Source organism: Strix aluco, chromosome 3, assembly GCF_031877795.1.
Source record: "Strix aluco isolate bStrAlu1 chromosome 3, bStrAlu1.hap1, whole genome shotgun sequence".
Classification (NCBI taxonomy): domain Eukaryota; kingdom Metazoa; phylum Chordata; class Aves; order Strigiformes; family Strigidae; genus Strix; species Strix aluco.
In genome coordinates, this window is record NC_133933.1 from 114,802,796 (window position 1) to 114,874,884 (window position 72,089).

Here is a 72,089-nt window from a genome sequence, read left to right on the forward strand (position 1 = left end):
CCTGATTTCAAGAATTTCATGTTGGAATTAAGCAGCATTTTTGAAACCATTGTGTTACTTCAAACAGATCCATAATGGTCCCTCAGCAAACCATTTTCAGAAGACTTGTGTAAGTAAGATAAAAAGACACCATTTCTGAAGAGATGCTTTTATGGGCTAGGTCAGAGTGCTCTTTCCATGTTGTTCATTCCCAGTCGAATTTCCTAATAGCCTATCTCCTCAGCTAACAGATGCCCAGCCTCATGTCGGAACCAGATCGAGCCACCACTGAGATGATATCCAGCTCCTTTCTTATTGAGCCGTTTCCCTAGCAGATGGTGCAATGCTGCAGGCACACTCCTTCCTGTTAATTACCAGCCTTCGCTACAGATGGAAATGTCAGTCAGCCTCACAGGTCCTGGTTCCTGCCATTGCCTCAGTCCATAGCCCTCTACCTAGGCAAGATGCTGCCAACACACACCATGTGTTTTGTGACTGCTGACTAGGCAGGCAACAAAAAACAACTTAGTTCATGAATATTCATGGAGGAATGTTTAGAGTTCTGTTCATCTGCAATGCTTATAGATCTGCTTAAAGGAGATTGCACTTTCCGAGGAGCCCTGTGCCCCTTGTTTTACTATGGTGCGGGCAGATGAGTTATCAAAGTGTGTTGCTATAGTAACATATAAAGGGCTATTAAATGTCTGTCATTTGGAGACTTCTATAGGCACATCGGTTTCTGCCTGCCATTTTTTCCATACCTTAGGTGCCCTTTAATTATTCTTGTCCTGCAATAACAGACCAATAGTCACCAGGCTGAACTGATTATCTAATGACTGTTGATTTTCATTAAAGCCTGATTACCTCATTATAAGTAACCAATATGAAATCCTTGATCTTTCCTGATATCTAAGCACAGTAAATCCAAACAAATGAAATTCTGTGTAACCTTTATAAATTCGTTAGACACATTTATTTTAATGGCTATAGAAATCCTGTTAGTAATCGAAAATATATTTTCAGAAAGATTTTATATAAAGTTTGAGTTAAAAGATTAAGAAAACATCTACCATGCCTTTCTTTTTCTTTCTGTCTTCTTTTTCTTTCTTTTTTTTTTTCTTTTTCTTTTTTTGTCTGGAGGTAATTCATTCTCTTGTGAGAATCTGTGCAAGTGTAATGTGTAGATATTAAAATAGCAATATGACTCAGAACGTGCCAATAATATTCTTCATTTTTTTGACTCATGACTGTTCATGAAGTGAGAGTTTAGATGTTCCAAATCAGAAAAGCAGGCATCTAGTTATGTTAAGAACACACTTTTCAAGAAAAGGAGAATTGTATTCCATTTCCAGCATGCAGAATGAGCAGTATATACAGGAGTAGGGGATGTTTAAACAACAGTATTTTAAATCCACTCTGGGCTGATTGTTGTCAGTCTGCTAATGCTTCAGCAACAGAGCAGAGCACCCAGAAATACCTGAGAAAGACACATGCTGTTTCTCTGACAGAACTGTAAGCCTGACCAAAAAAAACTTCTTACAAATCCATCAAGTATACTTTTCAAGCACTGCTTCTTTCCTTCAGTTTTATCTCCATACAAGGGTTGACAGTGACTGCTGAATTTTGTCTCTTTCTTGCTTTGCTTATATTGTTCTAATGGTTTGGACTGTACTTGCTTTTAAATTGTTAACTGCTAAGGGATGGTGGTTTTCAAGATGCTGAAGTCCTTTCTATAGCCCTAGAGAGTGCAAAAGCTGTGATGTTTGTTGATCCGCTATGCTTCGTATTTTCACAGAAATATATTCTGGTTTTATTTTTATTTTCATTACAGTGAATCCCCAAAAGCAATGTAAGGTATTTCCAAGGTTTATTTCAATTTCTAGATCCTATAACATTGTACTACTTCAATAGTAAACAATAAAATGTAATACTATAACCTATTCATTTCTAAAATATATTTAGCTTTATCCTTCCAAGACGAAACTACAAAACATATGCTATTAGCAAATTTCTGTCAGCTGCACAGGGAAACTGAAATTACAAGATACCACAGGGTTCAAAAAGGGTGCAAAAGTTTGGGGATTACATTATGGGCTCATAAAACTGAATCTTGACTTTGTAAATCACTATCTGAATCAATACGTAAGCTACACACACTTGTGACTCTATATGTTGTAAACTAATTACTGTCCTTCAAAACCAACCACAACATGAGAGGGCATGACATTCCCACAGGCAAAGCTCAGGTCTTACGTGGGGCAACCAGACATCTATTAAAGCTTATGCGCTCATAAATAGTCTTATATTCTATGCAAGTTCGATAATATTCTACAATAACATACAAAGGGTGGCATAGTCTTCAATGTCCAACACTTGGCTGGCTCTCGGTCAGCCAAATTTATACTCAGTGGAAAGTGATTTCACCCTAAATTATTTTTCTCAGCCTTTCTCAATTTGCACCCTAGGAGTACTTACTTATTTCCAATTACAGTAATCTCTTTTTGTTTTCATAAAAGGGCCAGATATGACTTGTTCAGACTTAACCACTGATACATTGAGATGGGTGAAGCAAATCTACTCCAAACATGCAGCAGCTCTGGCTGTACCTATGCAGGGCAGGTCCGTGGAGACTGTTTGGGAGCACTCCAGCTCCCTTCTAGTGCCTGTGTTCTTTCCACAGGGATCAGGTCACAGGGAGTAGTGTGGATATTTTATTACAGCCTGCTGCATGGATAACATATTTGCAATGAGTTTCAAAGCAATGTGCTAAGGTAATTTAGATTACTGTCTCAGAAAACTGCCAGGCAGTGGCAAATTCAGTGCAGTTTTGTGGGTGGGATCTCAGCAGGCAGGCACAGTAACCTCCTGGTCTGGTGTGTTCTCATCTTGGTGCCAGCACGTGCACTGCCCCACAGGAAAAAAAAAGAGTTTACCAAGGATGATAAAGCTCTGGTGGGAGCAGACTCCGTAGTCACCAAGAAAAACATTGTACCCATTGCGGGCACTGCAAGTACTATGACAGTTTAATAGACCAAGTCAGCAAGATTCACAGCAACCCCAGGAACCCATTTCTGATTGTTTGGTCAGACTAATACAAAACAGGTCTAAAAGCCAAATTACCACATTCATTCTAAAAAAAATATTGTTCTTATTTTTATTCTTTTAATCACTACTGTAATCTGATTGACATAAGTGGGCTATTCAGAGAAATGAGCATTCAGAGACTATTCCACATTATGCCTTGTTGTTTCTTTATTGCAGCAGAACCTGAGTTATATTTTTCATAGCTTCTTGAGGCCTACATATCCTGATGTTCCTTCCATCATTAAGTGAAGATGGCAGCTGAGGAGGAAGACCAAGTTGCTCTAGGTTAAAAAAACAAGATTAAAAAAAAAATAGATGGACCAAGTTAGGCATGTGTGGGTGAGAATGACGTCAAGACAATCATATTTTTTGAAATTAGCAATGACACATTTCAAATGTCATCTCATTTATTAAGCCTCAAATAATTTAAGTTGTAACCACTGTTCAGCCACCTGCAACAGTGAGATGCATTTTAGCTAAGGGGGAACATACAGCCTTGCATAGAAGTACGCAGGGACTGTATGCATCAACCTGTCTCTCATGACAGGACCAAAAGAAAGGCTCATTTCTGATTATATGAAAGAACACACAAGTGATGTGTTGCAACACATGCCCATTTCCATCCCATGACTACCACACTTATCCATCCCATATAGCAAGTTAATCTTATAACATGGTGAAGAAAATACTACAGGGTTTTCAGCAAACAAGGGAAGAGAAAATAAGCAATTACAATTCACAGAATTAATTGTACTTCCTGACTGGATCTAGACTACCAGCCACAGATTGGATCCTACATTAGTTATATATCAAATAGCTGCGTTACATCAAAATGTCACAAATATTTTCTTCAATTTTTTAAACTTTTTACAGCCTTTAGTGATTCCAGCTTCACACCATCCCTTTGGTGGGTTTTGAGTTGCATGGTTTGTTTGGCTGCAATTACTGATGTAGGTTTGCAAGTTTGTAGACCTTTTTTTTTTTTTTTTTTTTTTTTTTTTTTTTTTTTTTTTTTTTTTAATGTAGTCTGTATTTCACCACCTAACCAAAACTGTTTGAGTGCAAATATATACAACAGGAAAGTGCAGAATTAAAAATGGAAACTATGAATAATTTATTTGCTGCCAGGATTTTGCCTGTAAGGACTTGACTCTTTCCTTTGCATCAAAGAAGGCCAGGAACAACTTTGTGATGAACTCTCAGGGAGATCAAAGGGAAAATTATTAAATCTCAGAACTGTTGTTACATAGTAATACTCACTTGTTACTCAAGCATGCCTACTCTGTAGGAATTGAATGAACTTATATTGCTCAAGGAGAAGCACAGAGGGACCACAGTTTGCATTATATGATGCTGAGTAATAAGCAGGTAGTGGAGAATGGGTATGTGCACTGAAACGAGGATTCTCTGGAGCTGGACAAATGAGATCTTGTTAAAGCCTGTGATCCCATAGGTTAAGAACCCATCACCACAGATCCCATACTGACAGTTGGAGTTTAAAACACTTTCACAACCAGGGCTCCTAGGCATCAGAGTGGGGACTTAACCCCATCCACCTAACTGCAGATAAACAGAATCCCACTGCTTTGTAACTTGTTATTTTTGGCTGCCTTTGCCACCTTTTCTACTTATCCCCTTCTCAGTCTAACTGCTGCCATGGCAACACACAACCTTGCTCCTTCCCAGCTGGAATGGCTAAAGGCTAGATTCTTCTGAAGTCAGAAAGGACTTGCTCACTGGGTCAGCTGGTGGGAGGCTGTCATCTAAGAAAAGAGTGAACAGACTTAGCATGTATCCAAGAGTGCTTGTGTTGAGATTCCTTTTATTCTTCTGCACTGTGGTTAAGAACCTTTAAGTACTGCAATTACAGGTGCAACATACAGTTTGTGAGGTCCTTAGCCTTTTTATTTTACCTGTCTTCTTCAAGAATTATTACAGAGAAGCAAGTCAACCAAGATGTTTCTTCATACTGAATGGAAAACACAGCTTCCTTTCTCTCAGTATTATACATTTATATAAGCATATATGTGTGCATGTATATGACTGTAATAAAAAATACAACAGTAAAGTTGCTTGGATTGTAAAGTGAATTAAATGTTAGGAAATACCAAATATATGGGCATCCATCCCTAATTATGTTTCTGACATCCCTTCAAAATACTGAGCAATGTCAGATTTTCATGAGAACTTTCAATACATTTACAGATAAAACCAAATTAAGGCTGTCTGGAAAGCCCTTAATCCACAGGACATGGACTTTGCAGCCTAAGCAATGTTCTTTTAGGAGTACCTTTGCATACATTTTGATAGAGAAAAGGTAGAATTCAACACTGTTATGTACCAGAAAATCCTCACGGTCCAGTACCACAGCACAGACTACCAGTGTCTTACATCTGTCCAGGAGATCAGCAATGGGGCTCCCTTCCCAGTACATTGTCCAAGGAAGAGGTGGTCATCTTAACATTAGATGCTGATTGCAAGACATGAAGATAAGAAAGTCTGAGTCACTATCTACCACGAATGACAACCAGCCTTCCCTTTCAGTGTCCCCAGAACAGTGCTGTTGGCTTCAGTTCTCCTGCTGTTTTTTTGGTAATGTTTTGCATGAGGTTCTCTGGAATGTTCCAGGATTGTAGCAATCATTAATATTTTCCTGGAAAAGCTAAGGACATGGCAATGCTCAACACTACACAGTTCAGCCAATCTGTTGGAATTTCATCATAGAAAGGAAATATACTACTCTCACCTGTAGGGATACCACATGCCAAATTACAAAGCCTTTCAATGGAGATATTAGAATTTCTCAAAGCAAAGGCCACAAAGAATCCTTTAGATGATCTACAGAGTGAGATTTCCTGGCAGGTCCTTCCTTAATGATTAGTGAAAACTTCCAGTCTCCTGCCATCTCAAGCTAGCATATCATATTAACTACTCCAGAAGCTGATCAAAGTGTATAATTATTTTGTAGCAATAGCTGAAGCTGTGGTTGAGAAAATGACAAATTTTTAATACAGGCTGCTCTAATTTGGCTCAAGGACTGTTAAAAAGTATGTAGATGCACAGAAAAAAAAAAAAATTATGACAATCAGAGATGGCCAGCTGGGACAATGGACTAAAGGTTTAACATTAGGGTTATCCAACATGCTCTGGGTAGTGTGATGGGAGAAAGACTGTGTAGCCCTACAGCCTGTTCACCATCTCCTTATAATAGTGTCTACCTGGTTCTCTTGGCATATGTCCAGAAAGGCTGTGACTTTTCCCTTTGTCCTTGGAGTCCCCTTTTATTTTGTGAATACCATTTACAATCTCAATTTCTTAAATGGATTTCCATAATTTCTTTCCTTATGTTTCAACACTTTTCCCCAGGACTCATTTTCCTCTCCATACTACTGTACAACTGAGACTATTATCTGGGGTTTTTGTGGTTTTATATTTAGCTTGCCAACTACTAATTACTGTGAAACCATTTTCTTGTATGTCTTCCACTTTTAGCATTAAGTTTTTTCTTCCTACTATGTCCCAGGAAGCAGCTCTTTCTAACACAATACAGGTGAATGAGAAAACAGCTAGACAGTTTTGCTGCTTCTAGCAAAGATTATTGATCTCATTTTAACTTTTTCACTCAGTTCTGGAGAGCATCAGCACAGTCCTGGTTAATGCAGTGGCTCACCAGGACATGTAAAGTAAAGTACTTTGTAAATTACTGCAAATTAATTGAGAAATTAGGATTTAGAGGAACTCTTAAAAATACAAGTGAAACCACAATTTTGCAGGATTTTAGAATGTGAAAGCAGAGGGGAAAAAAAGCATAACTGGATTCCTGAACCAGGACTCCAACAGTTTGGGGTTAGTATCTCATTCCATCACAGACTTTCAGTGAACCTTTGTGTAACAGATTTCAATGCTTCAACTTCTCACTGTAAAATAGGGATAATATTTCCTTCTGCCAATATGCTACTTCTCTTGTGCATGTTGAATATAAATTATTTAGGATCAGGATTGTTGGGTTGTGATTTATACCACTTAACTTCAGACATCTACAATGCTGATGTGTATGTCAAAGGCAAGGTTTATCAACGGAAAGGGAGGAAATTTAGGGAAGTTACCGGTTCATTATTATAGAAACTTCCTTTAGGAATGAGTCATACAAGAAATACATATTGACTATACATACTAACCATTTTAGTTATCTACTTTTAGTTGGACCTAAGTCACTTCACTGTCCCAAACATGCATTTGTGTGAAATACAATAGGGCATATATGTGTCTTTACTTAATTCCTATTCTGAACAGATGTGTGACTTATTATAGTTGAGTCTGCTTCAAGCAGTAAGGTTTCCTCAAGAGGATGATTCATGAAAACATCTTGACACAAAAGTTTTGATCTTTTCTTCCTTTTTTAAAATCTTTTTAAAACTGCAGGAGAAAATGACTGATTATAGCTGTTAAAGTGCTTTGTCTGCTTGTGGTTAATTAGCAGGTGTCATTTCCCTGAAGTGGTGTGAATTATTCTAATGTAGGGGCAAAGCTTGAAAATAATGAAGTTATTCAACTTGTTTACATTCAGTGACAGACAAACTAACTTTGCCTAATTATGATTCTACTTTTACAGGGTTGGGTTGAGAGTTCAGTCCTAATGTTTGCTGGACTTACATTCTGCTTTGAAGAAAATGTGGAGAACTAGTAGATACCTTTTTAAAGAAAAAGAAAAGAATTCCAAAACAGACAAGCAGAGAAAGACTCTAGGAATGAGCCGGGTAGGGAAGGAAAATAATAATTATATGAATAAAACTCTACTAATAAAATTGTACTAATAAAATAATCATTTGCCATCTTCTGGTTGTAGTTCTTTTAAATGAATCAAATTTTTAATCTTCTAAATGTACTAGCAATTATTTTTTTGAATACTGCATAATATAAAAACAATTATCTGTACCATAGCTATGCATTTCTTCTAGCTGCACTATCTTCGAAAAATAAAAGAATATATGAAAAATATCCTTTGTTTAAATGACAAGAGGGTATTTCAGAAATTTTGCAATCTCCTTCCTCAAAGTCAGAAACTCTCAAGCTCATTTATTTATCTATCATGTGTTAAGTTTTCTTCTTTAATAATGCAATGGATTCAGTCACTGACTGTTTCTCAGAACCTGCTTCTCAGAGTTCTATCTTCCTGAACCAACAATCCCCATCCTACTGCCTTCTTCTTTATACTTTTATTTCTGTCTTTGCCATTACATGTGATCCCTTCTCAGTGCATGAAATTATCTCCGGCAACAACTAAAGAGCTATTTATTTAGCTCCCTGCATATTTTGTCCAGCTTATTGCTATATCGTATCAACAGATCAATATTAATATTCACTTTGGAGGTGAAAATGCTTTAATATATATGTTGCAGTAATCTCTATTACTCTAACAAGTGATCTGTTTTAAACTGAGCCATCAGGAATTAGGTATGCATTGGTAAATGCAGTCAGATGTGGATGATTTTATTTTCAGAGCTTGACAAAGGCTCAATATAAGTCAGGTTTGATTCTTTTTTCCGTTTTTTTTTTTTTTTTTTTTATATATATATGATAAATTTTGCTTAGAGAACATTCTGTGTTGGGATGCTTTCACCTCTGTCCCTTCACTGACAGTAACAGATGGAGAGCTATCCATGAAGCTTTTATCTTTCCTCTAACATGTCCATTGAAGATACTGCTCCTGTGTTTGTGATCACAAGTTAATGTCTGTTGATTGTTGCTTTCTTAGGGTATCTTAACTCTTCCAAGAAATCTAAACTCTTCTATTTCTTCTTCAGGAACTGAGTACTGTACCAGCACACAGGATAAGATTGCCTTGTGTTAGAAGAGGTCTCTGTCCAAACAGACAAGACATTGAGTGGGTGTGATTTGTTGGAGGCAGCACAGCAAGTTACTGTTAAAGACAAACCAAAGGGTGGAATTAATCTCAGTTGAATCTAGATGCCAACATCTGAACAAGTTGCCTGAAGTTCGTTTATAGTTAATAGACAAATAAACAGACATTGTTTAGCTGACCTATATTAGATACCTACTTTTAGATTAGATGAAACAGACCTGCAAATGCCCATTTCTTTCTATCAGCAGCAAAAGGATTCTAGACAGCTACTAGTTCAAACACATTTACTCTCTATGGATGGTTAAGTGAATCTCACCTAGTATTCTGTTCTTCATGCCAATGCTTTAATAAGAAAAATCATATTGTTTATGGCAATGTTTTTCTTAAACCTTTTATAGACTTGTTGGGTTTTTTCCTTAACAATGCACCTTTTCTTCCTTATTCACAAGTTATGTTGTCATGCAGGTTATTCTTTTAAGCTTAATAATTCAATAATCTTTCAAGCAAGCCTTCTACTGAACTTAGAGTAGCCAAACTGATCAAGCCAGTATCTTACTGAATCTACATAGGTCATTTCTTTTCCATCTCCTGCTCCGTTTCTAGCAAGCAGGAATAAAAAGCATGCTGGCCACATAAATGAAAAACCCTTTCAGTACAATTTTTGTGAATATTTTTTAAACAACCAAATCTTTGCCTTAAAAATATCAGCAGAATTAGAAACAGTTTTCTTTGTAAGAAAGAAAAAAACCCACATTTGGAAACGGCTTCTTAATAAAATAAACACCAAATTAATTTCACAAGAGGCCTTTTCTGTGTAAAGCTGCCTCTTTCGCTGTGGTGCTGGTGATAAGTATTCTTTTAACATGGAAATTACCACTGTGGAACTGCCAGTATGCGATCTCAGATCACTCTTTTGGCTTTGAAATTCAAACCTAATAGAAATCCTGCCAAGTTATTCAATGCTAGAATCCAAGAAAACTTAGCCCCATGTTAAGCTATTGCTAATCAAGAGCTATCCCTCGACACCTGAATGGGTGGATTCCACAAAGAAAAGAAAGGAGAGGTGTCTTTGCAACTTTGCTCAGTTTGCTGCCCAGCTGCAGCAATTTTGTTCTATAAGCAGTCAAAAAAGAATAAAGTGAAGAAAGCAGCTGTATGGGATTATAGGCACATTTGCAAGATGCTCCATGTGTGGGTTTTTTCCCCCCCTTTAAATGCAGTGTGAGTGCAGTGTGACTAATTATACCAGAGAGGAAAGCAGAAGCTCTCTAGTTAAAGTATTTGGGTAATCATGTTTACTGCGGGGAAAGTACGTCTGCATTAAATAAGTCAAAACACGGTGTGTAAAATGTGGAATGACTTTGTAGGCACTGCAAGAGAGAGGAAGATGTAGAAATGATATAAGTCTCATTTGTCCAACTAGAAGCACTACCAAAAAAGATAAACCATCTGCTTCAACTAACTCAGCTCCACTTGAAAAATGCTAATTGTACAAGAGGAGGAGGTTTAAACTTATTTCAATAAAAAACCAAAACCCAACAAAAACTTTGTCAGCTAGCATGTTGCAAAGTGGTTTGACAAAAATGATACTACCCACAACCTGGTGGTGAGGTGATAAGGACTGGTTCTGCCCCTTCCAGGTCTCAATTTCTATTTCTTTGATGCTTTAGGTAGGTGCCATCTGCCCCTGGATACCAGGCAGCAAATTTGCGTCAGGGACGTAAATTCCTTCAGTTACTTTTTGTCCTTCAAATCCATCTTAAAAATCTCCTTTTCCATGATGCCTGACAGAGATTGGCAGTAGTTCAGCAGCCAATGTGCCGAGATCACCATCTCCCCTGGTGATCTAATGCGGTTTCCTTGTGCTCTGCTTGTCTGTGTCCACCTGCTATTTTTTCTCAAACTGTTAGTTTGCTAGCTGTTCAAAAATGTTTTCCACTAGCTGTTAGTAAGACAGAAAAGACAAAAGGGCAATAAACAAGTTTGGTTTTTGTTTGGAGTAAAGTTGGAAGCACTTATATAACATGTGACTGAAGAAACACTTGGTTGCAGGATTAATCTTGGTCTATCAATCTAGCCTGTAACCAGGAGTCCTGAAAGAGCCAGGGAAACAACTTCTGGCCTTGTTAGTTTTTGTTGCATCTTTGAATAGCAGAGAAATTATAAGTGAAAAGGTTGGGGCAATAGATAAAAGGGCAAATGAAATGACCTGGATAAGCATAAGCTAGCTAGCCTGAATCTAATTCTGGGCTAAATAATGAAAACATATGGGGATACAATTGAGAGGGAATTAATTCATAGGTACACAATATTTATGATTTTATGTCAACATATTTTTAAGGAAGACAATATATGAGAACAAAAGGGATTCCATTATTTGAGTGAGATTATAGTTTGGCTGATACAGACAATTGCATAAACGTAATATAGTTCCCTAATATATTTGGGATTTTTGATTTAACTTTCTGATATTTAAAAAAAAAAAAAAAAAACAACAACAACAAAGCACAGGCATATGTTATGTATATTGGGAACCAATATATCAAGAGTCAGTGAAATCACTGGATGTATGAAAGTGATGTCATAAGTAAATCAGAGGATTTATTTTACCTTGGAAAAAAACCAAAACTAATAGACCGGTACTACATCAATTTTGGGGCTTCATATTATCTATAGGGCTACAAGGTAACAGTAGGAGGCATTAGATAAGCACGATCACTATCCTTTTAAGTCTGCAGAGAATTCATTCAAGAGTTTAGTCTCTTTCATTTCTCAGAAGGAATGAGAGATGACATGAATGCTATATAGAAATACATTGTTGGTCTGATGAAGTTCCAGATAAACTTAATTTCATTATGTCTTAAATTTCACGTATTCTTTAAAATTTAAAATCTATCTCCATTTATCTAGAGAAGAAAGGCAAAACAAGAACCAATAGCTGGAAGTTCACATCAGTGAATTTCCAATTTGAAATCACATACAAATATTTAGGGGGAGAACAAACAATCGTGAAAAAAATGACGAAGAATCAACCATATATGAGTATCTTGAAATCAAAATTACATGAAAGTTATGTTTTAATAATCAGGTTTTCTAGAGGGATATATAGGTGAAATTTCACAGCCTGTTTAATGCAGAATGCTAGACATAATACAAAATGGAGCTTTGTAACACCAAAAGAAATGAATGAGTTCATTGTTATTTTCCACTGAAAATGGGGGTTTAGATACTAAAATGTTTGTGTGTCCTGCAACCCCAATTTTAGATACAGGCTTGCAAGCAATTTCATCGCTTGTCTGATAGCAAGGTGTTGCACGTCATCCATTTTTCAGAGAAAAATGCTTGAACATCTCTCAGCACTAAGGATTAGCATGTCATAACTGAAAAAAAAGATCAAAATAAAATGAAAACATTTCATATTAGTGAAATAAAATTAAAAAATCAGGGAAGAGATTAGTTTCTTGTATTAATAGAATAGATCTTTTTTGACCATAACCAAGTTCAAGTTTTCAAGGTTATTTTGACATACTTACAAACTGACAAAAAGAAAAACTTTTTCTTTTTTTTTAATCATTCCTTTAGTTTCTGTGCTTCTTGCTCCTCATACAAACATATCACATAGATTTTATTTGAGAGCTAGGTCTTACAAAAAAGAAAATCCTGCTGTAATGGTTTCCACAGGCTGAAAATCACAACCCTGACCAGCTGTAGAGGGGACAGTAAATAACTTATGTGTGATCTTTAGGGAAAAAAATCAGTGACAAGTTTTCAGCCCCAGTCATTTTTTTTACACCTGGTTATGTTTCCAAGGATATTCTTCTCTTTTAAAAGAAATCCTTTACCCATACTACTATATTCTTTTCTTTTTTTCTCCTATAAAAGAAAGCTTAGCTTCCAAAAACATATGAGTGTTCATGTTAAAATACAATATTAGCATGCTAGCTATATGCTAAAATTCACCAGATTGCACACTAATATCTCCTGTGGCTTATTTGGACAATGCATTTGGACAATGGTCTCTTGCAAAATGTTAAGAAAAATATTAGTATTTATGTCCAGACCTCGGCAAAAGCAGTTGGGCTCCAGCCCTGCAGCACATTCACAGTAAGAAACATAGTGTTTCACGTATTTATAGACTGGAATATATTCTCAAAGAACCCTCTTGTTAAACCTCCGTCATATCTTTTTGCTGACCTTTCTCTTTGTGGTGCGATTATAAGGAAAAGAGGCCAGTTGAGGATGGGGAGGGGTAATAAAAGCTTCTTTCAAATCCATACTAAAAAATGCTATGATGGGCTTCTGGACCTATAATGACCAAACTCCACTACCCCACATTATGACCACATTGTTATAATGGTCTACCAGTATATCAGGAAAAATGCACAGCTGGAAAAAAACTCTCTGATGACATCTGGCACATGGATTTGCATGGAAAGTCAAGTCAAAGAGCAGTGCCAAGATTCTTAACAATACTCACTATGTCGAAATGAGAAAGTGGGAACATACATACATAAAAGGATTAGCTTCCTTGCAATCTAGTTCTCAGCTAGGAATACGGTTGTTCTTAGGCATTCAACCAGGAACACAATGCAAAATGACTCCACCAGCATGGAGACAGAATTTGGAAGTTTCACAGAGAAAAAGTATACTCTGTTTCATATTGAAAACACACTGTGCAGAAAAATCATGTAATTCTGCAGTGCACAGAATTGAAATCTGAGGCTCAATAGGAATTGTGACTTGGTTCCAAGAAAGTGCGGGTGGAAAGAGGAAGGTATTACTGAAATTCATGTCTGCCTAAACAATGCAGTAAGGATAAGATTCCTTTGCTATCTGCTGTGCTGTTAAAATTAATTTCTGTATTCCTTTTTTTTTTCCTCTTCACCTCAATCAGATTCTGTTACAGATTCTGTTTAAAATGTTGATTGTTGCACTGGCAAAACATAACCAGGAGATTGGTTGAGCAGCTGAAAAAAACCCTGGCTGTTTGTCATGAAGATAGGACAAAAATTGACAAGAAGTTTAATTGGGATGTTTATTCTTAAAACCTATAGTACCTGCATGGTGATGATCAGAAACTTTACTTCATGAAGAATGACCTTCTCATCTAGCTGGCAATCAAGAATTTCTTCTTACTGTAAATTATTTTTTTTAATAGCTGTTTTCAAACTGCATCTGAAAAAATTGAGATTCAGGTTTCATGTGGAAGAAACCTAAATGAGAGAAGGCACACATTTGCACTCAGCGAAGATACACTCAACATATAAATCTACACTCAACATTCATATTTCTGCTCTAACAGATTCAAAGCAAATTTGAGCCTATACCTTGTTCTGTAACCACGTAATTTCCTGTGTCCTTCCTTCTACCTTGTTTCCAATTTACTTCTTCTATTTTATAATTTATGAAAACTACTCTACCTCCTAAAAGACAAAGAGTATCCTAACCTTTAGCACACTTACCTGTGAGATTTACCACGAAGTAGGAAGTGAAGCTAGATCACTGGGGTATTCTTCAGAAATAAGAGTCATGTTAGAAAAGAGAGATGACTGTATAAGTAGCTTTGCATCATGAACAAAGCAATTCACCTTGGACAGTACGTAGACATGTTGCTAGTAGATTATTTTTACAACACCAGAAGGATTAAAAAAAAACCAAATTATGACTAATTTTGACAGGATAGTTTTATACTTACTTTATACAGATTTATTTATATAGTCATAAACCAAAGAGGATTACAGTTGCAAAAGTTAACTTCTCGGCACATAGGATGGACAAGAATCAGTCAATGTACAGCTGTTTGATATATATTTTACCCTTCTTGCTTCCTTACTTCCTTATCCTTGTTCTTTTAACCTCCTTACTTCAATCCTTTTGACCACCTTTTTCTGAGGGAACAAGCTATGATCATTCAATATTTTTGCACATAATTGTCCCAAGCAGGTAAAACTGCAAGGTAAGGTAGCATTCACCTGCCCTGAGTCTCAAGTCCCTGTTACAAACACTAGAAAGAAATAAGCACCCCCAAATTAATTTCATCCTAAGATAGGTTAGAGACAGAGATCCACTAACAGTGTGTGTGTTCATTGATTAAAACAGGTGCAGTAATGACTAACTTAGACTTAGACATCTAGATGTTTAGACTTCTAAAGTAAGCTGAGATTTAATCTAATTGGCAGTGACCACCCTTAAAGGGCTACTTTGAAATGACTTCCCTAGCCTTGCAGTTCTTTGGGGTAGTCACAGAGGCCAATAACTCAGAGAAAATGCCACCAATTCACCGCAAGACCATCTTTCTCTATTCCCAGCTTCTAACTTTTGCCACAGCTGTGGCAGACAGCAGGTCTATCTGTTGCATCAGTTCTCTGTCAAGTCTGCTTTCAGCACTGAAGGGCAGCGAGTCCTTGTGGAAAACAAGTGCACAATCATGCAGCTATGGGTCAGAGGCAAGCCTGGGGAGAAGCAACAAGTCAGGAATGCCTCTTGCCTGTGCTTCAGTGCACAGCATTGGCACAGCTACTTTCGTCTGTGGTTTCTTAATGCTTTTCAACAAAGCTAGCTGAAAAGAAAGCAAAGCCATCATGTGACACTGTTTTGACTTTGCTGTGAGTCAGCAGCTACTTGAAAACTTTATATCTACTGCAGAGACCCCTCCTACATGAAAAGACTGCAGTAACGGAGAATGCATTGATTTACACTTTGTGGGTCTGTTCTTGTACTCTTCCTGAGGCATTTACTGCTGGAGGAGACAGGGTATTGGGTTAGGTGGTCTGACCCAGCGGAGTCAGTCTTATGAATTTACCATTAATACCGGCAAATCTGCCAGAGGTTTCATGAAAATTGCTGGCAGCAGAGACATAGTAGGGCTTGAGATTCTCTGGCTTTCTGCAGACTTGAAGTGAGTAAATGCTGATGCACACAGAGCTGTCGGCCACTTCTACCTCTCCTGTCTCCCTTCCCAAGCTCCTTGTTTCAGCATTAGCCTCCAACCTCGGCCAATTTCAGTTACCATCTCCTGCTCCAGTCAATTGCTGCTTCCACTGCAAGTTTCCCATCCAAGCTCCAGTACTAGGATGCTAATGTTAGTTCTGAGCTCCCAGGTCCAAATTACCATCTTCACTTGACCATTCTTCTTCCCTTACTTGTAGCTCCAGCAGCCAGTCCAGAGGCCATGACTACCTCCTTATTGCTTTTACCAGTCTGGTCCCACACCATCAGGAGAGCAGCATTTAGAAAAACCAAAAAAACCAATCCTGGTGTATAGTAAGCCCTGCTGCAGAGGTTTCTTATACATGGGTTTGTCAGGGTGTATGAGTGACTGGAGAACAGCTAACGTCTGTAGAGTCCTTAGTCTCTACCTGCAGCCTAAGATTTCTCTTAGTCTATGTGGGAGTCTATGAACTTACTGTGCAGAGTGGGATCTGTAAACCACCCTTCTTACTTTTATTCCATTTGTCTGAGTTTCTCCAGTCAGAAAATTTAATTATTACAGTGTTTGTTCAATGAAGTCTAGCCTCAAAATTTACCCCTCCCCTTCTTTTTTACACCTAGAGTGTTCACTCTAAGGAAAAGACAAGGACCAAAACCTCAAAGCTGTGGACATATTAGGCTAGATTTGCAAAGCTCTTGTAAACACAGAACTTGTCACAGATCTAACACCACCTCTCTTCTCATCAGCCCTCTTTCTCTAATCCTGTCTTCCAATACTCTAGCCCCATCTTATATGAATTTGACTGCCATTCCTAAAGCACTACATTTTTTCATGGTAAAATTATTTATTTTTGTTTAGCAAGTTCTGAAAAATAGCCATATATTTTGATTAGAACTTTTCAAAATTCTCCATCTTAAGGGGACCCTCAATATGAGAAATTTCAGCCCAAATAATTCAATTTTTGTAAATACATAAACAACACAAGACAGGTTCAGATAATGATAAATATCAGTCTCAACAGGCAATGTTACCAGCCACCACTGTAATTTTATGAGATCACATTTCAAGCTGAGGTTTTCCCTAAAAACAATGTGAAGAATAATCAGGTCTGAGAGGAGGAAAGGGAAATCACAATTGTTTCCTTGCTGGAACTGATCCACTCATGATAATTTATGCTTTATCCTTCATTTCATCCAGTGATATCAGCCTTCCATCAGTCCTATCCACCACAGCTTGAAAAATCCTGTTTCAAGTGAATCCCATTCAAACCCAAATGGCGAGGCCAGGTGTTCAACTTAAGAGCAGTAGCTTTAGAATTCCCGACTTTTCCTTTCAGAAAGCCCCACAGAAAACAGCCCAATTATTATTGTTGTTGTTATTATTATTCAAAAACTAGTTCTGAGAAATACTTTAAATAACAGAGGAAAGCAAAAATGCTAATCCTCTTACATAACACAAATCCCAGATGGCCTTGTGTAGAGGGGAGGAAGATGCCATAATAGCAGTCACTATTATCAATTGTGCTGGGTGACAGATGTTAAAACGATGCAAGTGCTTGTGCTCACTCGCAGAACTTCAGTAAGTCTTTTCTTGTCATATTTCCCATAGAATAAAATCATAAATAAATAAAAAGTCATGTGCAGTCAAGCACTAATCTTCACTGCAAGTGCACAACTCATTCTGAATAATACTTAAGTAAAGCTGTTACAGTCTCTTCATTTGCAATTCTGCTCCTTAGCTAGAGAAAACTGCCACAGTAGCAGTACTGTCCTGTAGATCTCAATTTCTTATCCCTCCATCACTCTATAAAATAATCAAATAGTAGCACTGATTACTAGTGATATCTATACAAGTCCCATCAGCTACTGCATCACATACTACAATGCACATTAACATGGAAACAGCTTTCTTTCTCTGGCCCTAAATTGCTTCAGATTAATGGCAGGTTCATGTGACATAAAGAGTGTACAGGTACCCATTTCCCAGAGGATTTTGTCTCAGGGATAACCTCATAGTTAAGGATGACAGGGCTGCAGTGGAGGGTGAAGGAGGTACCCATCTGCCAGGAGGCAGCAATTACTTTAATAAAACATCCCTAGAGCCTGCATAGAAATGCTCACTCAGCAAATGTACAGTGCAGGAACAGAAACATTCATAAGAAATAGCTTCATTCTCCTATTTCACTAGTGTTTGTTCAGAGTGACTGAGGCACTGGGCTTGCTCAGACCTTGTCAGCTCTCAGAGTAATGTCACCAAGTCACTGGGAACCAGGCATCAAACAAAACCAAGCAGAACCTGTTGTATATGATGTTACAAACAAATTTGGGGACAACCTGAGGTCAACACAAGAAGTATCCTTGTCTACCTCTATTGGACCCTCTCCGATTCCCATAACTCTGAAATCACTGTTTCCTGTCCTTTTTCCAGGGATTCATGAGAATGACAGCTATCTCCCCCATTGCACCTCCTCAGACAAGGTGCTGCTGTAAAACAGCACTCGTTGCAGGTATCCTGTCCCAGGGAACTAGGGAGGAGCTCTTGCCCCACAAGGCAGTGGTATGTGTTTGCTCAGCAGCTGTCCTAGGAAAACTAGGAACCGTCCTGCAACTGCCCCTTAAGCAACATCTATTCAGTGTGTTACTCCTGATCCACTCCACTTCCGCTAATGCAGAGTTAAATGTGGATATTCCGAGCCATGTGTATTAGGGACAAAAAAAGTCCCTAATCCTCCATAGAGGTTGTACACCCTTATTCCTTTCCCTTTCCTATAGCAACTATGAATATCAGGGATACCAGCCTTCCAGTCATGCTATTGGTCTGCATCTGTATGTATGCAGAAATTAATTTATTAAAATATGCCTCTGAGAACTGTATCTGTACCAGTGGAGAAAATATCCAAGAAAGCAGTCTCACTGGTGTATGAGATTTGGCTTGTAGAAATGATCTGTTCTTAGATTTAAAACATAGTTGCTCCCCTTCCAATCCCTCTGCCTGCCCATTGCAATAATCATGAAACAAGTACTCCCAAGCACCAAGGCAGTAGCAGAATTTAGGTACAGAACAACAAAATTATCCCTTAAGGTATGCAGACTACAGCCCCTTTGCTCTTCTTCTCTTGTCTCCTATTCTACATCTCTGCTAGTTCCTGCAAATAAACACAGGCAGTGCAGTACACCGTACATCATCTGGTTGGTAAGGGATTCCTTCAAAGGCTCAGCAGGATGATGACAGTGGGCTCCTTCTCCTAACCCCACTGGCATCCCACTGAGGTACTATTCAGCCAGGAAGGTGACTTTAAGAAGCAAGGTCACACTCAGAAAGGAAAATAATGAGGTCCTCCCTTTTTCTCTAGCAAGCCCAGAAAAGTCTTTTTGCTTAGCCTTATTTCATTTTCCCTTGCAGAGCATTTATTCAAACTACAGTTTTGAATGTCTCCTCAAAGAGTTAACTTATTATAAATGATCATGAAAGAAAATGCCCGTTTACACTCAAATTATAGAGAAGTCTCTTGTCTTTATCAAGTCTCAAGTGTATTTGCACTTAAAAGCTTCCCCCCTCCCCCCCCTAGAAACAATAGTGCAGGTGCATTGCCCTTCAGTGTACAATGTACTTATCCTGGGAGGCAGGAAGTTGGTTTCACACCTGTTTCTTCTTTTTATTTGTTCTTGGCCTGGCTAATTTGCCGAATGTCATGATTGGTACAGCTGAGGCTGTCAGAAAGAATTACCACTTTGTAACATGACGGCCTAATTCTGGCAGTTCAGATTTTACAATGATTTGCCTTTTGTTCTTTCTTTCAGAAGCGGTCTGTTTTCTGTATTGCACACAAAACGAATCTGATAAGTAGTAACAGAAAATGTAAGAATAAGATAGGCTGCTTTATTATATGACTGGCCTTTTTTGATATTATGCTATAAAGGTTCTAAAGACATGGGCTGAAATAAATATTATTTTGCAGGAATTCATGACCTTTGCAAATTTTTTGGTCAGAATTCAAGGACTACTGAAAATGGAGAGATACTCTGTTTTCACATGAATGTTAAAGAAGTAGCAAGATGTGGTGGATATTTAGTACCCATATATACCTTTAGGTTTTAACTTTATTACCAGTCCGTAATTTTTTAATGTAAATCAAAGTGGGCACTTTCAGGAACTGCATTATCATGTTGATGACCATTTAGACTCTGCAGTTGACAGTTAGGAAGTTTTCTTTAAGAGTAAGTCAGCTCAACCTGAGAAATAACAATTTATGTAATTAATTTACTTTTGATTTTAAACATTTAAAGAGAGACAGAACTCTCTTAACATCCTTCCCCATTCCCAGTTTCTTTCTTATCAGATGTAAATAAAGATCAGACTATCGAAAATTTTTATAGCCTATACAGTTTTCTTCCAAGAACTATCCCAACAAGGACACCCCTTCCCAGATTGCTCTGTTTACCTCTGTATTGCAGACCTTTAAGGAACCTCCACTGTGTCCTAGCACGTCCACATTTCACAGAATCTGCAAGCACAGCACCCACCACCCCACAGCCCTTCCAGAATTCACCACCCTGGGCTCATCCACACCATGTGTACCACCTGCAGCAATAAGCAATTTGGAATCTCAGCTTTCATACTAATCTTGTGGTAGCAAAAAGTGATTAGCTACAGCTTGGTAGGATGGGGATGGAGAGAGAGGGAGCAGGATTGAATCATGGCAGGATCACCAAAATGCAGACTTTTCTCTTAAGCCATGATGTCATGACCAGAGGGATTGTGAGATACTTCTCAGCTCCTCTGTAGTACAGAAGCATGGTCTAAACACTGTAGGCCATCAGTACAAAGATCAAGCCATCTTTCTTTAACTTATATGGGACACATATCATGAGCACTCCCATGTGAAACCACATCTTCCTATAGACAGACAGCTGTTGATTTCAGACTGCAAAAAGGCACCTAGCCGGCCCTTTGCCAGGAAATGGTGATAGTTCCAGAGCAACAGCACACTATTTTCTGGACCCTATCTTCATAGGGTCATTAGTTTCACTAAAGTGGCTATATCAGACATTTATAGAGATGAGGTTTTACAGTTCCAAGTTAGAAAATCTTTTATTGCTGTCATTATCAAGGAGCTTGTGCAAGGCTGTTCTCCATCTGCTTCATCCTTGACAAGATTTATGACAACTCAGGCTTCATTGCCATGTTCCATAAGAATACCATATCCAGCCGCTCCAAGACTATCAACAGAACACACTTCCCCCGCAGTCTTCGTTGAATCTATCTAGGTTTATAATAATCATACAGTGATGCTTCATCATTGTAGGCCAGTTGCATACGTTGTCTTCACCAGCCATGCTTATATTGCCAATCTATTTCAAATCGCTGGCACCTTCCTCCTTATGTGACTAAAAAGGATCAACATATCTTCTTATGTGAAGGAAAATACCAATAGCTGCACCCTAAGCCAAACTAACTTAACCCCAACCAAGCATTTTTGCCTTCTGCTTATGTTTTTTTGACCATTGCACTCCTAGAGAGCATGCACCAATATTTTCAGGTTCTGCCAGACATTTGTCGCTGTGCATTTAGTTGTCTTAGGACCTTGACAGTGAGAATAGTTCAATGCTAGTGTGGAAAACGTCATCAAGATGCTTTCTACACACTTGACATGAGGAGAATGGAGCCTTTATAAACTACACAGCCTCCAAGAAGACTACATAAACCAGAGAATTCTTGCCCAATCCAGTGGCAAGTTTGTGTATAGTTTATACTGGCAGCTTCCAAAAACAAAAGGACTGCCCAGGGTGCCATGTATATATATATGTTCTACGTATATACATCATGTAAAATAAATCTGTGGATTCACCATATGTTCTTCACCTGCCCTTCAACAGCATGACTTATGAGACAGCAGTACTAAGATTCTGGATTACCCTTTCTCCTGTTCTGCACAAATCCCTCTTCCTATAGACTTATCCCCCACCTTTTTTCCCTCTGCAAACACATTCCTTTTCCTCTATTCATATAAATGCACATAATTTCTGGATTGCTCTACCACCTTACACTTAATATACCTAATGTGAATATGTATTTACTCTCTTCTGGTCTCTTCACACACAAGAGCTAAGAAATGGGACTCAGAAGTCCTGTTCCCTCTTCTTCCACTCTCTTTCCTCCACTTTCAGAGAACACAGTACATCATACATCAAACAATACAACATATGCCAAGGCTTACCACTTGAGAATGTTAGAGAATTGAGAGAAACTACTTTCTACTGTCCTGTTACATTTTGCTATCCCTGGCCAGGAGTTTTCTATTCACTAATCTACAGTTCTTCTCCTGACTGAAGGGAGTGAAAAATAGGACCAATACTGGGTGAAAAGCTTTCCTCTACAAAGGGAGAGTGAGTGGGTCACTGGCGCTTATGTCTGGTGGAGAGTAAGCTCATTTTTTTCTACCTGACACAGTCAAGAAAACTGCCAGGTGCTGTTAAATACAGAAATGTCTCGTTACCATCCAAAAAAAATATTCTGAAGTTGTTCAGCAATTACATTGTTTGTTGTTTGTACAGGTGAAATGTATTGGCTCCATAGAGAGAGACTGCTGGGCAGGGATCATCATCCTGCACTGGAAATTGCGCAGCTGCACCCACCTCTTACCAAAGGACAAGTTTACAGACCATGTCCTTCCTACTGAAAGGAATTCAGGAGAGGAGTAGTTCAGTGACAGTCCCTAAGGACTAGCTAACCTGCTTTGCTGGGGTCCTATCAGCACAGTCATAATTTGAGCCATTTAGAACAGATTAAGTGCGCACAGAAGCCCTTTTAAGGCCACAGATGGGGACAGATTGATCAAAGGCATCTGACAAACAATTTAGTATTAATACATATCCATAAAAGGAGAGCAAGTGAGGAAGTCTCCAAATTATGGACTGCCTTTCCATGTACTTGATAGAAATGTCTGCTCTATAGGCTGAAGAGATGAAAAGAAAAAGAAAACCAAATAAAAAGACTAGGAATCCCAGTTTACCCCAAGTTAAAGCAAAAAAATCCCTTCTTCTAACCTTTCCCAGAAAAGTAATCCAAAGAGAAGAGAATGCTATAAATTTTCAGTCCCACCTACTGGAATAATTTCCAGAAACTCTTTTACACCTCTGTTTCAGTGCCAGACCAGCTACAAGTGGATACCTGTTGGTGACATTGAGGGCACTGTGATACTACTTCTGATCTATCTTCAGTAGGTCCAACCTACTGCCTTGGCTTGGACATATAATAAAATCACCGGTGAGTTGACTCCCTAGATGCCCACCACTGCAGAAATGCCTGACACCAAAGCAGGGGAGCTGTGATACAATTGCAGGCCCATGAAAATCTGTCAAGGTCTTACGCAGAGAGTCATTCACCATCAAAGATCATTTGAATCACTGGTGTACCTCTCTCCACTCCTAGTTGGAGTCCTAGAACAAGACTGGAAATTCCTCATGGAATTGTTGTCTGTCACTCCTCCCATCCTTGTCTTTCATGGTTTACAGTATGTTATCCCAGGACATCCAGGTGACACACAGGCCTTGATAATGCAAAAATGGCCATCTGCTACCTGATCCACTGCTGGGGCATAGCAATAAGATGCTCCTACACTGCCAGAACTGGAGAAGTTGGATGCTGAAGTGGTTACTTCTTTTCAGAAGTAAGATTTTGGAAAATTGCAGTGATACAGCCTTGTTAGATGGTGCTAAAAAGAATGGAGAACCTGGTAGAACTTCAGTACAACAATAAACCAAACCTGAAATCCCCAAAATACTGCAAGTACATTCATAATACATGGAAAGATTGGACATAACTGAATGAAAAAGACCATCCCAGAGATTCATAGGATGTTGAGAATTAAAGTGATAAGAAAGATGGTATTTTATGCTCTATATGTCAAGTTCTTGTTTGCAAATAACTGTCATCTGAACACTCCAGCAGGGGACTGTATAGCAAACTAACTGCTTAATATAAAAAGCAGTACCGTTGTTAGAACCTGTTGAGGTCAGTTTTGCACATAACTTGTAGCAAAGAAAGATATAGAAATAAAAATCCTTCAGACAAATTGTATTTCAGAATTAGATTTTAAAGAATAAACTGAGGTAGTTGATGCAGATTGTTTTGTAAAGACAATGGTTGTGAATTTCATGGTCTGGGTTCAAGAAGGGAGGATGCAAATTCTTTTGGAAGAGTTGTTAATACTAATCTGAACTGGTGGAATTAAATCCTGTGATGCAGTCCCAAGGAAATAATTAACTGATTGCAAATTATTAAAAATTATTAAAATCCAGGGATTAGTTTACGACAATTCTTGTATTCCATATGTATTAGAGCCATAAAAAGCACAAGGGGTAAACACTTGTTTATTTAATTGAAAATGGCATTTAAAATTGGCACAGATACAGTGAATTTAGAGACAGAGGGGACTGTTTTGATCCGGCAGTTTAACTTACATAAAGCAGGACAAAGAATTTAAAATTTCTGTTGTGAGGGAACTGCTATTTGACTGTACATATTTTATTTAAAGACCTAAATAGTATTTAAATGTTAAAAATTATTCTCTATGGCAATAATTATTTTTAATTGTATCCCATTTTTCTCTGAAAGAAATAAGAAATTAAGTTCCCCAAGGATCTAGTGACTCTGAACTGTTAAATAGTGAAAGATATTACATCTTCTAAGGAAATGGGTTAAAACCAAAAAGGTTTAGATAGAAAGTTCATGGATTTGAGCTTTTCATGCTTAATCAGATTTCATACCAACAAGTTTTCATGTAGCTCAGTGCTAGGAAGAGCTCAGTGGTGCTTATCCACTTTTAATCTATAGCTATAGGGTAGTCAGCACCTCCATGCAGGTTCAGTACTAAATCTGGAATTTGGTCTCCACAGTCCTGTCTCCTGAAATTATAATGAGGTTCCATCACTCACCATAAAGCAGTACAAAGAAATCCTTCTTTTATCTTGTGATCCTGTGTTATGGCCACTAATTACAGAGCATTACCATTTTAATTTCACAGTGCCGGTTGCAGTTTGCTACCTCTGTTTCCTGAAACTGTTCAGCCATACTAAACAACAAGAGGGCTCCTCCTCTGGTTTACCTTCATCTGTGTTTTAGCTCCTTTTCAGATGGTAAATCTGCTGATCAGATTTACCACCCCTTTCTGACAAGGAGAGGTGTCCATTCACAAAGCCCTGTTTGAGACCATTTCCATACACAATACTTCCTTGCATTGTCTTCTGAAGCACCTAAAAAGGTATGATGGGAATCTGTAGGCCAGATACTGTTTAGAAATAATGAAGGTATCTGCAAAAGGGAGGGTTTAGAGAGTCTTCTTGTTTCTGTCATGAAAGAGGGGTTGTTAATCCAGTGCATTCTCTCTCTCCAGGAGAATTAAGAAGGGACTACCTTCATCCCAACTGTGTACAATTTCTACCTCATGTAGGTTAGAGTCTAACTGCTGTAGGCAGCATCTACACCTCTTCCCTTTGATGTCTGCACATCATGTTTCTCATCTTACTGAAGATTTGCAGCCCTGATATGCTTTTGGCAGGATGAAGAGGCTCAGCTCTGTGGTACATCTGTATGTATCAAGGCCAGGTAGAGAATTTTTGAAGGGGAGAGGGGTAAACAGTGATGTTCATACACAGAAGAATGGATCAGATAAACAGCACATGTTTCATTTCTCACAGACTGTCATACAGAGGCTGGGGATGACACATTATTTGTTTTGAATTCTCGGAGTCAGGAGCTCTCTTTCTGACTAAGCCCTACCCAAACTTCCTGTTCCTCACACTGACTTCCTTTGTGAAATCTAGTTGTAATGTCTGAGGGGACTAAAGTTTTAGAGCTGAAAATACAGCCTTTTTTTTTTGAAAAATTAACTTTATAAAAGCAGAATATGATTTCTCACTTGTTGTCTGTCAATAATTGTTATTTAAATACATTCAGCTTACATTTAAAGAAACATTACTTCCACCTATTATGTCTAGAAATTCCATCTGGACTTGGAAGGTCATTGCCATTTGTACCCTCTCAACAGTAATGACAGCTTCAGAGCTCCAATGAGCCCTTTGGATACAATCAAGTTGGTTTTGATTAAGATATGAGATTTTCCACTGCTTTCCATAGACTTCTGCAGATATAATTGAATGGAACTTAGTAAACAATTCAGTTGAGCTATTGCACAGGAATCCATCTCCATCTTTCTTAGGCACATTGTCTTTCCAAGGCTAAGAGAATGATACACTGTTTGAAATGTATATGTCATCCTATAAGTGGCATCTTTAGAAAATGTAAATGAAAGCAGTTAAACTGAAGCTAAGAAAAGTGCATTGCTTCACACCACCTGAAAAGCTGGATCACAATCTTCACTAACTCCAAACCATGAGTGAATGAAATTGCATGTGTTTTTTAATTGATGCAAAAAATTATTTCGTGAAGTTGAAAGGAAAATTGGCTTCATCTTCATGTCATCTTTTTGCATGCTAACAGCTTTCCTTACATTCACCATTCTTCCAATTTTCTGAAAAACACATCTGGCTTCTTATAAAACAATTAATTATTGTGATTAAGACGTGTACACTGTTCCTTAAAAAAAAAAAAATCAGAGATAACAGAGTAACACAATGGTTCAACAGGCACTTTTTACAGAATTCAGGTTCTCAGTACAAGAAGACAGAGAGGTAACTCAATCTATCATGCTGAGATAACCATCTAAATAATCCTGCGTAGTACTGAAAGAGGTAAACAATTCTTGAGAGCAGACAGGTGGTACAAAACCATAGCAACAGAAGGTCTGGACAATGTGGTACAAATGCAAACAGAACTCTCCATATGTATTGTTTTATCCTCTGCCTAATGTAAAATTGTACTTTAGCTCCAGTGTATTTCAAATTTAAATTAATTTCCTCGCACTTGCTATGTCATCTCTTCATTCCTTGCACCTGTCTCCTTCTCGTCTTCTGGTTTTCATCAACATTTGGTGATCAGGTACTGTTCAATCTCCAGCCAGGACCTGAGCTCAAACTGTGTACCTGTTTCCCTACCAGAAAGACCTACCCCTGCTTTTTCTCCCATCAGACCTGTCACACACTATTGTGTACTGCCAGAGTGGGTGCCAGGCTGCTATTTTCCTCACGTGTCCCATATAATCAACACAGGGTGAGGAAGTGCCAGCAAAGATTTCCAGAGGAAAATCTTGTCCTCCTTAGTTCATCTAGTGAATTGATGATCTGGCAGCTCTCAGAGATATGTACTTTTCACCAATTCCATCAGGATTTTAGGCAGTTATGTCAAGAGGATTGTTTCATTACAATTTTAAATTTTATATGCAAACTGTCTGTCTTAGGCTGCATTTACATTAGCATATTGGTTCAGAGCAGTTGTGCAGTCTTGAAATAACTCTCTCAGTCATCCCCACTTATTGCACATTGGCTGAGTTCACAGATAGGTTTTCATGTTTACAAACCAGAACCCTTCTGGAGGCTGTGTTATAGGTGCACACCAAATGTGCTTCGGCCCTTCAAGGGATATAGGAATCTCAACCAACAATTGGTCTTTTAGTTAGCTCAGAAACATATTCATTGTAGGGGTGTTCAGTCCAGGGCACCACACTAAATCTAGAATGAAGTAAAATCCCCAAACTGTGTACAGTACAGATATAAAGATTTCATACTGATTGCTTTAATATATGTGTTCTATTGAGTTAAATTATTTGCTAATATAGTCATATCTTTATGACAACTGAACTCAGACTCCAACTTTCCCACCCCCTTCTACTGTTTCACTACTTCTGCTTTTCTTCCCTTGCTTCCAACTAGTGTGCACCTCCCCTGACATTACTTTTCCTGTAATAGCTCTCTTTTATATTTTTCCCACCCAGAATCTTTCCATTTTAGTAATTCAATCCATTAGCAATTACCCAGCACATCTCTGACTAGCAATAAAAGTGAATGTAGCTGTCTACAACTGAGCCATTGTTGAGAACTCTCCTTATAAGCAATAGAAAGAAATAGGCACTTTTAGGGTATGATTCATCTTAACCTACAGTAGACACTGAATATAGGTCAGATGAATCATGTCTTTAAAGTGCCTACTTCTCCTTATTGACTATAAAGGGAGCCTAGTGTGACTAGATCAGATTTATATCTCCACACTGCAGCCATCTAAGATCAGCTGTTTTCCAGGCTGTCTTCTATCTTTTCCAGTTTGTTTTTCCTTTAATATGAGTGACAGAAAAGCCCTACAATCTGGATGAAACTAGATAAAACAAGGCCATAAGGCACATGCTCTTCTGGGGAGAAGGGGGAGACTTGGATCCTGAGGAAACAGTACCTGAACATATTTTCTGTAGTGGGAGATGGGTGGATTAGCTTTCAAGTGATGTATATGCTAGGTGATATTTGTGTTAACCTCTTCTGCTTGGTTCAGACCAAAGGAGGAAGAGCTCATGCTTGCTTTGCACTGGTCTCAGCTGAGGCAACAAGCAGCATTTAAATCCCGCCTAGATTCAGTGCTGGCACCTTCCTAGACGAGACAACTGCCCAACTGTGTGAGTGGAAAGGTAGATAAAAGCAATTAAAGTCATCAGTGAACACTGCAATAATGAATCACTAAGAATCAGAGTATTCACCTCTTGAGGAAAAGGAACGACTTCAGATTTATCCAAAGGTGAACCAGAGCACCATTTGGATGCAGTTATGTGTCTATGAAATAAGAGCTGGGTAGAGTGTGGGGATTTGGTTTCATGTGCAGATTGCATTTACAGGGCATGTTAAGTACTTCAGTATTTAATAAAAAAACAATTAGTTATCTATGCAGAGGACAATAAGACTCCTTTGGAAATATCCATCTCATTACCATTAAAAGCAAATAAAGTGATTATGAACAGTGTAACCATACGATTAACTGATTAAATCCACACTCTTGTCTATACTGGACCTGCTTTTCAATATGACTTTTATGATTAAAAAAATAGGACTGTACATGGTGATGCATACCTAAGCCTTCTGAGCATAAGTGAAATTTTTAATTAAAAATGTATGTTTCAAGATAAAACAGCTTTTTCAAATGTAGGATAATGAAAGAATAAGGCTGTTGACAGAGGTGTAGAGCTCACAAAAATGGCTTTGGGGAGAGGAGGAGGTAATTAACTTCTGAACAATGCTTAAGTATTTGAAAATTACAAAAATCATTTATTGTAAGGATACTCCCAAACTACAGATACAATTCTAAGTATACTGCAAAACAAAAGGCAGTCAACAAACTACAATGTTATGAAAAGTAGAAGGGATAAAGCAGCCTTGTCTCCTGTAGATTTGAAAAGATTGTATTGTTCTTGCCCAAAATTCTTCACAATGAAATAAATTAGAAGACCTATAATCAAGCGCTCTGGACTGTAGAGAATTTTGACTAAAATGGAGGACATGGAAGGAAATATGATGACTGGACAACAGAATAGCCTCTCCTCCAGACACCAATTATGATTTTGGCCAAACAGCAGGGTATCTCATTTTTTAAGTTTCTTAGTGTAAGTTTCCATGTCATGTGTTAGAAGTTATTTTTTGTTCAAATGTATTTTGATGTGAATAACTGAAATCCATTTTCCTGAAAAAAGGTACCTAAGGAGAAATATATTTTACAGTTGTTGCATAAAGGCAAAGAATTCAATTTTCAGTATTTAAAGATCACAGTATCCCCCCGAAACATTTTAAAGTATTTCCCAACAAAATAGATGTTGACACTGAAAGATCAAAAAGTGGTTATACGGAACACTGTGGATATATAAGGAGTGTCATTCATGAGATGACTTTTTTTTTCATGTCTTAATGTACATTTTAGTATAGTGACCAATCTACATAAAGAATAAGAAACACCAGAGTTTTGAAGGTGCTAAAACCTAGCAAGACACCAAACTTGTCAAGAGAGTGAATGAGAAACATTCTAAGTCAACTGCAGAGGAAATACAGTGTTTTCTTAGTGTACTCACTATAACAAAAAGGAGTTTTGTGATTGTTTTGCGTAAGAGCTTCAGGAGTAATTAAATGCATTTCACAGAAAAGAATCATCAAATCTAGCAATGAACAATGCAGAATGTGAGAAAAAACTATGTCCTGACAGTATAGGATGTTTTTTGCTAGAAGTATATTTTTCATGCATCAGTCAGCCTGTTTTAAATTTTACAAGCAGTAGTACTAGAGATTGCCTGAAACTTATAAGTTTAGAGAAAAAGACCTAATAGCAAATTGCTTGGGATGTCTGATAAAATAATAAGACTACTCAAGCTTCCTCTGTATGGAAAGCAGGCCTGAATTCCCAAACAAAGTGAAATACATAAGTGGATTTTCAAAATGTGTGTCACAAGAATTTATATTGGTTGAGGAATGAGAGAGGTTTAGCAAATATTCAGCTGAAGAGCAGTTAGTCTTGTTTTCTGATAAGCTGTCAGAAAACAGCTTTATATTTTGAGCTTGGATGGGCCTAATAGTTTAGTCACCATGTCAAGCATCAGTAAAACTTCATTCTGTCAGCAGTAGACTTACAGCGTGCCACTACATTTTAAAATGAAGAGTTGGCGTGAACTCTGTTAACCATAACCTCAGGCTCTTCCTGGAACTGTGATACACCCACGCCATGCAGCCTTCACTGAATATCATGTTAACACTCCTCCCCCATGCACGGCTGTTATACTGTATGTGAACAGCAACAGTCAAATATAAGACTAAGAACCAGCTGCACCCTATTATTCAGTTCACTTTCAGATTTGCATACTTACCAAATATTCCCTCAGTGGGATATTCGTTATTTCTAGTATTTTACTTAGCACCAGTACAGAATTTCCCACTAAAATAGGTTTTCATCAGAAGGGACTTTTATTCCTTGAAAAGACATTGGATCGCAGATATATATTACTTCCAATGAATTTCCACTGAAGCACAAGGGAATTTGGCCTAGAATTTCAGAGACTGCAGTTTCAAGGCAGCGCCATCATGTGCACTGCTTTAAGTTCAGGCATGTCAAGGCTTCCAGGGAACTTTCATACAGAATTAAGAACCTGAATACTAGAAGCCCCATCTCTCTCTTTTTTACCTAAAGAGCATGCTAGAACTTAGGGACCAAAGGCTTACGCTAAATTTTGAAAAAAAAAATCTGCCTTTCAAAAATCTGTGAAAATCTAACTTTTTTTTCCCCAAAGTGGAGTAGGCTTGGGACCTCATTCTCTGCTTCAGCTTCAGGAATGAAAGTTCTTTGTTTTGATGACCTCTACTTCTAGACCAGGAAAAGATACACTGTCTGACTGGTAGTGCTTAAACTGAAACTGAAATTGTTGCTGAAATCACTCGGGGACTGTCCCCTGGGAGCGACAAAGTTTGCTAGATTACATAGTTCACTACACTTCCAGTAAAGCAGTGCTATAAGCTAAATTAGAAAGTCAAGGCGCTTCCTGTAGGAAAATGAAAATTTTATATTTTCATAAATCAGAACAAAAGGAATCTGCAAATTCAGTCAGTGACATATCTTTCAGCACTGAGACCAATGGTAGCTGGAGTTACTTTTACATGTTTGCTTCCTTTTGGGGGACTGCTAAAGATACACATATAGTGACAGGCTTGGAGGTCTCTTAAACCACCAGCCTGGACATGACTTCAGCTCTTACAGCCTACCATAGCAGTTGGTAGGGTTCACAACAGAACTAATCACCTTCAGCTTACATCTGCTCAGACCCCATGGGACTTAATATGACCACTGATACAGTTTGTAATTTTTCTTAGAAAGCAATTAGAAAATAAAAAGACTAGGGATAACTGAAATTTAAAGGAAGGCAACAGCAAGAAAAAAGTGAAACCATGAAGCAGCTGAAGAAGAAAAAGTGAGAGAAAAAGAGTAGGAGGAAGAGAAAACAAATCTCAGTGAAACAATAAAATGGCATTGTTATAATGAAAATCAGCTACCTGTGACTGCCTAATTGACAGGATAGTCACATCTATTCCTACATGTTCTGCCTTAGTTTTAAAAAATTGAGCTGGGCTTGATTAAGTTAATTGCTCTAGGGGCTGAAATGAATGAAGGATATAAGTGGCTTGAGAGAAGTAAAAATAAGGATTCAGTATACTACAGCATATGTATAGAAGGGGTAAAGGGCAAGAGAAGACTCTGCAGTAGCATCCGAAAGGGATCATGCACTTCACCAAGTGCTGCTAGTGGGAAAGCTGCAGTCTCCTTTGACTCCCAGCTAAATCCAAACATGGCAGAAATAAGGTAAAGGCAGTAAGATCTGTTGCATAGTCATTAGAATCGCATCATAATATCATTGTATCAGTACATCAGCTCTGTGAGATAGTGCAAAGAAACAGGACGTGACAGTACAAGTGAAATGGGATTACCTTGGATCACAAATACATTAGGAAAGCATTGTAAAGGAGTTCATCCTTAAACAGTGTTAGATGCATGCAGCCCATCAATTTAATCTGAATATGGCTCAGGATTTGTAGAACACTTTAGACACACATGCATACATACAAAACACACAACGCACTGCTGGGAATTACGTGACCATGGGAGACCAACTGCCTGCATGCAGAATGGGAATGAAATGCCACTAGTAACGCAAGAGCTCTCATATCTGTGGAAGTGACAGCTCACCAACTGTAGCCTCCAAAGTCAAGACCCAGGGAAGATGCCCAAGCTGTTTGAGCTAAGGTGCCTCTAAGTCACGAAGCTGAGACCAGCCTTTCTAGAGGGAGAGTCAGACCTTCCATGGGTTGACTCACCTTCTGAAGTTGTCTGTCTCTCCTCATTGACTGCAGAGGAAGCCTGCTACCTCACATGTTATTTTTGGTTTATTTTTGGTAAGCAGCAAAGCTTTTATAGAAGGCCTAATCACAGAAGAAACCTTGCACTGAGTAATGATAAACTGATTCAGTTTAAATGAAACAAATCTACAGATTCAGTTTTTAATTCAAGAAATGGACTGTGGGTAATTAAGGTAATTAGTGAGTGATGTCAAGTGGGCTGATGAGCTCAAAGACTCATATGTGAGGCCTGGAATTTCTTTGTCAAATTTATGAATTTGTCTGTCATTCATTACCCAAGCAAGGAGAAAACATATTACGTATAAGAGGATAAAAAATTACCTGAGAAGGGATATTAGAGGCAAGCAGAGATTCTATAGGCAACTGGAAAAAACCCTGAAAATATATATATCTTGAAGGTGAGAAAGTGAAGGAACAAAGTGAGAACTGCCATAGTATAGCTGAGTTACATATCACAGCAAAATTTAAGACAAATACCCTTGGCCATATAAGCAAGAAGAGATGAAGGAAAGAAGAAAGAGTTCCCCATCACTGCGGGTGAGATAGCATAAGAGAAATTAAACAACCTACATAAAGGCCAGGTAGCAAAGGAATATTTTGCCCCAGTTTTCAATGAAAAGAATGCTGAATGGGAAGAGGTGAAGGAAAGAAGGCAAAGAGAAATAAAAGCATTGAAATTAAAATTATATCCAATATAGACACAGAACTCAGAGCTCAACCTGAAGACGGTATGGGAGGGAGGGGAAACAATCCAGAATATTGAAAGAACTAACACAAGAAATTGCAAGTCTTATATGTGGGATTTTATGGAACCAATCAAATCATGTAATATATGAGGAAAGACCAGCAAATAAACCAGTAATATTTAAGAAGGTAAAAATTAGGATTCCATTAGTGGGGCCTCAGGAATGTGCATTGTTTAGAATGTAATTAGAAGGAAATAATAATTTCCCATGGAATTATGTTGAAAATGGGATAAACACAGTAACAGTTTACCAAGAAATATTTTTTAGATGAACAGTATATTTCTTCCTTAATTTTTTTAATAAAAAGAAACTTCAGATTTAATCTAAGATATAGCTCATCTATCTAGACTTTGCCAAATCATTTAAAATTTTTTTACACTGACAGTTAGTTAACAGAGGAGCTGAGGTTTAGCTAAGAATTGTACAGTAAATACAAAATGGAGCCAACTAGGAGATGGCAGCAGTTTGTACTGAGAGGTCATTTGATTTGAGGGACAATATTCTTAAAGATTCTTAAAAAAAAATGACAGACCAAATGATTGAGAGCTTTCACAAATAACAACACATAATGTAGGAATGTACAAGTTCAGTTTGGGTGCTGACATAAAGCTGAGAGACACCATCAGTATGGAAGAGAATAGAATATCACACAATAGGCTGAGCTAATAGAAATTCATGAATTACCTAATTAATATGACATATGGAAGCTCTTGCAATTACAGGTTCATAACAAGAATAATTCCTGTAAGTTAGGAGCTCTTAGGTGTTAGTGACAGCAAAGAGGAAGGTCAGTGTTATCATTTCAGTATTGATCAATCAGGGTTTCATCTGACCTAACTTCAGATGTCTGCAGTGTAGACATATTTCCCCTAACTCCTCAATCCAGCCTGCTTTTGCAGTCAAAGGAGACAAACAGGCACTTCCAGACACTATTGATCTGACCTTTTCCAGACCTTTACTTCAGAATGAGCTGAATCACTTAGTTCTCTCTATTGATTATGAAAGAAGTCTAGACAAGTGTATGAGTTTGGGATATCTACACTGTGAATATGCTTGCAATGAACTAGGCATGTAGAGCCAATATGAAAAAGACAAATGCAATATTCTAATACGTTACTCAAGATCTTTCTCTAAAGCAAAGAAATATTTTTTCTTTACTAAGCACTATGAAAAAATTTATCTGGAATTCTGTGTAAAAGCTTACTAATTCACATTCCAGGAAGATACATTAAAGCTGTTCATAAAGAAGGGATAATGGGATGACCTGGGGAAAGAAGAGATTACTGTATGAGAGGAGACTAAAGGAGCTTGTATTGTTTGGTTAGCAAAACACAGCCTAAGAGGAAATATGACTGCTTTCTATAAAAAATTGCTGAAAACCAGAAAGGGAAATGATGCTGCTGAAGCTAAAGGCTATGGGTACAAACACATTTGGATAGCTCAGTTCCCACCTTCACTCCATTATGCTTATTGCCTGCTCATCTGCCCATGTGCAATATTTATTCACTTCCAGGACCTCTTCAGGAAGCAACCAACCAGTTCCCACCAAAAGAGAATGTAGGAGTCCTCAAGCATCCCCAGCACATATATGCCACAGCCCAGAGCATGCAACATCTACTCTCTATTTCATGCCATGGAAACGCCATTCTGTGGACTGCAACACAGTCCTCACACTTTTAAATATGATGAACCCCACCACCACCACCCCCAACAAAAACAGTCATCATGTTTTAGATGTATGTGAGCACCATATGGCCAATATGGTGTGGACTGGGTTCATCTGCTCACCTGCTCTACAGAGGATTAGCCTTGAGTATCAGCCAGTCTGCACTGCTTGGTCCAGAGGACTAGAGATCACTCTGTGGAGTGGGTGTGCTTAGCAATGTAGCTGTAGCCAATGTTGTAAATAGATGGGTAGATAAGGGCCATGGCCATGAAGAGGTTCATGATGGAAATTGGTTTCTAACCATCACAGGAATGACACTAAGAAACAGTTTCCCACTGTTTCTGTGAGGACAAGAAACTAATCAGCTTCAAAAGAAAGATGATGTGTTTTGTAATGCCTGCCACAGTAGGGATAATTTTTAGACTGGGTCTGAGCTGTCATGTCCTTATCCACGAACCACCTATACTTCCAGCAGATACTACTTTTATCTTACTTTCTAGTATATGCCAAATGGTGTCTCAGTGTAATTCTTCAAGTCCAAAATGGAGTCTGGTTCACTTTTGTATCATGCCCTTTGCAATGATGTGTGCTTTCAGTCTTGCTTTCCTATATACTCTGTTCCCACTTGCTAGGAAGTTTTACAAAGAGCAGTCTCTTTTTTTTTTTTAATGTGAAGAGCACTCTGAGAAGTTCAAAGAGTCTCTAATGCCAAGAAATCAGCCCTCACCTAATTAAGAGCTCATTTACTCCAAACAAAATTGCTACAGTGAGCTACAGACTGTTTCTGATCTGCTTGGAAAACACCTTTTCTGATGATGCCAGATGAAATACCATACACAGATTTTTTTCAAGCACATATACTTGGTTCTCTTTCATATGTAATGAAGATAAAAGCTCTATCTGCACACAGGTTTTCTGAATATCTAACCATATGCACTTGTCTACATCTATATACACAGAGATATATACACAAGCTGTATTAGCAGTCCATGAAGGTGAGCAAAAAGTAACATCTTTCTTTTTCTTTTGCTTTCATTTTTTATTTCCTTTTCACCATTGCCTTCTTCTCTGTTTTCTTAGTCATCTTTCCTACAGCCATAGTGTAACAAGGTACTTAAGCACACACTCAACACGGTAAATCTATATCACATATATAGAGAGCATATACTTATGCATGAATGCTGGTCCCTAAGCACACGAAGCAGTGCACATTTTCCAGGGCAGGCTAAGGAACAGTCACCCACCTCCTTCCTTCCCCTCTTCCCATCATTTACACTGTCCTTCACAGCATGCTCCCATCAAAGCCATGTGATATGGTTGCAGTAACATGGACGTATGCCCTTCCCTGCTCACACTGCAGCTTACTGAACAGTCAGCTTGACAGTTAAAAGAATCATCCTAGGCTCTGGGCTGAAACTGGTGACAGAGCATCACAGTGCCTTACATTTACTGTTTGTAATGAATAGTGTCTGGGAATTTACCTGCAACTGTCACAGACAAGCTCCTACTAATGAAATCTGAGCTAGTGTCAAAAAGGAGAGGACTCCCTTAGTTTGTTTATCACCTCATTAGCAAAATTAATTAGCAAAAACACTTCACCATGACAATCACAAATGAATCCCCAGGATATCTACCTGGAGATTTTGGGATAAAACCTTTTCCGGAGGACTATTTTCTCCGGAATCTGGTTAACTCAAGCATTAGCCCCTTTCAGGTTTGCATTTTCTATGTGCTTGCAAGGATATAAGGAAGCTCTGAAAATAATTGGAAGTGCTTGATGTATTCACTGTCTGCAATACTTTGCAAAGCTTCTTCAGAATTGTGCTTTTCAAACGAGGATAACATTCAGCAGTATGAAATCTTCAGGGACAATTAACTTCTGAATTTTGTACTCAGAAAAATATTTACAATCCTCTACTGGATAAATGATAGCATGATGCTAAAACACAAAAACAGAGCAGAAATATACAGATTATGGATTCTCTGGCCACTCTTAAAAGCAAAGCATAATTACATTAATAAAATGAAAAGGGAACCTGAAAGTAAAGGCAGGACTCACACAGTAAAACCAAACAAAAATGTGTTAATTAAATGCCAAATCAAACTGGTGCACTTTTTAACAAGATTTTAGGTCTTGCAATGATTTGCTTATTCTGCTAAACAAAAGGAAAGGAGTTTCACAGCATGGGAGCTGAGAAGAGAAACACCCGAAAATCGACATCATCTATTTAACAAACAGAGCTGGGAAAAGAATTTTTATTCAGCTAATAAATAGGTATTGTTTTCTTTAACTGCTGGTAAATGTGTACCAGAAAGAAATAGAAAATATTTCAGTTTTGCTGCCTTATTCCCAGCCCCGTGCCATTCTGTTCTGTTCCAAAAATTTTGGCAGCTGCTAAGCAGCCAGTGAATGCAAGTGAGTGACGTTCCAGAGAATGGGATGACCTTGCCACCAGTAAATCCATGTGGACAGGTTGGAAGAAAGCTCATGTCTACAGGGCAAGACAGACAGATGACAGTTTTTTCCCAGGGTAAGACAACTCACTTGGTGGACACAACAGACAATCTGGCTACTGCATCTGTAATCCAGATGGTCATTAGTATTTGAGAATGGCTCACTATTACTGAGCCCAGTCTAGTTCATTTAATGTAGATGACCTTCTTTGCATCACCTCTAAACCAGACAGCCACTTCTTGCCTAGAGGACCCCCTGCTTTAAATATGATGAGCATTAAAGTATACTACTGCATGCAGACCCAGACATTTAGTTTGTGCTGGTATTTGTGCAGTTTATAAAAAGTACATCAGGAATAATACACTGTATTTTGAGACATAACACAACAACCCATGACATGTTTCCAATGTGCATAATTTGGGTATAGCGAGGGTTTTTTTGTTTTGCTTTGGTTTTTTTGTGAAACCATTTGAAGATCAGATTTTCAAGTGATAAAAGTGGGTAGAGTTTCTCTAAGATTATCAGCTGAAGAGCTGAATCTTAAAGCTCTATTTTAAAAACCATGCAGAGAGCGAGCTTTCAGAGGGCTGAAAGAACAAATATGACAAGACTGGATGCAAAATAGATCTCAGTCTTTTCTTGAATTTTAGATCATTACTGCTTGAAATTAAAATAAGTATTATGTTTTGGGCAAATAATACATTGTTAAAAGATTTGGGAAGGGATTAAAACAAAATTTACCTCAACCTATTCTCCTAACAGTTTTATTTGTGGGTAAAGTAGAAACACAATTTGGAGACTAAAACACTGGAATCCTGGAATCCTTTTTCTTTTTCTTTTTTTTTTTTTTTACTGATTTTACGGTTCATCTGAACAGTTCAAGTATTTCAGCAGATTTAAGAGGGTACCCTCTAAACCCTTTCCTTATTCCTGTAAGCATTTGTGCATATTTTTCTTCATCCTTGAGATGGGAGCTACGATTTTAAAAAAAAAAAGAATAGTAATTGTAACTGGGTCAGTGTTTACAGTTCACAGTGTAAACCTATCAGAGGGAAGCTGCAGATGTCCAGAAGGTGATATTTTTCCACCTGCTCAATTATGTGACACATAAAGTGTCCTAGAATGGATAGGCAAAAATTGAGATCCTTGTGTTTGCCATCTATTTAAAAAGTGCTGCTCGGTGAATTTAAGTGAAACATAATTTTGTGGTTAATACTCTTGGGAAGAATATGAGTAATTTATTTCCAGTTCTTACAGATTTCCAGGATGACTTTGGACAGGTGACATAAGATATTGAAAGATATTTTAATGTCTAAGATTTACAGTGGATTTACACAGTATTCAAGAGACCTAAACAACTAAGCCATATCTCCAAGGATGTTTTTAGGCTGACCAGAAAGATTTAAGCATGAGTGTAAGAACCGTAAAACCTTGACCATTTGGATTACATAAAAAGTGAGTAAATGCCACATCATTTGCATGAGAAGGGCACAAACTTTCAGTTGCATCACTAGCTGTGATGACTGCTCCATTGTGGTTCAGTGAAAGGCAACAGCTACATACAGTCTGTTGGAGTGCCAAAACAGCTTTTTTAGCTGACACTTACGAACCCTTGAATATGACACAAAGCATCAAATTCAGCCTAAAATCAAGCTAGTGGTAGTCTTCTTCATTTTAAAAAACTGACATTTTTATCCAGAAAATGGGTCACGCTGTCTTCAACTCAAAGTCTTTCCAAACTAATTCTGTCCCTACCCAGCCAAAATCTCAACTGATTATACACTGGTCTTGCTTCCTGTCCTTCCTGTTGAAAGTGGGCTACTGTATCCAAAAGCATGAAAGACTCACGGCACTGGAGAGGAAGAATAAATGAAAGAGTCTGGATTTATAGCTCACTGCCAGGAAAACTCTGGAAATGAGGAATCCTAAATTCTGTTCCTTGCTTCAGGGATGGCAAATGGTTTTTCAGCTAAGGAGTATTTGGATGCTTGAACAATGTAGTATGAAGTCTGAGTGTGACTCTATATCTCAGTTACCCCTCTCTAGGAAGCAAGAAGACTTCCCTTTCCTGTCCTTTATCCATCCTGACATTACATTAGCATTTTCAGAATGGAAATTTTCAGGGCAAGGACAGCTCTTTGTAAAACCCATGTGGAAAGAGCTCCATGCAATAAGGCCTGTTGTACACCAAAGATACCTTTTTCTCAGCTGCAGGCACACATACCTCTCCACTTGACACCCAAGGACAAAATGTCTCTGTATACCTAATATCTGCTCTAGAAAAACCCAGAAACTCTGGACTGTGGTTACCTACTGTGCTCATAACGCCATCCCTAGCAAAGCAGTGAAGTGCAGCGGCACAGCTGCCACCGCCCTGTGTCAGCTGGGCTCATTGTCAGGCAGGGATGCCCTGGGAGGCACAGCTGATGTTTGTGCTCCTGCACAGATGGGCCTTCCCTTCCTGCCCTGGTGTTTGCTGGAGTCCGGGAGTGGGGACTGCTGCAGGGTGGAGCTGAACCATAATGTCCCCCAGACATCCTTGTCCTCCACCATCCCTCTCCAGTGCCCTTCAGCTGGGGAGCTCTGCTGACTGTCTCCACTGGACACTGGCACTAGTGTGACCTCCACAACCCTGAACCCTTTTTCAACAGACACCAAGACCCCTTCTGCATTCTTAAAAGGTCAGCTCAGAAATCAGCAGCATCAGCAACATAAGGACATTCCCTAGCGGTCAGGGTTCACATGAAGAAAAAAATAAATCCACAACCGTTAAAAAAAAAAAATTAGTTAAGTACTGCAATGCCACTGGATTTCATTTCACTTCTCTTTACATCCCCTGCCTAGTTTTCTGTCAGTGTTTGTAGAGTTTCAAGAGGGGGAGCTAGTTAGCTAACAGAGTCTCGGTTGTTACAAAAACTTCCTTGACAGCAGCCCACAGCTTTAAGATTTTAGGTGAAACAAAATGAAAACCGAGTTCACAGCTTCAGACTCATCCCTGAGAAGTACTTTCCATGGCATTGCTACTCCTGCTTTCCCCATAAACCTGACTGATTACTGAAGATATCTCATACACACAGCATGAAAGTTGATTATGTTTTGACCTGCAAAACAACATAAACAGAATTTTTAATCATGAGACACACAAATGAGCTTGTAAAAAGTTTAAGTATGTATAATATACAGATCTAAATAACCAAGGGTATATAAACTTATGTACAGAATTACCCATGATTGAAATTCTTGCATCAAAGATTTTAACATAGTACAGAATTTCACAAAAGAAATGTCAGGGAAGGGAAGTGGCTCATATCTATGGAGACGAGGACTTCTGCTCCTAGCAGGACAAAATGCATTCACTTGCCCTTAAGAAACGTGGAGGAGTCTTGGGCCTTTGCAGAATGTTGTACCAGTTTGCTTGTTACATGGAACAGCAAGTAACTTTTACAGCTCTTGCTGTCTTTTGAGTTTTCAGAACAAAGATCAAACATAGTCCCTTTGTGTGGTTTATCTCTTCATGCACTCTTCTTCTTCCTTAGTTATGAACTCTCCACCCACACACACACCTGTGTGCTCATCTGCCCTGGAGGTGTTGTAAATGGCAGAGCCCTGACTTCTGCTGCTCCCTGGGCAAACATTCACACAAGTGTGTGGCATGTGCCGAGAAATGTTGTAACCCCTGTAAGAGAGCTCACTGTGAAATGGCATGCAAGGTTTTGTGCAAGATCACTGCTCTACTCCCTGAATATAATATTCTGCCTTTTTTTTTTTTTTAAATATACTCTTTTAATTGAAAACAATTTGGTAAAATTGCTAGTTGTTACTTCAGTCACTGGAAGTGTTCAGCAGGCTACAAGTGTTATGCTGCATTTGTCCCATCCAACTCTATCAAGCCAGGCAGTTCAAATGGCAAATGACTTCTATAAGCCCTTCTTCCCACAAAGCTCTCACTCTAAACATTGAGCCCTGGCAACAGTGGAGCTGTAAAAGGCCCGTGCTGTGCTCTGAAAGTCACACATGGAGACTCTTGTTCTAAAATCATGTTTATTTCTCATTCTTGCTACAAAGCAATACCATGACAGGTCAGGTCCCACTGCATGTAGCTGTTGCCAAACAGTGACTCCATTCCCCTTTATTTCATTTCTGACTCTAGCTTTTCTAAACAGTGTTTCATGGCCAAAATCATTTGCTGAGCAGAAGCAAGTAGCATATCACACTACTATTGTCAATGTCTCTCCATGATTCTGTGAGGAAAATCTCCCACCATTGATGCATTAACTCTTCTTTTCTGTAATACTATCTTCCATAAGGGGACAAATCTTCTGCTCCATGGTAAAACTGGTGCTATTTGTATGTGTCTCTTGCTAAGAATGAAATGTTAAAGTCAGTGAAATTGCTGTCATTGGTTTCTTTCAAGTCTTGAGTTAGAATTGTAAAGCTACTGAGGATACTAGGAATATGGGGAAAGTCCCAGAAAACTCCAGGATTTCATACTCTGGAAACATGAACTCATTTTTATTTTGTGTTTGCATTATTGTATGTTTTCATTTTCATTCCATTTTCTGAATCCTGTGATGTAACTTTCTTTCTGCTTTGCATGTCAACTGTTTTACAGATCAGCCTTCCTCACTTAGACACATGTCGAAAGAGAGTAAGAGCTGATTGTTACTCACAGAAATGACAATATTTTTGGTATGCTTGCCAACAAATTCCCCTCCTGATATACAAAGCTATAAGCAAAGGAGATCGCTTCAGAACAATCTGGCCAAGGCTAGCCACTGTAGTCATTGCATTCCAAATGCCATTGTGGCTCCCAGCTGAAAGCATGAAAGGTAATGAACTTTCCATTACCCTTTAGTTACTTTGCAAATACTAATCACCAGTGAAGGATCCTCGTAACAGGAAAGGAGGGGAGGTGTGTAATATGACATCTACAAGAACAATAGTAAAGCAAATAGTAACTTTAATAAATTGCAATAGTAAAGCAAAATAAATATTATTCCTTTTTAAAGTGCTTTACCACTTGCACTTTATTCCTGGAGACAAAGAAGTAATTGTGTGCTCACTGAGTGTACTCAGCGATCAGTGTCTGTTAAGGTGATCATGGTTTGTTGCAGACTTGGAAGATGCAAAACCCCTATGCAATTTTATTCAGTCATGATGCTTAAATCTGAGAGTGTTTGGCTCTCCTTATGTTTATGGTTAAGCATAATCCTGCTCTTCAGTCTGTTGATGAAATGCACAGTTGTATTGTTGTCCATGGGTACTTGCGTAAGTGCTGGGGAAGAGGCAAGAGTCTACCCTCATCTGACAGACACTTACCTACCAGGCAGCCAGGTGGATTGTACGACAATCTTTTTAAGGGCATTGCAGATGCAGAAGCAGAGGGTAACATGGATAAGCTCTGAGCCCAAAGGGAAGCATGTATCAGCAGAATCCTTGCAGATTACCTTGTGAGTAGATATATTGATTTTAATCACTTTTGCATGGCAAATTGCATCACTGTGGTTGCACACCATGGCTCACAGTTATGAGGCAAACTCTCCCTGAGCTCGTTATGAGTTTGAAGTAGAGAAGCAATCTGAATCACTGTTGTCTAAAACTTTTCTGAACTAGAATTTAATATTGCTCCTACAAACATCAAGTTATCAGATTGAAACCAGCGTGTTATTTCCTTTGCTGTTAAGAGTTTCCTACTTAGGGAGAATAATGTTCTCAATTTAGTTGAATGGTTTCTTTCAAGACATAAGACCCATCAAGTCATATTGTTTTACATTTGGATAATGGTTTCTGCTTTGATGTAGGTACTGGAAGTATGAAGTTAGCTGGCAGTGGAGGTAGAGATAGAGCTCATCATTTGTTGTCTCCATGGATGAAGCTGAGCTGTCTCTAGGATCTGAGAAAGGGCACAGTCCCTGTTCAGAACATGAAACCTCAGTGAATTTGTTTGGTACGCAGGAGATGAAACTCTTTCCATTCTTTGGGATGGGAAAGGCATGTGAATATCTGCTCCTGAGCTCCTTCTTCCCTGTAATCCTCATGATAGACAAATGCAGTAGTCACTGACGGAACAAGAAATTAATAGTGTCCTTTGTTCACAATGTGGTGTTTCAAGGTGATGTCAGCCCTGGCTTTAGAAAATAAAACTGATGAACAAAGCACGGCAAATTAAAACATGACATGTAGAAAGGAATAAACTTTTGGATGATTCTGTCTCCATCTTGCTGTACAAAATGATTCATGAATTAATTCTCAGTCTGCATGGCAGCAGCAGGGGGAAGAGGCAGTTCATGATAAAATAAAGCAGAGGAGCACCTTCTAAGGCCAGGTTGCTCCTTTCCAAGTCTGGGTCCCCCAGGAAGACCTGTCTGGAGTCATGAAGAGAAGGCTGGAGTCCCACTCTAGTCTAGACAGACTGCTCCACAGTTGTTCACCACCGTGTTCCGCACTTCTGCAGCGCTTGCCACAGTCAAAGGCAGATGCCACAGCACACAGTCCACTAGTCTGATCGACTTCAACAATTTCTAAATATTTATTCTATCTTGTTATCTAATTAAAGTTAATTATCTTTTACCACCACATTATCATTTTCTTCTGTGATAAAAACACAAAACTTAGTAGCAGCATTTAAGACTCCCCAACAGAATGCTTACTCCTGTACAGAGATTTTTGTAACACTTCTGTTTTCTTGCTTTTTATTTAGATTCCATGGCTTTTACAATTATACCAGAATGGGGCTATCAGCTGAAAAGCAGTGAACTTGCTAGCTGAAGCCTACAAGCTTTGTGGGTCTTGTTTACCAAGCTTGTGAATTCTGGCAAAGAGGCAACTGTAGATTTTCAATTAAATGAACAGATTTGCACAGAGCCCTAATACCTGACCTGAACTGTTCACTAGTAGGAAAATCACTGCATTCCTCTTTTAATTCCTTACCTTTCTCAGCAATTAATATAAGCCAGTAAGAACTATTGTTTTCAAACCCATGGGCTACATTCCTTCCTCTCATGGGGTGGTTCAAAAGTCCTTCTACAGAACAGTTTGCTTGACCACAGAGGGGCTATCTAGAAAATCCAGTCTAGAAAATCCAATTTATCTGTGGTGAACATCTCAAATACCAGGGAGTTAGATATCATATGTTTAGAGATCAAAACTCCTCTCCTTGAAGCTTTGGGCTTTTGACCGCCGCCTTCTGGCTTCTGGAGTTGTGAATCTGTCAGGACATCATGCCTCTTAACTGGTTCTTCCAGGGACCTTTGAGTGTGTCTCCATGCAGCTCAGGGGTGCTTTCTTTAACTTTGGGATTTCTGCTGCTCTTGAGGAGTCATGATCCACCACAACCTTGATTACCTCATTGACAAATTTATTTCTCCTTTGCTTGCTTAGGGAGATGGCTGAATCCCCAAGTAAGTCAAAATCCCACTGGCATTTTGCAGAGTGCTTCAGACTGCATGGATCCTAACAGAAGCAATCTATGGACACAAGTCTTCATTCATTCGTGGTTCAAGCTGAGCAATGCTAAAGAGGATGGGAGGAAAAGTTAATCCTTCAGATGACACTGGCATGGTTACAATAAGACCAATAGTCAGTCCTTTAGCACGTTTTGTATATCGAGTTTGAAAGGCACCTGGCTATTAGTGAAATGCCTCCTGGAGTGTGTTTGTAGGTACAATACAAAATTTCCAGCTGCCTGGGTGGCATTGCACTAACTGCCAACTGGCATTTGGACTATTGTACACAAAAGGTGTCTTGTGACTGCCCGTCAGTGATGTCACAGCTACGTCAATAACCTTCAGTAAACACACAAAGTCTGACTTTTATCCTTTTCCTTACAATTTCCATTACATAATACCTAAGAGACTCTCCAGGCATTGCATTTCTAAGGCGATTAGTGTATTTCTTGAGAAGCTAATGTCACTTGGCCTCTGGCTCCATGCCTCAGAGCTCCACAACTGGTGCAAGTATTAACCATCCAAATGGTAGTGCTTGTTATGCCTGCTGCCTAATCAAACTGCTACATAAATGCCTTAAATGTAAATTGCTTTAGAGCCACTCCAAATGCAGGAAAATATTGCAGAAAAATTAGAAAAAAGGATTTTCCCCCTCTTATCTCCCAATAAAGAACATGGGAAGCCTCCAAGCCAAAGTTAGTATTCCTGAGAATTCACAATTAAAATCTTAAGTCTTCTCTGTGTGATAAAAAAATACTTATTTTCTTTCTCATAGAGCGGGATTAAATCGACCATGTTTACTATGCCTCCTTATAGACAGTACAAGCAGACCAGAATCTGGAGTGGCAATAGTAAAACCTCAGAATGAAATAATGTGTTCACTAACTGAAGTGCTGGATGACTCTCTGTGGTAGCAGAAAACAACATATTCCATTTCACTTACTGCCAAAAATATGTACATAAAAGCAATGGGACTAGCATGCTGTTTCAGCTCAGTTATGGGGGAAAGATCTGCAGTTTCCTCATCCTCCCAGCCACCTTTCTGCCCTCAGTCTCACTGCTTCAGCTAGCACTGGGTTTGCTGTGAGTTGCCTCGTCACGGGTGATAGGCTCGCTGGGGCAAGAGGTGCAAGATGAGATTCACGCTGGCTGACTTTCTGGGATGCAGAGGTCTCATTGTCACTGGCAGCAGTTCTGAGGTAGAGGAAAACACAATGCATCATAACACCTTGGGTCTTTGAAAAGTGGATTTGAATGCATTATAGTACAAGCAGGCAGCTGGGGAATTTATTAACCATGATTTTAGAAAATTGAAACTCTGCTTTATAAGGTGGCTTTTTTGCTTTTTAAAGAGTAAATCAGATCTGAGTTCAGTGCTCACTGACTGAATCTTCATTATGAACTAACAGCAGAGCCTCATGTCATAAAAGAAATGTTTCTCTCATTCTCCTCCCAAACCTCTGCTAGCTCTTGAATCTGAAGTTTGAGCCTGGAGAATACAAGGGGTTTAGATGTGGAGGAAAAGAAATGAGCATTGTCCTTGAAAAAGTGTCTTCCATAGCATATGTTTTGAAACACTGAATTTCTTTTTCCAATTTGGTAATTTTCATCCTTCTGGTTTTGGGGCGGCAGGCTATATTTGTACAGTATGTGTCTCACAGTGAGGATGTACATTTCAATGTTTGAACCCTTTCAATCTCTAAGAGCTACAACCAGCTACAACCATCAAAACCAACTGCCATTTTGCGATGTAAAACTATCTTGTTTTAACAAAGAAACAGAAGCTGAAGACTTTAACATTCTCAGAGGCAACTTCCCAGGGGTCTGGTTTTCTCCAAATTCTTACAAAGCAGCACAGTGGGCTTCTTGCTGGATGAAATGCCACTGATTTTAATACATGGAATTACATGTATGTAAGCATCACATTCAGTAACAAAGGCTCAAAGGATCTTGCTTTTTAAATGGGTGAACACCACTCATTTCAAACTGTTTCTTTCTTGGTCAATCATATTAAAAGAATTGTTCATTTGTATTTTATTTCCTTAATGCACTATTTTAAAATTATATTATGTTCCAAGATAGTTCTAAGATAAACCAATTTAAGATAACGAACCTAATTCTTCCTTTTGTTTAGCTCTGCTTAATGCTCCTCTGCCAGAGATAATGCCATTTTGTAGGTGGCAGCTATTAACTACAGAGACACAGATATTTGAAACAAAAAGAGCCTTCCTATTGCTAGGTGCTGGTATTATCCTCTTCTGCCTTTTCCGCAAAAGTTTTGCCATACATACCTCCTATGGAATGTTCTTGAGGAGCACAGTGTTGCACTGGCAAGTTTATCACTCTCTTCTGTACTGGATTTTTTTGTTTCTGTGCAAGTGGGTATCCCAACAGTTATAGATGCAGTGACCGTCCTGATACCCTGGTGGTCATGTAGCATTGTCATGTAACAGACAATTCTAGCTATTTGGAGAATAGCTAGAATGCACTCACTTAAGACAATAAATTCCCAAGAAAGGGTGGAATGTTCAGCTGGCCAAAAAATTCTGATTAAACATTTTTTCTTTCTTTGAAATTCTCAATATTTCATGAAAATAGTGAACTTCACTAGAATTCTGGTTGCCCTTCATCACCAAGACACCTGCATCACCTGCATCTTCTGTGCAGACTTCTTCCATTAACAGAGGAGCCCAAATGTCCCCAGAACATCAGGGCAAGCACCCAGACAAGCTGCCTTTAACACAGGTTGTTCGGGTTGTTCAAGTTTGCCCGGCCTGCTGCTCACGTGAGCTCCAAAGTCCTGAATGTAACAGCTAAAATAAGGCAACTTCAAGCAATAGTACATTGGCAAAAGTAAATGTAGATCTGGTACAACTTGTTACAGAATCTGCCAGCACAAGTCACATAGAAGTAGAAGGCATTATCTGTCCCTCATAATCCCAATAATATACACCTCTGTAGCAGATTTCTAGAGAACATGGAGGGCTTTGTCCCATATACATCACACTGATTTCCATTTACACAGACCAGTTCCCTTATCAAAGAACAGGCTTGATCAGTGGAGGAAATCAGCATGATCTGATCCTCCTAATTCCTCATGGTTTAGCTAAGGGGGGGGCTGGCCTATTTTATCACCCGAGTTATTTTTTTCTCAGCTGACAACAGGACCATATTGGATGCAAAGAGCAGAGGCCAAATGTTAACTTCATCTGACATGTAACAAACAGAAAAGAACAAAGCGGGGCAGGAGGTGGAATATGTGATATATTTCTGCAATGTCCATGAGAGCAGCTGGCAACTGCATATCACCAAAGCATTCTGCTTGGTTCAAGATTTTACAGCAGTTTCTGAATTGTACTAAACTAATCCCATATTTTTTACAGTTTAGCTTTCAGAATTCATTTTCAAGATCAGACACAGGCACGGAAATGTATTGCCTTGAAAGCACTTTACATAACTGTTTCAGTAATGACTGTAGGTAACTAAAGTGATATCTGCAGTGACTCAAAGCCACTAACAAGGAATCCGTTTAGAATACTATCTTTCCAGTTTCACAAGCATCCATGGAGCTATAAAAAATCTGTATTGTAATATGCTTGTCAGGTGACTAATGACCAGAATTAATTTGTTTTCACATCCCAAGATTCCTTTTCTGTTTTATCAACATTTAATTAAAACCATTCAAACCGTTTTGTGGAGTGTAAGTTGCTCCACAAATTCAACTACTATAAAGACTGTGAAAACACGTAATAATGAATCTTGGTGTACAGTGATATTTGCCACAGCAATGAGATTTGGTCTTGATCTGAGCTTCCAGCTTTAGGCTTATCTCTGAAAACAGCAACACTTTTCATGATAGACTTGAAGCATAGGTGAATTATCTTATTCAGGGATATGGTCAAACCAAAAATGATTGCTAGCATCTCCAGTCCTATTTTCTGTTGTCAATTTCAAAGGTGGTTTTTTTTCTATTTCTTTGGAAGCAACAATTTCATTTTAAAGAGAAGAGGGAGAAGAATAAACTGATTAGGTAGTGAAGGTCTCCCGGTTCCATTCAGTAACCATCCATGCTATGAGGTTTATAGTGTGATGCAAATGTTTGCTGCGCAACATTTTCTCAGTGGTACCACTCAGAAAGTCAAACTTGTTCTCCAGAAACCAGTTTGATATAACAACTCTTGCAATGCAAATGTACTTGTCTGTGTACCACTATCCATCCTCTAGCAGCATTTCCCAGTCACAATGAGGATCCTAATGTCTCAATAAGGTAGAGAGATGGCCTTTGTCCCACTGAATTTGCAGTGATCTAAACAGAAATAATTTTCAAGAGCACCTGAGTCAGAAAAAATAAGATCTTTTTCCAGTATGTCATATCTAATGACTAGTTTTAAATGACGACCTAATACTTCGAGAATATGCACGTTCAAAATGTTGTATTCGCCAGCATGCCATTAACATACAATGCCATCTTTGTACAATAGCATTAAAATTATCAACTTGTCAAGTATTCATCCAGTCAGATATTCACTTGCAAAATTTCTTTCTGTGCTTTTAGCATTATGGGAAATGAGGGAGGTAAGCTCCAAGTCACATATGCATTTCTTAGGGTGTTCCCCAAGGAGGACAAATTGAGTTTCATCACCTTCAATTCATCAAGAGGTATTTAAGGCAAAGACAGTTTAAATCAGTTCTCAGAGTTCATGCAGAATATCTGCAGCACAGATGGGATTTCACCCAAATTTCTTGAGTTCTCATCCAAAATACTATCCTTCCATTTTATTTTAATGATTTAATGTCTGGATGAAAAGTTCTTATAAACAAAAGGTTTTGTCTTCTTAATCACACGACAACACTTTGGAACTTTCTGATAACATCTTCAGGAAAAATTTTATAAATTGGATGTCTTTTTTTTATATAATATGGGAAGTTACATGATTTAATTCAGACAGCTACAGCCAACATTTATCTCATGAGATATTTACATCAGGTTTGTCTTGCACACATTGTTATAGTTCTGTATGAATATGCTTCCTACCAGCAATGATGTAAAGTGTTAAAAGATGCCAAGTTATTGCTTAAAATGTTGCACCGATTCCCAGCATTTGTTCCCTGAAGATAGGGAAAAGTCTGGCATCATGTATCACTGTCTTCTAAATATGAACATCTTGAACAAAACAATCACAGTGAACCCCTATTATTGTTGTCATGTCTACAAAACTAATATTTCAACAGAGTAGCAATAGGAACTCCCAGTCCACAGATTAGGATTAGATTAATCCTCTAAAGGTGAATGCAAAGAAAGATTCTTGCAACAGGAGAAAACAAAGATTTGTTTTGGAGTACTCACATCTCTGTAAATCACTGAAAGTCTTCATGTAAATTGACTCAGAAAAGGTGAGTAATTTACAGTTTCTTGTCAAATTGGCAATTTCATTGAAGGAAGAACAACAATGTAATTTCTTCTGAATTCTAGATCAAACAAGAAAATTACTACTTATGGACACAATACATTTTACATTGCTAAACTGAATTAGTATGATAAAAACTGAAGAGTGTTTGCAATCTGATTTGTAATTTTTAGCTACATTTTAGCCACCTAATGAAATGACATAAAGCAACAGTTGGAAAAATCTGGCCATCTAGAAAAAATGTAGGCTTTAAAGTTGACCTGAATTTTACTTCTAGTGCTCAATTTCTCTTTTCACTTAAGGAAACAAAACAAACAAACCAAAAATAAAGAATGAAAGAAGCGAAGAAGAAAAAGTCTTCCTAGTCACAGTCAATTTGGCCTCAAAAAAAATTTGCAACAAATAGAATAAGCACATGAGTTTTCCAAAAAGCTTGGCCTACACAGAAAATTGTTAACAGCTAATAAAAATAATTTTTGAAGTTCAAATGCCTCACTGGCATTAATGTAAAAGCTCTCTTTATTTTATCCACCATTTCATATGCAACTTTTAGTGATCTCTAACTTAGGAACGATTTGGTGAATTGTTTTCAAACACTACAGAAACATTTACTTTTAGATTTTACCTAGAAAAAACCTGGGAGTCTGCAGACAAACATATTTTCCCAGCCTAAATTAAAGGATGAGGAGGGCTAAAATAAAACTTCTCAATCATTACTTTCCCTCCTCCATGACCTACAGAAAAACCTGTCACCGCTTTCTTGACAAATGTAGCAGCACTATGTTCAATGTGGCTGTGTGCCAGTGATGGCATTTGTACGAAGTAGAGTTTGATGTTCATCATGCCATTGTTATGTCATGTTCATTTTCAATGAAGCCTCACACGGGTACTGGATTTTTCCTGGTGAGTTTTCATTTTTTCTTCTCTGCCCTTTTCAATACATTTATTATGTTACTAAGACAGAGCGTATAGGGTTCATCTTTGATTGTTAATAAATTACTAATCACAGTCTACCAAATAGTTTGAATTAAAATTGTATCTGTCACAGTAAGCTGTACGCTTCTGTCACTTGCAGACAGCACTGAAACAGAAATATTTCGTCTCCCAAATATCTAATACTCCCACAATTTCCTCCCAAATTCATGTGTTATCTCACTCCTCAAATATAAAATAGCATTTGCAAATGCAATGGGAACATAAAACACATTAAGAAGTGCCTTGAATTGTTCCCTGCAGAGTTCTGTAGAGCTGTCTTCATGTGTAGGTTCTGTCGTTTTCCATCTCCCTTTGTGTCCACAAGATTGCTCGCTGTTTGCAGGCCAGGCTGCTGTGAGGGGAGGTTGTTTCTTGGGTGCCACACTGCAGCAGGCTTCTGCTCCCTCAAAGCCCTCATATTATCCATGTAATTAGCTCACACAAACTGATTGAGAACAACATCCTTAAGCCCAGGTAACTAGAGTTTGTTTTCACTCTACCAGATAATTAATTCAGCCAGTTAGGGCTTCTGGAAATCAGGATAGTTTTGATCCACACGCTATGATATGAATATAGGAGTTTAATTACTGACCTGGACATGGAACTGTTGCTTTAAGACAACACAATGCTATTATTAAAAGAAAGAAAAATGAGTAAAAGTAAGAAGTAAGTAATAAAACCATGGAGACATCATGATTTTCCCACAGTGAATTTTGTGACTTCTCATTATGGGGTTATGCAGAGGAGTGAAAAATGAAATCATTACATTTTAACATTTTGTGTTCTTAATGTTCCCACATTAAGTACAGGGGCATAGATACAGCAGAAACACCACTGTGGCTGGCACAGTTCACAGTTCAGTTTGTGCTTCAGTCAATCGTCAAGATGCTTTTAGAAATAATCCGAGTATAGAAATGCATTATAAGCATTTTTTGATTGATTAAATTTTCATAGTTAGAACTATCTAGTTACAAATACCGTTTTTTTTCAGAAATGAAATTTTAACAGAAATTGTTAGCATCAGTTTTAAATTAATTTCTTCAGTATCTCTGTATGGAAAATCATTATCACTGGGGATATTGATCAGTGATTCCTTCGTAAATTCATATGTTTGAAAGTAACTTATTACAACATAGCAGAAAATATAAAAAAATACATGACATGAAAAATAACCAGGAGAAACAGTAAGAGCTTTGACATGTCTTTCCAGATGGAGGTTTTTCTTCTGCATGAGATAGACAGCAGTTAGAGTTCTGATGGGTTTTAATATTCAGATCAAACAGCTTCCTGAGAATTAGAGTTAACCTGGTGCAGGAAGCAGTTACCAAGGAGAAAGTGTGATGCTATTTGTTTGTCTGCATGCGGTCTGTGACCCTCTGCAGCAGAAATATTTGTGCAGCGCATTTGGCTATCAAAGGGTTTGACCGAGATAGCCCAAGAGCAGCTTCACAATGAGCCTGGCCAGGGAAGAGGCTGGATGTTAGGACGAGATATTCTGCTCTCAGTGCAGCGATAGCTTACAACTGCATCTCTTATTAAAGAGTACTGCTGAATTGCTGAGAACTAAGCATTTTGCTGGTTCTGGCAAAAAGTCAATGAGTGAAAGTGAAATCGCACACACACGCCCTTCTATTGTTCTGTTTGGAAACCTTCCATTGCTTAACAACCCTTTTCTATGAAAGGGGAGAAATGATGAAAACAATATCCCTATCTGAGGATTTGATAACACTCATTTAAACCTCCCCTCCAAAATATCTATCTACTGCAAAAATCCAGGTGAAAATTTCTTTTGTGAGATATTTGGTTCTGCAATCATTATCACAATAGCTTTCAGCCCACCCACCTGGAATTCTTGAAAGAACTACCAGTATTTTATGCTGAAAGTCCCTTTTATAGATATCATTATAACTTACATATTAATGAACTAATTTGATAGAATTATTCTGCACAGTAAGTCATACCACAGCTAACAGTCATATCAAAAGGCCTAACTTTTGTGTCTCTGATTATTTTGCAAAATCCTTAATCTTTGTCTGACAGGTTCACTGTAATTTTGCTTCTCCAGGGAAACCTTTATCTCCTGTACAAGTTCAGACTCCCCATTTTCATTATCTGTACAATGTGTTGACATATGATATAACTAGCAACCGCACAGAATAGTAACACTGAATGGCGGGAGAACATCTCCCTGTTTATATTACATGAAGGTTGATTTGATGGGCTGCAGCAATTGCCTCTGAGAGCAGACATAAGAGCAGCCTGACTCTTTCAAGTTGACACTTTGCAAATACCATGCAGGGCTTGCCACGGCTGCATGCTTTGTATCAATTGCGCCAGGAGATACAGCAAATGTCACTCCCCAAAGCTGCACATTACTAAATTAGTCCTAGTGTCAATTGTTATCTGGCAGCGGTCAGTTGCCAAGCCAGCACTGTATTTTCAAGGGCTTGCTGTTTTACAATGAAAAAGCACAGGCCCAAGAAGGCTGAAGAACTACAGACACCGGCAGCTGGAACACGTGAGGATTGCCAAGCGGCACTATTTCCTTTTGTTCTACCTAATAAGGCAACTCATGTCATTCCCTGGGTGCTTGCTTACAAACAGAAGACCAAATTTGTCCCTCTATTGTACTCTTCTATAAGCACCTCTGAGTGGAACCAGTGGCAGAACCTGGTCCGAAGGGTACAACTGCAAAAGCAAATACAGTGTGACACAGCCCAGATAGAAGACATAGTTTTCCTGAAGAAGAGAATGCTGTGAAGTGCTAAAGCCCCACCTCTGTTGCCTGAAGAACAAAGTGTGTTATGGCTTAGGGGTTTCTTATTCTTCTGCACTTCAACTCTTGTAGAAAATAAACTTGTCTGGGAGTCATGCACAAAAGCCCACTTTATTTCACATTTCATATATACAACATTGTTTGCAGGAGATGATAGAAAAAAATCACTGGCCATGTTTGAATGCTGCTTTCATAACATTTCCTTTCTGAGCACACAAAACAGTCCATAAGACAAGAAAGAAAAAAAAAAAATACTGCTTTAAATGACTTTTCTTACTGGCAAATATTTCTTAGTTTATGTTTTAAAATTAATTCAAAGTTACATCTCATTTATTTCTCTGCATGTTGAGTCCTAATCTTCACCACATTTTCATTCTCCCACATTATAGTTAACTATGTCTTCAACTTAACAACTGAAGTTAGACAGCTGACTTACAAGTCACATTCAGAAGATTTGCCCTAATGCCTTGTCTTCACAGAACACTTTTGCAAGAATGTAGAAATAGTCATAGACTCTGACTCAGGCTCCTCTCCTTCAACACGGTGTAAAATACCTCTTATAGGCCATCATAGGATAATCTTTTTCCTACAGTAGGTCTCAATCTGTCTTTATACTTACAATTAGGATTAAGTCCTCAAATTGTGAAGTTTGGAGATTTGTAAAGATATATTCAAAATGTAACTTTAACGCTGGGAGTGGGGAGTGTATTGCCTTTTCTGTAAAAGCCCTATCCTTGGCAAAGAATCTTAGAGATGACTTAACAGCCAACTAGGAAATCACAGATGTACAGTTTCACCCTCTCTGAATTAGACAGAAGATAATGGCTCTTTGAAATTCAAAGCCTCTCTTCCCACTGTCCCTATTCTGATCTACTCTCCTAGTTTCCACACTCCCATATATCCTTAACAACTCTTTCACACAGTAGGGCTCTTGTTAGCAATGTGCACAGATCTTCATGTTCAGAGTGGGCTTCTGGGTCTGGACCTCTTATGATGGCAAAATAGACCTCGACTATAATGCATATTCACTCTCCTGTCATAGAAAAGAGGAGCAAAAGGCTGGACAAGGAACAGATTTACTGGACTGGGAGGGAGGACCATGAGGTTGTGACACAAGTGTAGTTGGCACGTAATAAGTCAGCAGCCTCAGAGCAGCACATTCCCACCTTCCACCTGGATGCTGCAGGCAGCTGGCTGTAGAGTCTTGAAATGCCACTCTTCTGGAGGGGCCTTCTTTGTTTGCTTGGTGTCTCACTAGAAAAGACACCAAAGACATATGAATCCCATTCCTCTGTTCCCTGGTGTAAATCTGAGTTTACTGATGTCAAATGAGGTACTCTGAATATACATCAGTGCAACTGAGTCAAATTTGGCCTGTTTTTTTTTAAACCGATGAAAGGAAAATGACCAGCAGGTAGACACCATTTCTTCTCAAGAGTGTTATAAAACAGCTCATAAAATATCCCACCTAAACAATAATATATTTTGAGATGTTCATGTAAAATAGAAATTTTGCAGAATAAAACGTCAGAGTGCTACAAATCTTCAGAGACACCCACTGCCTTCTTTCTGGAACTGTTCCTGCTGTCTTATCTCAGTGATAGGATTTGTGACTGATACTTGTTAGGGTGCCAAATCTATCATGGGGATACCCTTGTCAGTGAGAAGAGATTAAATTAGTGGTATTATGAGAACTTGTGCCAAGATACAAATGCCCTAAACAAAGGGATACTTAAAGAGGTAGTACAGACAGGAAAATGGCTTGGTTTAACTACACCACCATGCACGTTCTCTCCAGACACTTTCTGTATATGTATTTTCAACTAACACTTTAAAACGCCACAAAGTCTCATTTTCTTTTGCAATAATTTCTTTGCAAAGAGGCTGAAGGAAATAATTTAATTGTAAATAGGCTGAAGGACATTTCTGCCATAAGCACATAGTGACTTAACTTTCTGAAGTTGTCAGGTTTTTCAGAGCTCTTCTTGTACCTAACTATGGAAGAGAATGACAGGCTTTATTCTTGGCGAAGATAAGGGAGTCTTTTAATTGGCATTAGTAAGTATTATACCTACTTCATTATTCCTTCTCACTGATCATTCTTAAAAGAGAGTAACATAGCCCTTTTATTATGGCACACAGCTAGGATGGAGAGACTATTCCCACAACAAACTTCTGCACTTTTATTGGCAAGTTACATAGCATACCCTTTTCCTCATATTCCTGCAAGCAATGCAAAGAATAAACATCTAGAAGAAAAGAAAAATATTTTTTCCTTATTTCAAAATATGTAGCTCACCTGCGCCTTCAAAATCTCAATTTCTCCCATATACAGGTTTTCATAAAGTTTCAGCATATCTGCATTGAGACACAGACGGAACTTCCAAGATAGTATTTTTTGAAACTGGATGTCAGCAGGAATGGACAGGAGAGGACAAATCCAGCTTCTGGAAGGAGGCCAGTCCTGATCCCATTAATTTTACCTCAGAATGTAAAACTATATTACAAGATTTTAGGACTTCACAAAAGCTCAGAGATCTGTAAAGAAATTTATAAATTGTATATTCCAGCAAATTTGTCCTGCACTTAGCCTAAAACTTTCAGAAAACTTACTTCATAATTAATGTTTGCTTAACAGGATTTTTTATTAAAGGACTTCATAACAAAATTTTCAATAATTAAAATATTTGGATTCATATCCTCCCTGTGAGAAGATACCAGTCTAACTTTGTGGATGAAGAAAAAGCTGTGAACACAGGAGTTAAATTCTCATGCCAGGTCAGAAACTCAGACTTAGTGGTAGAGCTTGGAATATAAACCAGACGTCTCAACAGCTAGCACTTCGCTTTAGCCACATGTTCACTCTTACATGTACTGGGCGGCCAAAATAGCAGGCGATGTTTCTCACCACTTAATTCGGTGGTCACAGCCTGTGGCAGGGAGTAAAGCAGAACTGGTTTTAGTGGGCCAGATTCCCTCTCTAGTCAGTTTAAAGCCATTTACTTCTAGAAAATTAATTCATCCCGATGCAGCTAATAGAAGAATCAGACACAGCTAGGATAAGGATATTTCAAATAAACTTTTAAAGTCATTATAAACATTCTTTACATCTCATATATAGGGATTCAGTGACTAAGAGATGAGCAGGGGTTGTTGCCATTTCTGTTTAGTTTTTTGGCAAAATTTCAGACTTTTTAGTTTTCTTCCTCAGCTACACAATTCAAATCACACCCAGTTTGGCTTTGCAATTCTCAGCCAATAGTGATACAAAGTTTTTTACACTTTCCCAGTTTCACTGCTGACTTGTGATATTATTAAACTAACAAAATAATGTCCCATTTCCCCTTTCAATTATTCTTGTCCTGCCTAGCGTTATGAAAGAATACAACATGCAAACCCAGGCTCAACATTACAAATCTACATACTATTTAAGAATATGCACTAAACCAACATGCCAAAATACACATACAGTAGGAACAGGGAGCAAAGGAACACCTGAATTGCCAAAATACACATAGCAACATGCAGTTCATAACTCACCCATCATTATCAATATGCATATACAAGCATGAAGAAAACTAGCCCTCCACATTAGCAATGATGCCTTGCTACCAAATTCTTGCACAGATCTGTGGTGAGAATGTGTACTGAAACAGGCATGTTTCTATTGTAAAAAGCCTGCATTCACATTCTAGGTGTACAGTAAGACTACTTTCGTGAATATGCAGTTTGGGTTCTTTTAATAACCTTTCAGGGTGCAGACACTGATTCAGTAGTCAGTAGCAGAAAGCCCCAAGTGATGATACAAGTATGAAATTCTTCAATTTGGACATCTCCATAACATCAAGAAAAAGTAAGATTCACAGATTCTAGTGCTTCTTCACATTCAGTTTTGGGAGATGAGAGGATATTCAGCATCTTCATGGCGTAATAAATCCTGCTTTCTTCTCCAATACTCTTTATTTTCCTGACGGATCACAGAGTGAGTATCAATCTAACCCTTGGCATACTGGCAATCTAATCAGTTCTTTCATAATGATCAACACAGTCAGCTCCAGTGAATGTTATCTAAACCCATTAGATAAATAAACTCAATAAACACTATCTTAGCTGATGCTATCTAAAACCTACCCTAAAAGTGTCACAAGCCTGTCTGCAGCCCTGGATTTTTTGGGGCTAGCTAAAGATGCAATTTGTACTTAATGCAGACAGTTTGCTATTGAGTATACACACATGAAGGCTTGTGTTGTTTCTTATTTAATCATATGCTTTCAATTATTCAAGTAGTTCCACAACATTCTGCGTTCAGGCAGAACTACTTTAAGTGAATAACCCGTTCCTTAGGACAAAAGTAATAAATACATTTCAATGATATTGAGTCATTGGCAATGTAGATCTTAAAACAAAGATCTTAAAAGCTTTTGGAAGGTAACAATATTGTGTTACTTCTGTATTTTCTCTGCTAGCCTCTCAGAAGAGTGTTCATTCCCCAGAGTTGAACAGTGATCATATCTCTGTTTTAACATAATTTCTCTCATAAGTATGCATTTGAAAGGATTTGGTTTTCCTCCATACTATTACACTTAGTCTATGGATTATGTTTTGCCATATTTGGAAAAAAAAAAAATCACAAAAATGGCAGAACATTTCTAAGAATTTCCTTCCTTCCTTCCTTCCTTCCTTCCTTCCTTCCTTCCTTCCTTCCTTCCTTCCTTCCTTCCTTCCTTCCTTCCTTCCTTCCTTCCTTCCTTCCTTCCTTCCTTCCTTCCTTCCTTCCTTCCTTCCTTCCTTCCTTTTTTCAGTTGAAAAGTGGCCTTTCATTGCCAAAGTTGCAGAACCTTATTCAAAGTATGAAGCTTCATGAGGAAGAAGAAAGAGGAATGACTAGTGGTAGCTTTGACCTACTTTTGAACTTTTCTTTTATAAGTATTGCTTCTCAGTTGGTAAACCACTACTCAATCCACAATGTAGAATCCCTTACTCAAAGCATAAACAATTTTTTTAAAAATTAGAGGAATTTGTCTTTTCACGGATGCAAATTCAACTAAAATCAAGAAGACTATAAGCCAATTTTCTTTTACACTTCCCATAGGGAGATAAACCACATCAGTAAAAGCACTCTTTCCCACAGCTTGTGAGAGGGTGTATTACCTAGGCTATACCAGCTTAATAAAAGTGATACAACTATCTCTATCTGTATCCCTATCACTGTAATTTGTGGCTACTCTGCACAGAGCCAAGAGCTTGTTCTTTAGTGATCATACCAGAAATTGAAGGAAAACCAGAGGTATCTCCAGATCAATTAATCTGCAAGATAAGAACTAGTAGCTAACTTCAAAGCCTCACCAGTGTCTGCCTCTTCATGATGCAAAAGAAGAATGAAACATTAAGTCAGTGTATGAGTGCAGGCTCAACACTCTCTCAACAGAGGGAGTATTAACTGAGGCAGGAGAAGTCCAATCTTCAAAACATGTGAAAAGCCCACATGGAGCTAGATTCATTCTGTGCTTGCAGATTAGGCACCAGAAGACAACTCTACACACCCAACTAACAGTAGTTTAGACAGTAAGTAGCAAATATGACATAGGTATGTACAAACTTTCACAAGGTTAATTACCAAATTCTTGTGGAATAATGTATCCAAGAGCTTTTGCAAATCCTTTAGCATATAGTTTTCCTTCTTTGCCTATTAAATACCTGTTGAAACCTAGCTTAAAATATCTAAAGTAGAGCAGAACTGCTTGTCAGATGAATAATGTCCTATATGCTACAGACATTGCTCTATCCTATAATAAAAATATATGGATAAGAGAATTGGTGGCATTTCTAATATACATTTATTCATATATTCTATTCATATAGATTATGCTGTGTTTTGTGGAACCACAATGTGGCTTTAAAAAGTAGTAAATATATGTGGAGCTTTTGAAAGAGAAAGTATCCCAGTCTTAAACCCTAACTGCCCAGGAACATCAAACAAAATATTGTGAGCATTAACAAAAAATGGATATTTTCTGAGTGCTTCCTTCTAATGTACATCCATAAAGCCATAATTCCACAAACATGAACTTAAAAACAAATAAAGGATTTAACTGATAAAAGTCCTGAGTACAGACGTAGTGAAATGATTGCAACCAGTTCTTGGATTCACTCTACAAACAGGATTGGAAATACAAGAAAGAGTTCAAAGACAGGGACAAGAAACTCTATCTGTGCCACAGTAAAGACAAAGTGATTTGATCAGTGATATTTGCAAAGCAAAAATATGTCTGGGGAAAAGGAAAAGAATTTGGCTGTCAAAGAAAAAGCTACAACAAATAGCTGAGTGCTGAATTAAGAAAAACAAGATACATTTTCTTACAAATAGGGTATTTAAAGAACTAAAAGCATTACACAAATGTACCACTATTTGGAACCATTGATATAAAGTTATATTTTTTTAATAGAAAAGGCTTTGTTTCAAATACCGATTTAGCAAGGAAGAGCATTCAGTAGGGTGAAGTTCATCACAATTAACATCAGCTACTTTGTCTACACCTATATCATATAAGGATAAAAGCCCAAAAGCCCAAATTTTCTCCATTCACAATTGAATTTTTTGTGGCATCCAGGGATATAATCACCAGAGGCCCTACCCATCACTCAGATTTAATCTAGTTTTATAAGGAACTCTACAGCCTGTATATGCAGGAGCCCAGTCCAGATGATCATAGCGTTTTCTGGACACAGAGCGTAGGGGTTTACAGAGTCAGTATGAGTCAGTGTCTTCCTTCATTAGCTAGTCCATACCCAATAGGCCTGCCTCTCTGCAGGTGGAGCAGATCCTTTAGGTCCAACCAGTAGGTACATGTACTTTGGGATATCATGTTCAGTCCCAGTAGACAACCCAATCAGAATTTTTTGTTCAGTAACTTGTTTAATTTTAGGCCAATATCCCAAGTTTCTACCTCAGCACATGGCAATATCTGTCAGATAATTCCCTGTCCCCAGAGGTGAATAAAGAAGAATAAGGGCTAGAAATAGCAGTGAAGAAAAAGCACAAGCACTGAATAATGCAATGTTATGCAAGAAAGTAATCTAATGTACTGGAAGCACTTTAGTAGTAACACAAAACCAACATTCATGGGAAATTTTTTGCTACCCAGGGCTTCATTTAATATAGTTTTGGAAGATGTTCCTTTTAGAAAGTTCAAAACATATGAAAAATGTATGAAATTTACTTTAAGGGCTGATTTTATTTCCAAAAGATATAATTTAAAAAGTTTACATATGCTCCATTTTATTGTTTTAACTTGTAAAAATTGAGGTATTTGAATTCATGGAAATATAATTGTTCTAAAAAAAAGTCTGTTCAGAGACTATTTCCTTAATGTATTAAACTTGTTTAGACGCTTCAAAGAATTTTAAGTTGTATATCAAGAACTGCACAAAGATAAATTAAGATTATTCTTATTTCACTTTATCTCTGGCCAGAACAGTCCCCTCAGATCCGCAAGTCATTTCCAGAGATTTCTGGAGTCAGTTTCTCTTATGCAGGCAATATTGTTCCATCTTTACACGTGTGGTGGTTTAGTCCCTGTCGGGGTCTGAGACCACGCGGCCGCTGCCCCTCCCCCACAAAGGGAGTGAAATACAAAGCCCCGAGGCTGAGATAAGAAGAGGTTTAATACAACAGTGCAACAGCAACACAACAAACAGCAACAATAACAATAACAGTAATAACAATGAACAGAGCAAGATATCTACCAATACAGCAGTGAGAGAACCAGCTGCGCCAACCCACGCGATCACCGATTCTTCCCGCGCTCTGGCGCCCGGACCTGACGTCAGCATGGCATATGAATAACCCGGCTAGAGCTTCCCCCCACTGCTGGGGAAAGTTAACCCTATCCTGGCTAAACCAGGACAATACGCAACAATTTAAAAATGCAGAGTAATAATATCTGAACCCCTTTTTCTCATTGTTAATTGTCTTGTTTCTTTCTGGTTTTTTTTTTTACATTACTCCTTAAATTTCTGAGATTAAAGACTAATAAGTAATGCTTTTCCATAACTCAGAGAAAGGCTTTGAATATGCAACAATTAATGTTTTGCAAGTTTACAATCTGATTTCACAGCACATCCAAGTGAAAAACTGTAAACTAAAATTAGATAAGTCAGGTATCTGAACTGCAAAGGACACAGTATTAAAAACTAGGACCAGTGTGGTGGGTTAACCTTGGCTAAGAGCTAAACTCCTACTCGCTCACCCTCCACCTCACCCCTCACAGCAGGACCAGGGAAAAAAAATAGGAAGAGGAATGAGAAAGCTCATGCATTGAGATAAAGACAGAGAGATTGCTTACCAGTTACTATTGTGGTAAAACAGACTCAACTTGGGGAAAATTAACTTAATTTTTAGCCAATTAAAATAAAAATTTAATTAATAATTTGGGTAGTGTGAAACAGAAAGACAAACATTAAAAGCAACACCTTCCCCTTCCCAGTCTCCACTTCTTCACCTCTAATTCCTCTACCTCCTCATGTGGTATGTGGTGGATGGGGTGGCAGGGGGTTACAGTCAGTACACAGTGGTTCCTCTCTCTGGTCCTTCCTCTCACTTCCTCTCTTCCCCTACTCCAGTGTGGGTTTCCCTCAGCTGCCGTGGATATCTGCTCCTCCATGGACCCTCTCTTCCTCATCTGACCTTGGTGTTCCCTCTTCTATTTCTCACTCTTCTTTTGTTCCCTCTTCTTCCTGTCCAGTGTTTTCTGCTATTTCTTAAATATGGGGGGCAGTCCTGAAGGGCAAAGGAGTCCAGGAAGGCTGGACATTCTTCAAGAAGGAAATCTTAAAGGTGCAGGAGCAGGCTGTCCCTATGTGCCAAAAGATGAGCTGATGGGGAAGAAGACTGGCCTGGCTGAACAGAGACTTTTGGCTGGAACTCAGGGAAAAAAAAGAGAGTTTACGACCTTTGAAAGAAGGGGCAGGCAACTCAGGAGGACTACAAGGATGTTTTGAGGTTATAAAGGGAGAAAATTAGCAGGGCCAAAGCCCAACTAGAACTTAATCTGTCTACTGCTGTAAAAGACAATAAAAAATGTTTCTATGAATACGTTAACAACAAAAGGAGGCCTAAGGACAATCTCCATCCTTTATTGGATGCGGGGGGAAACATAGTGACAAAGGATGAGGAAAAGGCTGAGGTACTTAGTGACTGCTTTGCCTCAGTCTTTAATAGTAAGACCAGTAAGACTTCTCGGGGCACCCAGCCCACTGAGCTGGAACAGAGGGATGTGGAGCAGAATGAAGCCTCGAGAATCCAAGAAGAAGTGGTTGGTGACCTGCTACACCACTTAGACATACACAAGTCTATGGGGACAGATGGGATCCACCCAAGGGTACTGAGGGAGCTGGTGGAAGTGCTCACCAAGCCACTTTCAATCATTTATCAGCAGTCCTGGCTAACTGGGAAGGTCCCAGCTGACGGGAGGTTAGTAAATGTGACTCCATCTACAAGAAGGGCCAGAATAAGGATCCAGGGAACTACAGGCCTGTTAGCTTGACCTCAGTGCTGGGGAAGATTATGGAGCAGATCATCTTGAGTGCCATCACATGGCACATACAGGACAACCAGATGATCAGGCCCAGTCAGCACAGGTTTATGAAAGGCAAGTCCTGCTTGACTAACCCAATCTCCTTCTATGACAAGGTGACCTGCTTAATGGATGAGGCAGAGGATGTGGATGTTGTTTCCCTGGACTTTAGTAAAGTCTTTGACACTGTTTCCCACAGCATTCTCCTGGCGAAACTGGCTGCTCATGGCTTGGATGGGCATATTCTTTGCTGGGTAAAAAACTGGCTGGATGGCTGGGCCCAAAAGGTTGTGGTGAATGAAGTTAAATCCAGCAGGTGGCCAGTCACAAGTGGTGTTTCCCAGGGCTCAGTATTGGGGCCAGTTTTGTTTAACATCTTTATCAATGATCTGGACGAGGGGATCTAGTGCACCCTCAGTAAGTTTGCAGACGACAGCTAGTTGGGTGGGAGTGTTGATCTGCTTGAGGGTAGAAAGGCTCTATAGAGGGATCAGAATAGGCTGGATCAGTGGACCAAGGCCAACTGTATGAGATTCAGTAAGGTTAAGTGGTGGATCCTGCACTTGGGTCACAACAACTCCATGGAGTGCTACAGGCTTGGGCAAGAGTGGCTGGAAAGCTGCCCAGCAGAAAAGGACCTGGGGGCATGGTCACAGCTGGCTGAATGTGAGCTGGAAGTGTGCCCAGGTGGCCAAGAAGGCCAATAGCCTCCTGGCTTGCATCAGAAATAGTGTGCCCAGCATGATTAGGGAAGTGATCATCCCCGTGTATTCAGCACTGGTCAGGCCACACCTCAAATACTGTTTTCAGTGTTGGGCCCCTCACTACAAGAAAGACATTGAGGTGCTGGAGTGTGTCCAAAGAAGAGCAACGAAGCTGGTGAAGGGTCTAGAGCACGTCTTATGAGGAGCAGCTGAGGGAACTGGGGTTGTTTAGTCTGGAGAAAAGGGGAGGTTTAGATTAGATATTAGGAAAAATTTCTTCACTGAAAGGCTTATCAAGCATTGGAATAGGCTGCCCAAGGAGGTGGTTGAGTCACCATCCCTGGAGTTATTTAAAAGACGTGTAGACATGATGCTTAGCGATGTGGTTTAGTGGTGGACTTGGCAGTGTTAGATTTATGGTTGGACTTCATGATTTTAAAGGTCCTTTCCAACCTAAACGATTCTATGATTCTTTGTTTTTCCCAGAGGAGTCACCATCTGGGCTGATGGGAAAGGCTGTGTCCTGTGGTGGGACTGCTGGAGCTGGTTGGAACCAGCTGGAACCAGCTGGAACCGGCTGTGTCCGGCACAGGGCAGCCCTGACCTCTCCTCACAGAGACCTCTGCAGCCCCAACTTCACAGTAATTCAGCCTTTTCAAAACAAGAATGATTTGTCCTTCAGTGATTTAAGGACTTAAAGAGATGACTCAATGACACTGCTTTTAGCTCCCTATAGATTTTTATCTTTTTTTTTCTCACCCCCATTTTCTCTTTTTGTTTGTAGATATGTGTGTGTGCATTTTTATAGTATTAAAGCTGGTATTCATTTTATTTATTCCTACAGCAATTAGTTTCAGTGCACTGCACCACTAGAATTGGATCCTAATGTAACTACCCCAGAACGGTAGATAAGTATATGTGTTTAAGCACACACAAAAATCCCACTGAAGTCATAAGGTACAGCCCTGTGTTCAGATGCTGGTCTGACATCAGTCACTGGTTAAGGTAAGGTCCTACTGGTCTGGTAGCCTTAGATAATAATCCTATCACTGATTGAAACAGAAAATACAGAGTCTTTTGTTTAGGTGGCTTATGCATCTATGTTTTCTTCTTTAAACAAAGTTTTAGAATGTCTCAAGAGGACAAATCTTCCTCATTCTGCTCATGAGTGAAATTCTGCTGGCATCCAAGGATATAATGACCACACTTTAACTTTACACAGAGCAGAGTTAACACCATATCAAAAAAAGATTGCTACAAAGAGTTATAATTTTATTCTTACTGCCATTAAGGCACGCAAACTGGATCTCAATGTGCTTATCAAGGGGCCACTCTAATTATTAGACCTATAATCTTTGAGTAGGAAAGAAGGTAACAGAACAGCTTTGGTTTGTGAAAATCCAAACCACACAATGGCATTTAGCATGGTCATTACTGTGAGCAGACCTGCAGTGCTTGAAATGACTTTCTACTAGACCAACAGTGAAGGGAAACTATGAGCCATCTAAGCTTGAAGGAGTTGGATAGAAAATGAGAAAATCAAGGAGAAATGAGATCAACAATGGTGTATATTGTCTCTTTGGTGCAAATGGTTATCCTATTGACATTCCTGGGAGATGCGTGAGTAGGTATGTCCATGAATGATGGTGCAAAAGGTTTATGGGTCTAATTCTTCAGGAGCTTTTAAATTGTGCACAGACAAAAATTTACCTGAGGGAGACAAAAGTGACCATAGGCCTCCCCTACTAGCACAAGCCATTTAGGGTACATATTCCCTGAGATTTCCTCTGCAGCTCCAGAGTCATCTTTGCATTACTGCTTAATCATGAAAGATACCTTTCCCTTTGCCTTGATGTGGCAGGCCATGAACTGTGGAGAATCAGGGACAAAAATCAGATTTATCTGATTAAAGTAGTTGTACATATTGCAAGTTTTTTAAGGTATACCACTTCTTGTCCTAAAAAGGGTATCCAAAATAAATTTAAGAACTTGGACTGCAATCTCTCACTGTTTTGATTACAAAGGGATCAGAAAGAGACTAACTCTGTTGTAGATCAAAATGTTTGGTCAGATTAATATCAGAATTTTAAATGATCAGATGTGTCTTTTATGAGACTAAGGGTTCTTGCCATTTCAGATACCAGCTCTGAGCTCTAATCTCTTGTGTTTTACTGCCATAAAAAAATGTTACAGCTATGCTATTTGTAGAATGGGAAACAAATTTTTATTCTTCTACTGTCTTCATACTTAAAAATAACTGTAGTTTTTCTGTAATTTTCAAATGCCCAAATAAAATAATGATCCAGGAGAGGCAAGTCATGATAAAAATCTCATTTTAAAGGTGACTATTTGGCAATATTATATTAGTGAAAACAGGAATTATTAGTTACTCAACAAGAATTAGCTACTGAACAGGAATGAAATCTGCTAAGCAAGACTAGTGATATGGAAGGGGAAATAAATATAAAAGGAACAATGGTGTAAAGAAAGAGCACAAAGTGGAGAGGGCGATAAAAAGGAAGGATAGATTAATAGCAGTATTGTCATGCATTCCTCTCCAACTATTTCTGTCTGTAGTTTTGCATACATTCCCTGTTAGGCTTCAGTCCCACGGATAGGTGTGAGAATAAAAGTTGACTCATGATCAGCTCAACAGGAATGCATTTATGTTTACACTTCATTACAGCTTCAGGATCTGAAGAAGTGGGAGTGACCTACTTCTTACTGTTTGTAAATAGTTGAGGTTTGTGAGTGGTAAGACTCAAAGGGAAAATGTATGTTTACATGGATGGCAAGAATCTAGAGTCAGAACAGCTAATGCAGCTATTGAAATCATAACAAACTAATTTTTCAGAGCCTTATCTAATCTCTAACATTGATTAGAAGGCCTTAATACAGCACATATCATATTCTGCCTGTAATTGTCTTGGATTGTGCTTAGAAGCAATTGCCTTCAAAGACAAGATTTTGGGTCAAATGACTCAATGCCTGATCCAGTATTATACTTCTAGGGACCTAATCACCTACAGTACTTTCACCCAAGTTTTAGAAGATGCTGAGCACCTTCAATTACCATTGAAATCAGAACACTCAGCATTTGGAGAGTCAACACCATTATCAAACTGAATCAATGCTAAGGCTTGAGAGGTGGGCCTGTGCAAACCTCATGAAATTCAACAAGGCCAAGTGCAAGGTCCTGCACATGGGTCAGGGCAATCCCAAGCACAAATACAGGCTGGGTGATGAGTGGATTGAGACACGCCCTATGGAGAAGGACTTGGGGGTGTTAGTGGATGGAAAAGCAAATATGAGCCAGCAATGTGCTCTCACAGCTCAGAAAGCCAACTGCATCCTGGGCTGCATCAAGAGAAGTGTAGCGAGAAGGTCAAGGGAGGTGATTCTCCCTCTCTACTCCATTCTCATGAGACTCTACTTGGAGTTCTGTGTTCAGCTCTGGGGCCCCCAGCATAAGGACATGGACCTGCTTGAGCAGGTCCGGAGGAGGCCACAAAGATGATCAGGGGGCTGGAGCACCTCCCCTCTGAAGACAGGCTGAGAGACTTGGGGTTGTTCAGCCTGGAGAAGAGAAGGCTCCAGGGAGACCTTATAGTGGCCTTCCAGTACTTAAAGGGGACTACAGGAAAGATGGGGAGGGACTCTTGATCAGGGAGTGTAGTGACAGAACAAGAGACAATGGTTTTAACCTGAAAGATGGTAGATTTCAATTGGACATAAGGAAGAAATTCTTTACTGTGAGGGTGTTGAGGCACTGGAACATGTTGCCCAGAGAAGTTGTGGATGTCCCCTCCCTGGAAGTGTTCAAGCCCAGGTTGTATGGGGCTTTGAGCAATCTGGTGTAGTGGAAGGTGTCCCTGCCCATGGCAGGGGGGTTGGAAGTAGATAATCTTTCAGGTCCCTTTCAACCCATGCCATTGTATGATTCTATGGTTCTATGAAATAAGCTGCTATCTGCAAAACCCAGGAATGTACTTCTTTGTGTAGGCAACAAAGGTCATGTTCAACTGGGGAAGATCTTCAGTGGGTTATCTATATTCCAATATCTGTTAAACCTTCTGTGTTCTTGGGAAAGGAGTTGGCAGTATACTGTACCTGCATAACATGTTTCTGAACACTGGAAACTAAATGCAGAAGAAGCTATGTCCTATCCTAAAATCCTAACATCCCTTGTATCAGCTGGCCCATTTATACTTTCCTGTGTTCTGCCAGAACTGGGAAAACAGTCCTTCCTTGTCATGTTGTCTCACCACCTCCAAGATGTTCAAGTCAGCAGGCAGGTGATGTAGAGGAGAGAATGAAGAGAGTGGGAGCCCAAGCATGTGTTAACACTGTGTGTAGCTATAGATCTGACACATTCCCTCTCAGAATTTCTCCACTTCCCCACGCTCTTCCCTAGGCACGTAAAACTCCACACGGCTTCAACATAGGGAAGTGCAGATGAGAAATACGATCATATTTCCAGCTTCCCAGCCTCCAGTGAAAGTACTGTCTAGTGAAAGGGCATTCACTAGGCAGAATCCTCCTTTGGACTCTTACACATACATAGATTTACTTGTCTGCAGTCAGGCATCTTGTCTTCAGGACTGATTAAAAGCATATTTTTTAGTGTAAAAGCTAAGAAATGCACTTGGAAACAGGTAACAAAGTTTATATTTTTCCATCAAATTAGCACTGGAAATCATCCATCTTGAAGTGCTATGCCACCACTCAGCACATTGGTGTTTTGTAGATAGCTATAGCTTTGAGAAATCAGCATCTTCCTGAGATTTTACACATTACTTCCCCTAACAGTAAGCAATGAGTTCTTTTGACAACAAAACCTAAGAGTTCTACCTCTGTTTATACTTCAAAATAATAAATTTACGGAGGTGATATTGCACTTTATTGCAAGGCAGCATTTTCAGGTTTGAAGCTAAAAAAATCTTTCCTAGATGGGATGTTAAGTTTGATATCCCCTTACAAAAGTCAAATCCCTCCCATGCCCTCCCACACATCGTCTTCTTCACACCCATGCAGGTATGTGACATGTACCCACGCTCACTCAGCTTTGCAGTGCCACCACACACCTTATGACTTCCTTCAATTTCTCCATTTTTAACACCTTTTGCACCTTCACAGAAGGACTTGACTTTGCAAAACACCAAAATAACTTTAATGCAGGAATTTAGTGTGCATTCTTGTTAGGATTCGACTACAATGCACGGCATTTCCCCCAGACCCAGACACGAAAGAAACATAATCAAAAATAAATAAAATGGAAGAAATTTTATTTATGAAGCAGAACTGTGTAAACTTGACTGGACTTTTATCTAATGACAATGTTTCTAAACTCATGTTCATCTCCTTGTTGTCCCTTCTAGCTGTACCATTGGCACCTCTACTCTGAACAGATTTAACCTGTTCATTTAGGTTTCTCTAAAGCTTTAAATGCTACTCGAAAGTTCAGAGTGGTGTATCACAAGAGCCTGTGTCAATTTTTCCATTATCCTTTTGTTTAGTGCAGATTCCTTATAAGACCTGATGCCCTCCTTGATTCTTGGCTGATGAGTATTTGTACCCTGGCATCTTAACTCACTGATTACATGTCCTACCACTTATATTTTGTACCTAGTAGTGAGAAAGGTGCAAATTATCAAAGGTGCATGAGGTCTTATATCTTACTGTGTTTAATGAAGCTGGCAGTTCCTATGTATATCACTTCATTTAGTTGAAGTGACCAAGTGCATGTTACACTGACTTCAGGGATAAAGAAATTACCTCATTTGAATGTATCTCAGCTGTGCTTCTTGATCTCTGAGGAAATACTGAAGAAAATATAAATATGCCTGCAGTGTCTGATGTCAGCCATGATATGCTCTCCCTGTTTTAGATTTCTATATTTCATTTGAATTCACACTGCATTAACCATATGTGAGGAGTGCATTATGCGAGGATTTAGGTGCTACTTATCCTTCTTTTTTTTTAGCAGTACAGCAATCCAATACTTTATATCACTAGAGTTTTTCTGCCTTCATTGTGATTACTCCAAAGTCATGCAGATGTGGAAAGCTGAATAATCAGTTAGTGCCTGTATTGACATTTGTGTCTCAGAACACAGACTCAACATTTTGTTAACCTACAAAACATGTCTAAATATTATTGTTATTAAGCACCCAGTCTTTACCAGTGTGTCTGGATGCCTATCTGTTCAAAACAATAAAATTTCTTTTCACCAGAATTCAGTAGTCAGCCTACCAATACGTACAGATGAGCCAGTTTTTGACAAGTAAGTTTCACGTTAAAAGAATTTTCCTCCTTCTGACATTGTGGCTTCCAGTTCCACTATGTTTCTGCCATACATGCAAAAGGACTTCTGCTCCTGGTATGATTCTCTGAAAATTAATGAACAACACAGTATTTCCAGCAAAACAAAATTCATGTCCTAGGACTGAAGTCATAGAATCATAGAACAGTTTGGGTTGGAAGGGACCTGAAAGATCATCTAGTTCCAACCCCCTGCCATGGGCAGGAACACCTTCCACTAGATCAGGTTGCTCAAAGCCCCGTCCAACCTGGCCTTGAACACTTCCAGGGAGGGGGCAATGTCAGCAGACTGGATTGGGCAAGTGTTGAAGTGAGAATGACTCCTGTGTAACTTTCATCAGTCCTGGGCTGCTCAGTGCTTCTTCTGTCCCAATCAACCTGACCTAAGACCAGCCTCATGTTGCACCTGTTAATGGATAATCTTCTTCAGCCTTGAGGTTGCACATGAGACAGTCTGGCACTGACTCAGTGAAGTTAGATACCTCCTCTCAGTTCTTCCAAACCTCTGTCCTTTTGCCACTCACTTCCTGCTCATCTGCGCAAGAGAGAGGAGTGAAGGCTTTCTGTCCCAGAGACCTTTTCCAGGGCAGCTGAGCCATGCAAACTGGCATTCATTTACACACACAGCATGATTCTCTTCCAAGGATCAACAGTTAAGCAGAAGTTGAAAAATTTTCTGAATCTTGTTTAGCTCTTTTTTCCATTTCTGAAGTACATCATCTTTCACCAATGATACTGTGGTAAAATCTCAATCTTGTCCTGAGATATTTTCTTAAGAAAATATGGGCAGAGATAGGAGACACCAGGGTCTCCTCACAGAGAGAAGAAAAATAGAAGGGTGTTATACAGATAGACAAATGACATGAAATAAGTTCAAGATGCTTTTAGCAACTCTTTTTCCTTCTTTCACAGTCCAAAATTATAATAATTTTGTATTAACTATTTTCTTTGTATTTCCTGCTAGATTTAGTGCACTTAAGCAATATATTTACAGTAAAGCAACAGTGGATAATTAAATTCTGAAGCAGAGATGGCTTTATTATTATTGGGAGAATACAGTCTGTGTCCATGTGGGTCTACCCAAGTACTTCTTGAAATTCACCAGTGTTTCATTTTCACAAAAAAAAAAAAAAAAAAAAAGAAGAGGTGGAGGACACATTTGACTATTTAAACTGTCCCATTTCTATGTGTTTGAAATGAGGGTTTCCTATTTGTTTACTTAAAATATTTTTTTATGTTTCACAGTATAAAAAAACTAAAATAAATAAATATTTTAATGTTGTTTAAATAGAAGTCTTTGAAAGAAATAAAACAGCTTGTACTATTTCTTTCAAAAAGAAA